Genomic DNA, 72,089 nt, shown 5'->3' with positions numbered 1-72,089 from the left:
CCACAATCCCATGAGAGCGCTGTAAAATGTAAAACTGAAAAATGGATTCCAAAGCTTCCTATAATAGTTGGACCAATTTTTTCTCACATTCTATTGAAGTATTGGATATGAAACAAAGGATTCTTCGGGGAATATACAGTTGCATAATTTGCATTAAAGTATCTAGAGCTCCAGCTCCACTATATGTGCATGCTACAGATTTTGAATCATTAATTCTGAAACTGAAAAACAGCCCAGTTAGACCCCTTTCAGATATATGACCTGGCAATTACATAGCAATTACAGTGCCTGGTCATTTAGCTGGGAGCAGCCTGACCCCCTTTCACACTGAACAGCAAATGATGCCGTGTTCACACTGTGAGTGTGATCTACACAGTATTTACGGACCCCCGTTCTTACTGCTAGGCAAATTCCCGGGAGAAGCAGTTCTACCCGGTAATTTGCCTTTTTACACAGATTTTTTTGCAGTGTGAACGGGTCAACCCGTGTCTGCATACCCAGATCTCAAACACAGGTAAAAAGAAGGGTTTTACCCATGTATGAGATCCGGGTATGCAGACAGTTTACACTGCAGAACAAACCTGTGTTAAAAGGCAAATTACTGGGTCGACATGCTAGAACTGCTTCAGCCGGTAATTTTGAACTGGTACAACTGCTTCAGCCGGTAGAACTGCTTTAGCCGGTAATTTTGTTTTCTGAAAGGGGTATTCAAGACATTTATTTCTTTATTACCAGTTATTTTTATAACACACACATATTCCGCAGAGAATATTTGGCCATTCACAATAGTTCCTGCCCCAGTAGAAGTTGCAATCTATGTTCCCTACCACATGTACATGTGCACACATTCATTCTACTGTTAATTTAGTACGGAGCCAATTGACCTACCAGTATATTTTTGGTACGGGGAGAATATACAAATAACACAGGGCCATGGTGGGTATCAAACCCTGACCTTAGTGCTGTGAGGCAGTAATGTTACCGATTAAACTGTCAATGCTGTTAATGGAGCCCATTCTACGTCTGGCGATGAAGAACTGGAGTGAGCAGGATCTATCTATAGTAAGTTATCATGTAATTGCAACAAAATGAGACATGGCTTTAGGATCAATAGTTGAAACTAAAATACTGTATTTTCAACTAGAATGTCATGTTGGTAATTTTATTAGCCAACACATTTTCAGCTCTGTTGAGTTTATAATAGAATTTCTGTTTTGCACACTTGATGGCTTTGTCAGCTCTGGATATCAGGCATAGTTCCAATCCTCCTTTTACATGCTTCAGTTACAGCAGATGTTTCTTTGTAGGTGACTGCTTACTTATTTATTTTTATTGCCCCACACTGGTGGCTGAGAAGCATTGCAGGAGAAATCACTGAAATCAAAGTGCCTAATTCAGGTTGGCTCGCAAAAGTAAAATCTCTCTCTTACACTTTCAGGCAGATACAAAAACCTGGGTAGGACTGGGCTGAAAGCTCTGACCCCCTTTCACACAGCACATTTAACCTTGGAATTTCCTGTGCCGGCCCTGCAAGCCTGATTATCCCTGCAATATACTGTGGGTCATAATAAAAGGAGGCGTGATTAGCAGCAGTAGTGGGATGTACATATTACTGGCTCTAATAGGGAGACACTAGGGAGCTTATTCAGGTTCGTTCTCATGACCACGTGCGTTCGCACAGGGCTGATGTTTTCTCTTTGCACATGTGCATTTCTGCTTGGTGCGTACAGCCACGGAGAGAAACCTTGTGGCCGGTGGGCGGGGAATTAGCATATGGGAATGCCCAGTGTTTCTTGGGCGTTCCCATGCTAATGGGCAATGACGCGGGTGCAGGGGGGTGGGCAGCTGACATCACCGGATATCAGCTGCCCGCCCTATTCCCTCAGAATGTGCACTCTAAGCAACCTTAGATCTGTGTGCACGTTCTGCATCATTCATTGGTCAGCGAAAACCGGGTTCCACCCTTTGAGACAGCCGGCGACCCAGGTTTTTGGAATTAAGATCCGGGAAAATTCCAGGGTCGAAGCCTTGACATTTTAGATCCAGGTTGACCCTTTTCAGGCAGAAAATAAAACCTGGGTCTACCCTCCTGGACCAGAGTAATTCCTGATTTTTTTTCCTGTCTGAAAAGGGTATAATGGACAAAACCATGTGCACTGCAGGTGGGGCAGATGTACTGTGCAGAGAGTTACATCTGGGTGGGGTGTGTTCACACTGTAATCTAAATTGCAGTGTAAAAATAAAGCAGCCACTCTCTCTGCACATGTTACATCAGCCCCACCTGCAGTACACATGGTTTTTCCATTAAAGCAGAAGATTGCTTCCTGAATCACCCCCAAAATGTACTGCCTGGTGGGCATTAGAACGTTTTCCCACTTTTGGACAATCTTCATAAAAGTATGACTCCTCAAGCAGCACAGATACCCAGTGGCATCAATAGGCGGGTGCGGGGGTTGCGTCCCGCACCGGATGTCACCGCTCAGTGGGGTGACACCAAAATCAGCCGCACTCACACACCGCACCCACCCACCGCTCCCCCACATTTCTGAGCATGAAGCCTCACCTGCAGCACGCTGGGCTGTGTGAGTGTGTGCACTTACTGTGACTCTGGCCTCGGGGGCTTGGACAAAGGGGAGAAGATGAGGGGGATACTCAGCCGCCCCATTCAGGCAGTAGGGGCCAGATCTCTATGGACAAACACCGCAGGTGAGTGTGTGCTCATTGCTCACAAGGGGGCTTGGAAAGGGGGGAGAAGATGAGGGGGATGCTAGATATATAAGGTAATGCTGCAGCTTGTGGACACAGGCATTGAGGCTTGGCTGCTTGGAGGACATGGGGAGGGAGGCTGAGAGACATTTAGAGGAGGCTAAAAGACAGAGGGTGGGATGTATTAATATACATCGCCGCCCTTCACCTGCCAGCCGCCGCGATGCTGCCGCATATGTACTAACATATGTGGCTAGCATCGGGTTGCGTGACGGAGACCCCCGCGATACCTGTCATGTGGTCTGCGGGGATCTCCGTCACATCCCCATTTTTTGGCGCGCACTAGCCCCCCGTCTCCAGAAAGTTGGTGGAGGTGACACCATGAGTTACAGCAGGTGACATCAACCCTTGTGACTCCAATGCAGATACCTACAATTAAGAGGTGGCTTGTGCTGTGCTTCTCTGTGCTGGTGAACTGACTTTTTATTGCTTATAATAAATCTCAATTTAGAATAGTTTCTTTTTCTGCAGCAGGAAAATTTCTGCTTTAAGAGAGGAGTAGGTGTGCAGTCGACACCGGCCAGGCCCCCTCCTCTCTGCTGCCGGGAGCACCCTCCCACTGCCTAGCAAAGTAGTTTCAGCACTAAAGTGCTTGAAAAAGGGTGTGGCAGACATTTATTCTTTGATTCTGGGAGGGCTGGTAAGTATTAAAGAATGGGTGAAATGTGTGCAGTGAGGCCCCCCTGGACTGGCTCATGTACACTGCGCACATTGCACCATTATAAATATGCTCCTGCTCAGGACCCCAAACAGTTCATATTTTCCAGGTCACTTGTGGATCTTTAAATAGCGAAAGTTGGTTCTACCCCTGTGTCTACCTACTACTGTATTCATTATTCTGGTGTTTCTCAATATTGGTCCTCAGGGCCGCTAACAGTTCACATTTTCCAAAGCTCCTAGATGGACACCAGGGGTATGACCAACTGCCACCTTTTTCATGTTGGAGGGATTTTAGAAAATATGTGTGCATGGAAAGGTACACGGAATCATGCTATGATGTAAATATTAGCATTGGTTGTGGATTGTGTGCGACGCATAATCAGGACGTGATAATAAACACAATTTTAAACATAAGTTGTTGCAAGTATGGACTATCTGTAGACAACGCTTTCTTCTCTGCATCCCTGTAAAGCATAAACACATGGTAGGCTTCATTTTATTAGCCACGTAAACATCACATGCACAACATTACCTCCAAAGGGTATGGGTCAACATGGGTGAGGTCAACACCTGTAATAGGTTAACATGGCTAACGTCGACAGGGTTGGAAAGTCAACACAAGCATTAAGTCAATGATGGCAAGGACGACAGTCAAAAGGTCGAGTTTTTCAAAACAAATTTGTCCCAAATTTCGACATGCATCAGGCACGGTGCCTAGCTGCGTTCGGCGCGCTATTTTATTCTACCACCACACTGTAGTGGATGGTAGGACATGAAATACCACCTGTTGGCAAATGTTGGCTCAAAATAAACGTGAAAACCTTTTGACTGTCGTCATTGCCATTGTTGACCTAATACTTGTGTTGACCTTTCAACCTTTTCGACCTTAGACATGTTGACCTATTGGGTCAAGTAAGCCCTGATGACCTTCAGTGATCGACCCAATGCATGTTGACCAAAATGGGACCGACCTAACACAGATTTTTTTTTTTAAAGGAAACAATAGAGCTCAAATACACCATGGGACAGATGTAGGGCAGTGCGAGTTCAGAGGCCGCGCGTGGTTCTGGGTGAACTCAGAGCTTTTTAAGGGGGAAGCCATTTACAAGGCAAAACCATGCCTTGTATATAAATGTCTCTTTAAAAACCTGAGTGATTGCGCATGACCCTGTTCTCCCACTGCATTACATCCCACTCCACACTTGGTAGTGGCATATATAGAGTGCTAAACAAGATGCCACAACAAAGCAATAGACACATAGCCCAGGAACGGTTTGACCATAGACCTTACAGGGAAGAGTCCCGGGAGGCTGACACACCTATGAGACATCCTGTCCAGAATTTTGTCCCTGTCCCCCTCCTGTCTCTCACACAAGCAACCTTTGCCTATTCACATAGTAGAGTAACCAACACTTCAAATTACCATCTAAGTCTAGCGCCAATATATATTAGAGATGTGCGGACTCGGATTCTGGAGATCCGAGCCCCCACGAATGTCATCAATCCGAGCCCGGTTCCTGCCTGACTTGGATCCGGGCGCGCGGGCAAAACGTCATCGCCCGGCGCTGGATTTTGTGAGGCTTTAAATAGCGGCTCCTGCGCCCGCCATCTTCACTCCAGTCTATGAGCGGGTTGGTAAGGGTGTGTTGGTGCTGCTGCTTGGGCTTGAACTGAATTTGTCGCTGGGGCTGTCTCCTTCAGTGCTGCTGTGTACTCTGTCCTACGCTCTGCTTAGGGTGGGATCACCCCAGCAAGGACAGCCAGCTGTGTAACAGTGATAACTGATTCTGCTGTGTGTGTAACTGTGCATTTGTAATACTACTGTCTCCTATGTGCTGGGGCCTACCTCTGGTGCTGTGCTGTACATAATAATATATATATATATATTTATATAGTCCACTGGTGCTGCCTGCTAGAGCCTGCACTGAATAGAGGCTGCCAGTACCTACTCAGTCCACTGGTGCCACTGTCAGTGCTACTGCCTACCTAGCAGTACCTACTAGACCAGGGGTGTCAAACACAAAGCCCGCGGGCCAAATCCGGCCCGCCAGACCTCTTCATGTGGCCCACGCAGCCGCCGCCAGCCTTCACCTTTTATTCTCGAATTTTTTTTTTAAACAAGAAAGCCGCCTCTTCAGCGCATGCAGCGCATACAGCCTACAAGCCAGAGAACGTCTGCCCTCTAGCGCAGTGCCGCCGGTCGTCAACCCCTCCTCCGCTCCCACCTGCTGTATAGGAGCCAGAGAGAGGAAAGAGCAGGTTCGTCGTGGTGAATGGTGCTGCTGCTGTGCGCTCCAGGTCACTTACTGCTGAGTGTGCACTGCACAGTGACCGGGAGCATGCTGCCCCCCACTCCTGGATAGATAGTGCGAGGAGCGCTACTCACAGAAGGGAGGGGGGGAAATGCGCCTGTGTGAGCGCAGCTGTGTCCTTGGTGGTGGAGCAGCTCAGACTGGAGTGGACGCATCAGAGCGGGTAAGTGTCAAACTCTCTGCCTATGTGTGTGTGTGTGCACTGGGACATTGCAGCCCATCATTAATTGCTGTGTCCCATGATAGTAAGCAGGACATATGCCCTAAGACTGAGTGCTGCCCCCCTGTGCAGGCAGCGTGTGCCCTAATGCACTGCAGTTCACAGCAATAGCAGGAGGGAAATGCTACTGCTGACTCAGTGCTGAGTATACAATAATTGAATGCATTGACAATAATTTATGATAATAAAGAGTGGACACATAGTCCTACAGATACAACCGGCCCTTTGAGGTGACCAAACTGCTGATGCGGCCCCCGATGAATTTGAGTTTGACACCCCTGTACTAGACTATTATATTTAATTAATAAATAATACCTGGTATTATAATATCATTCTGCTGGTGCCCACTACTGGTTTTTATTGCATTTATTTTTATATTTTAAATATACCCATTCAATTGATTAAAATGTGTTAATATCATGTCTATATAAAATTCTTATGTAAAGTCAATCCAATTTGCATTAGTGTTTTTTAACCCAGGAGCTGCATAATCTATTTCTCTGTTTTGGGCCCTACATACGCAGAGATCTGTGCCAGAGATTCATAACGGGAGATTCAGCACGAGAGATTTCAAATCTCATGGGTCATTATAAAATCCTTGCATTAAAATAATAAATAAAAATGGCTTGGGGTCCCCCCCACGAGCATAACCAGCCCCGGGCTCTAGGACCGGTCCTGGTTCCCAAAATACAGGGGACAAAAGGAGTAGGTATCCCCCATATTTTGGAAACCAGCACCGGGCTCAAACACACATGCGGGAGATGTGCAGCAGCATCTGAGCGACTGCACTGTATTTACCGGTGGGTCCGTTCTGAATCTGCCCAAGATTCTGAACGGAGGGGGCGCGCATGCAAATCACTGTGTGGGCGATTTACATGCTTTTTCAGGTATTTTCTGAGTGATTTAGTAAAATCACTCAGAAAATGCCTGCAAGTCGCCCTGTGTGTGGGGCCCTTTACTCTAGTATAGTTCATATACTTACATAGCAGGGTACTTGTCTTCCTATGCGAGTGGAGAAAAAACTAACTCATCTGATAATGACTGAAGCATCAGACCTTCTATCTAGAGTGTTGTTTTTGCTTTTGATGTACAGTAAATAAAAACAACAGAAATCTCCCTGCTTTACAAAATAAAAGCCAATCTACCTTGTGTAATTACAGATGAATATTTGCCTGGATAAAAGCTGTAGTTCTTTTGTACAGATAGCACCACCTGTAGTTCAAAACTATATTTTATTCAGTGTAAAAAGCCGCTGCATGACATACAGTATTTCAAGAGGTGATACATTCAGGTATTTCAGCAACAGGACTTTGCAGCCTTCATCTACAATTTAATTCCCACCTAATTCAGCTTTCAGACATGTAACCAAGGAGTTTACTAGGTCTCACAAACTGATAAATTTCCGGATCTCAGCTTCATGACCGTTAGGGCCTGATTCAGACCTGTTAGCAAGGCTGCAATTTTTGCAGATAGACAAAACCATGCTGCACTGTAGGTGGGGCAGATATAACATGTGCATAGAGAGTTAGATTTGGGTGAGTGATTTTGTGGCTTGCTTTTGTGAGCGAGGATATAGTAGGATGCCAGTAATCGTGCAGGAGATTGTGGGAGGGAGTAATTGTTAAGGGTCCCATCTCCTAGGTGCGGTGTATGGTGCAAGGGGACCGCCGGTGCACGTTTTGAGGCTGCTCCTTGTTTCCCGATGATCAGGGGTTAGCGTAGTATTGCTGCCTCGATTGGCGTGGTCCTGTGTGCAGGGTGCAAGTGGAAAACCCGTTTTGCCTAATGTGGGCTTGATCACTTCCTACAGAGTAAGGTACAGAGGGACAAACACAGGCTTTTCATGTGGTATTTTATATATATATGACAGTGTAATATTCTCCTGTGCAGTTTGCGGCCAGTAATGACAAGTAGGAGGGGGCCCCCCTTTCTAAAGTGCCCCGGGCCCCCTGTAGACTTAATCCCCTCCCTGCCTCTTTTTTCATACTAATCATGTCCCCCGGCATCCATGGCGGGCTTCAGGATCCTCTTCAGCAGCATCTCCAGTACCAGGGGTGCATTACGTCACCGCACACCTGCAAACTTTCGCAATGCACCCCTGGGACAGCTGAAGAGGATCCTGAAGGCCACCATGGAGGCTAGAGACACTGTGAACGCCAGGGGACCATCGTAGAACCATCCGGGGACCAGGTAAGTATGTCAAAAAAAAATATTCCCAAAACCAGAAAAATCCCTGATCCAAAATGCTTTGGGTTCTGAGCATTTCCGATAAGGGATTCTCAACCTGTATTGGGAAAGGCTATTGTAGCTTTTATAAACTAGAATCCTTACATTTTAGAGACAATCATAGGTTTTAAAGATTTAACTTTGTAAAGTGTGTAAAGTTTGGCAAAATGAGGTAAAATACAAGTTTTACTCTCCTCCTGTCCAGAGGTCTCATTATCCAGCAGATCTTCTGAATTGAGCCTTTTTCAACTGACTGTAGTTGTTGATGTTACTGGTTTTCCATTCTCATGAACTGAAAGTTGGGCATGGCAACTCTGCTGTCTTATTAAATAAAGGCAAACTCTAGAAGAAAAGATCTAGAAGAAAAGATCTCAAGTACTCACCCTACCTCTTTACCTCACCAGCGCTCCTGCCCTGTTCTTCCCTTCATCTACTTCATCTTCAGTCTCCTCGACAATTTTGACACCTACTTCAGAACTGCTGCTGATTTTAGTTATACCAGCTATACCCCTATTTATGCTGTATTTTATCAACACACCCTGTACGTCACCTTGTAATTTGTTTGCTATGTACGGTGCTGCGAACACTTTGTGGCGCCTTATAAATAAACAAACTACTACTACTAGGGCTGGAATGTTGGATCCTTGTGAGGAAAACAAGTTCAGGACTACTGAACTCTTTTTGCCCTACCATCTTACTGGACTGCCTACGCGTCAGTATTTAGCTCACTTGCAGACCCCCTGAAGCTAATTTCAACAAGAACTACACACACCCTCCAACATAATACATTCCATTAGGCATAAAATTCTGTTCCTGGACTTTACTTTTAATTTATGATGCCATAAGATGTGTTGAACAAGTTGATAAACACCAAAGGTGACGACATAAACTAAGAGTGAAGTCCAAGAGCAGAGCATTTTGTACCTAATGGAATGGGTCATGTTGGAGGGTCTGGAACTGCTTCACCATGACCAGATTCTTTATCTCAGCTGCAGTAACCAGCATTCTTTTCCTGAACCCACTGGTTGCATAAAATGTCACAGCTGGCGACTAGTGTGGACTCGTGACTTATCCCCACCCTTGGATCACATACAAAACTTTGCTTTCTAGGTCTTTGGAGTTACTTCAAATCAGGCCAATAGTGAATTGCTAAGGAACAGTCTCATAAATGCAACATACTGAAGGGCCAGACATGGTAAGCCTTGACCACTGGTTCTCAATCCAAGATATTGGGGACACTGTGCACAGAGGTGCTTTCATTTGAAATAAATATCTGTACCGGGGCCTACGTCAATGTTTTTTGGGTTTTTGTAAAGTTCCATATTAAATTGAGGCATAACAGATATTTCAGGATTTTAAAGAGTCTAAAAGAAAAAGAAAATACTTTGTCATTATAGGTATGTCAATGTGGTACATGGATGCTAATAAACCTCCTGGACCTCACAAATAAAAAACTTTGAAAAGGTCTATCTTCTGCCCATAGCTCTGTAATACAGAACATTATCTTAAAAAAAAACAACAACTAGCAATTCATATGAAGCTGGTCAGGGGCATAGCGAGGGCGGAGCCTGGGCTCCGGAAGGTCACAGTCCGCCGGAGCCGTCCCTGCACTGCCAGCTGTGTCCGGGTGACGCTGCTATTTTCAATTCACGTCTCCCGCTGGACCACTAGCCAATAGGAGCAGGAGACTTGAATTAAAAATAGCGTCAGGGAGCCGGGAGCTGCAGAACTCAGTCCCCGTTGGCAACGAGCAAATTCAGTCCCCCTTGGCAACGAGCAATTTTAGTCCCCCATGGCAACGAACAATTTCAGTCCCCCTTGGCAACGAGCAAGTTCAGTCCCCTTTAGCAATGAGCTATTTTAGTCTCCCTTGGCAACGAGCAATTTCAGGCCCCCTTGGCAACGAGCAATTTCAGGCCCCCGTGGCACCGAGCATGAAGCCCCTTGGCATCGAGCATGAAGCCCCTGGCATCGAGCATGAAGTTCCTAGCAATGAGCATGTAGGTAACAGTGACTCAATAGGTAAGTGGCACCTACAGTAGGAGCACATCTCATCTATCTTGCTTAGGCCATGGCTCAGGATGGCTAGCCATGGCTATCCTATTGTTCTCAGCTGCAATACAATACATAGAACAATAGAGTAGGGGATTAGCAGAGTAATCCAATTACTCACTTAATCCTATTATAGAGAAAGATGGCAGTGGCTCCCATTGTATGTATCAAATGTGTAATGGGCATTACGGTTTGTTATATAGTATGTAATGGGCATCATGTGTTGCCTTATGTGTAACTGGCATTACGTCATGTGGCTTTATGTGTAATTGGTATTACAAAGTTCGCTATAATGGGCAATGGGCTTTACGGTGTATGGTATAATGTAAGGCCATGCCCCATTTTCACCACGCAAGAGCCCCGCCTACTACAAATCAGGGGAGGGGCGATACATGCCTTTGCTCCGGGCACCATTGCACCTAGGTACACCACTGAAGCTGGTGCTTCCTCAACAAGTGCATAGCAGCTGGGCACAGTGTATCTCGGAGCAGGTGTCTTCCACCTGAACTTGCTTCTTCTTTCTGACTTGCACTGCACACAGACAAAACGGATACGGTACCATATACCCTCCAACTAGGGTTACCACCTTTGTGTTGAGAGATTCCCGGGCAGTAGACGGCCCCCTTGACCCACCCATTGACCCACCTTATCATGTTGCTGTTTTTATACTTTGTTTCATTTCTATTCTTAATTTTGCATACCGCGATACCCATTACTTTACACCACAATACAGGTTACGCCACACACCAAGATACCCATTACAGGTTATACCACACACTGCAATGCCCATTACACATTATGCCACACACCGCAATGCCCATTACACGTTATGCCACACACCATGATGCCCATGACACGTTATGCCACACATCATGATGCCCATTACAGGTTACGCCACACACCGCAATGCCAATGATAGGTTAAACCACACACTGCGATGTAAATTACACCACACACAGCAATGCCCATTACAAGTTATGCCACACACCACAATTCCCATTACAGGTTAAGCCACACACCATGATGCCCATTACAGGTTATGCCACGCATAGTGATGCCCATTAAACATTATACCAGGGCTTTTTTTTAATCTAGGAGCCAGAAAAACTAAATAGGGACAGTGTACACCGTTATGCCACACACCGTAATGCCCATTACGCGACACGCCGTACTTCTTATTACATATTGCACCACACGCTGTAATGCCCATTACACACTATACCACACATCGTAATGCCCATTACATATAACAACACATGCCGTAATTACATATAATACCACATGTCATAATGCCTATTACATATTATGCCACATAAGTGCCGCTTACCATGCTTCTTGCTACAGTTTTCTTGCTCTATGCCAGGGGTTTCTTACTCAATGCCAGGGGTTGCATGCTCAATGCCAGGTGTTGCATGCTTTTTGCCAGGGGTCGCCAGGGCAGCAGAAGCAGCAGAGAGGGTTCCTGTTTAGGGCAGGATTGGAGCCTAGGGACTGCTAGAGCAGGGGGCAGCCTCAGCCACAGGCGGCCCACACAGGGATGGAAGCAGCAATGGACTGCGGTGCACAGCGATGGGACTGGGGTGGGCAGCGGAGGGCACCTCAGTAGACAGTCAAGCAGCCACTGACTGGGGTCCCTCCCCTACTGACCGGGGCCTGCTGTGGATGGAGTTACATTACGCGGAGCGCACAGGCACCCAGGTCAGCTATAAGCGGTTGTGCGTGCACATAGCGCCTCGCTGTGCCTCTGCGTCGCCATCCTCGGCTCTCACACAGACCGCCCACCCTAGCCGAGGCAGCCTGCAGCACTTCTTACCCTCTGTCTGTGCCGCCGCGCTGCAGCTGGCGGACAGTGACACTGCGGCCTGATGGGTTCTGTGTGCCCATCCGGACTCTGGACACCTGGCTTAATTACCGGACTGTCCGGAGTAATCCCAGATGGGTGGTAACCCTACCTCCAACATGACTTATTCCTTTAGGCACAAAATTATCTGCTTCTGGACTTCTTCCTTAATTTAGGATTGCCTTCACTTCACCTTTGCTGGAACACCGCAAGGCTGGTTTCACACACTCCGGCTCCTGCCGGACGGTGAAATCCCGCACGGCCAGGGAGCTGTGCCGCACACACTAGTTTATCATGGAAGGGATGGCCACAGCCCGGCAGCCGTCCCTTCCAGTGGCTGGATACAGCTGCAACCGTGGGGCCGGGTCGTGGCCATCCCGTGTGAATGGACACAATAGTGTCCATTCACAACTAATGTGTGCGGCACGGCTCCCTGGTCGTGCGGGATTTCACCGTCCGGCAGGAGCCGGAGTGTGTGAAACCAGCCTTATCATCACTGAACTAGTTCAACACAGGTGACTGCAATTAGCAATTAAGAAAGAAGTCCAGAAACAGTGCATTTTCTACCTAATGGAATGGGTCATGTTGGAGGGTAATGGGTAACAACACTTAAACGATAGTTGCTAAATCCAAGTGGGGTAAAGGCCCAAAGAGACCCGCCCTTCTCCGTGTACTGGCTAGAAAAAAGAAAGCGGTTGGCAAATTTATTATGTAGTCCCTCTCCGGCTGCCGTAGTTTGATAGCCATCAACCCCGGAAGAAGGACTCCGTATGTTCCTGGCATGCTGGGTATTGTAGTTTCTATTTCCTGCGCTGCCCTGTCTGTGTATCCCCGTCAGAACTACAGGCTACACCATGTCTTCCCGTGAGCCTCCACGCTGCCCGACCAGGCTGCTCTGGGAAGATGGCGGCGCCTCTGGTGCTGGTGGTGCTGGTAGCAGTGACAGTCCGGGCCATTCTCTTCCGCTCTAGTCTCGCTGCCTTCATCTCCGAGCGCGTAGAGCTCGTGTCTCCGCTCAACTCATGGAAGAGAGGTGAGGGGCGGACATGCCCGGCTAGCCGGTTTGCAGGGAGCAGACCCGGGGTGGTGGGGTCCGGGTGTAACCGAAAATCTGATCAATGCAGGCTGGTATACATCTGATGCGATGACTATGTATGTACTTAAGCCTTGGCGATAGATAAAGTGGACCCATATTGCACCAACCTGCTTCTGTCATTTTTAAAACCCATCATGTAAAATGACAGGAGCCCATTGGCTGGTGCTTTATCTTTATCTTTCTCACCAAGGCTTAGTACATATAGACCCTTTAAAGGGGGTATGGGTAAAATCCGGAATCGGATAAGACACCGGAATGCCGGACTGGACATCAAACTCTGCTTTCCGGAGCTTGTAGTATCCGGTCTGGGGGTGTCCTGTCCGGGGGTGCTCCATCTGATGAGGCTGCTCTCGCACCTGTCACCTGGGAGAGGAGAGGGGGGAGAATACAGCCTCACCGCATGGTCCGGGGGTGTAATAAAAACTGGAACGGTCCAGACCACACGGGGAGGCTGTAATCTCCCCTTCCCCATGTCCCTGGTGTGAGCAATCACAGGCATCCCCCCGGACAAGACACCCCCCGCATGGGACACCCCTCGGACCAGACACTATAAGCTCCGGAATGCAGAGTTTGATGTCTGGTCCGGCGTTCCGGTGTCTTATCCGGGTCCGGTTTTTACTTAGTCCCCTTTAAAGGGAATACATGTGTGATTTTTCACCGTATTTCTAAGTGATCTGACAAGATAGCTTAGAAATGTAGCACTGATCGCTCTGTGTGCTGTATTCAATGCAGCTGGCGGGGATCACTGAAAACAAGCGACCCTCGCCATTTAACCCCCGTGCCAGACGCTCTCCCTATTCAATGTTCTGGGGGAACCCTCGCTGTCAGATGATGGCAAGGATTCTCCCAAACAGTAAAGGTGCCCATACACTGCCTGCGACGTCTCGCAGCAGTGTACGGACACCCGACAGAGTGCTAGCCGCCGGAACCTTCCCGGCGGCAGGGACACATGCGATCCGTTGTGATGGATCGCATGCGTCCCTGCTTCCCGCCCCAGACCGCGCATCGGACCAGACTGCATGTCAGGGAGAGGCGATTTGGTCCGATTTAACAGGCTGATTGGTCGCAATCGGCCGAAATCGGACCAAATCGCCTCGATGTATGGGGGCCTTAAGGCTTACGGCTAATGCAGGGAACCTGCTGCATTTAGCTGCGAGCCTAGCCGTTTCATTTTTTGTTACGTTCTATCTATATATTTACTGTGTATCTTTAAACACCAACCAAATGTTGTTGAGGTTTATATTAAGTTTCTGCCATATTTCTTTTGCAGTTGTGGAAGGAATGTCCCTTTTGGACCTTGATGTCTCACCCTACTCAGGAGATGTTTTTCATGAAGTGAGTAACCATAAATTGTGACTTTGGGCCTTATTCCAGTTCACTCTTTCTGACAAAATCCTTCTTAGAGGGACAAAACCATGTGCACTGCAGGTGGGGCAGATGTTACTTGTGCAGAGAGAATTAGATTTGGGTGGGGTTTTACTTCAAAGTGAGATCTATATTTACAGTGTAAAAATAAAGCAGACAGTATTTACCCTGCACATAAACAAAATAACTCCCCTAAATCTAATTATCTCTGCACATTTTACATCTGCCCCCCCTGCAGTGCACATGGTTTTGTCCATCTAAGAAGGATTTTCTCAGAAAGATGATTTTCCTTGCCATTGTGCAGATGAGCGTATGTAAGAGTATTATGCCCCTTTCCCACTGCAGCCAAAAAACGGTAAATTGCCGATTTTCAGCGCAATTTACCGTTTTAAGGCTGCAGTGGGAAAGTGCCAGAGTTGAAATACCGTTTAATGCTAAATGGTATTTCAACCCGTTTTTAAAGCAGAGTCCTACACGTTAAAATAAAGTTTGAGGCAGTGGGAATGCCTCTTAAACGTTATTTAGCCTCCAGGCAGTCCCAGTGCCTGATGAGACCTAGTAGTTCTCACTTTGTTCATGTGTAATGAGTGCACGTGTATAATAAAGAGCTGCTCATTACATATGCACATATGTAATGAGCGGCTCATTATTATGCACGTGCACTCATTACATATGTGCATAGTGAGAACTACTAGTTCTCATCAGGCACTGGGACTGCCTGTACCCCGCATGGACCCCCGCTGCCTCCCCACTGCCCTGCATCCCCGTGCAGGTAAGTACAAGGGGAGGGGAGGTGGGGGCACAGGGCAGATATGGGGGGTTAGGCACTCTTCACACTTGGGGGGGGGAGGGATTAGGCACTCTTTACACTGGGGGGGGGGGGGGGGGGGGTTAGGCACTCTACATTTTACACGGTTCACTGCAATGGGAATGGTACTTAAATGGTATTTAAAACGGTAATCTGCTGCAGTGGGAATGCTAATACCGTTTTAAATACCATTTAAGATTACCAGTACTTTAAACTGGTCTGCAGTGGGAAAGCAGCATTATTGACCCTGGTTCTATTGTAGTAGTGGCTCATGCCACAAAGTACCAGTGTTTGGTATTTTGTGCAAGTGGTGGACCTGTATTATTCACTTGACGCTCGTGCCCCTTCGCGACGGAGCCTCCCGCCGCCATCGCCGGTCCCCACCGCCTCCCCGACCCCTGCCCATCTCCCTCAAGCAGAGACGGGCTTCTCCCTGAAGCATGAGACGCACACATGTCCCATTCTGATGAAGTCCCTCTCCGCCTGCTCTCGCCAGCGGGGAGGTTCTGTCTAGCACCGGGCAAGAAAGAGAGGGGCTCCATCTGTAGGAGCTGATTGGCTGGCTGTTTATCACTCTCCATTTTATCACTTTTGAAGCTTAGTACATCTGGCCCTAAGCTCCAAGGATCCTTGGTAGATGTACCCATTTGACCTTGACTCTGAGTATCTTCCATAGTGTAGTGCTTCTCTGTTACTGTCACTCACCTTGGGGTAAATTTACTAAAGTTTATAAAAATGAAAAGACGTTGCTCATAGCACCCAATTTGATTTGGTCTATTAGTTCTCTATTGCATCCTAGAAAATAGACAGAATCTGATTGGATGCTATAAGCTAAATCACCTATTTTCATTGTTAGACTCTTTAGTAAATGTATTCCCTGGTTCCAATATACAAAGTAGTTGATGTCTTCTATGTAAACATCCCATTCATATGCACTCGGAAATTAAAACTGTCTGCAAGTGATACCGACAATGACAAGATTTTTACTAGTGACACATCTGTGTGGAACTGAAGGTTTTGTGAACCCCTGTGGATTCATTGAGTGGTGACTTCCACTGAGTAGTGCATGATTAATGTAAGTGGTGTTTAAATGTAAAGCTTTTATCATGAAGTAAATAATTGGAACTATGCTGAAATATCTATTTATTTCCTTTCCTGCAGACTCCACTTATTATTTATCTGTTCCACTTCCTCGTAGACTATGCAGAGATAGTCTTTATGGTAAGTGAACTGTAGAATTCTAGGTAAATGAAATGAATATATTTTCTCTCCATAGAGTTGCGCATTCTGCATACTATAGATGGTATTGCGGTTTTACTTATCTAGGTTTTTCACCAGTGTATTTGCTAAACCTTTCAATTGAATTTCTCTTCACAGATTACAGATGCACTTACAGCTGTTGCACTTTATTTGGCAGTTCAAGAATACAACAAAATGTCGGTAAGAGATTTTATTTTGCACATCTGTTTTTACTACATTGGCTATATTGACTGAAGCTATATTTGATGATTGACTTCACATGTTTGTTATAGCTATGGTCATATTGGTTGCAGTCTTCCCCATAGGTGATTCAGTGGAACACTTGTCCTGTCCCAAAAACAAAACAAGAACAAAAATTGCAGAACCAAGATTCAATGTTTTGTGAACAGTCTTGTCCATACCCTCCAGACAATTGCATACCTTCTTAAGTGAAGACATTTCACAAAGCAGCCAGAAATTGATTGGTTGGATTTGTCAACCTATCCTTTATCACTTTCCAAGGCTTCATTATGTCCTCCCTTTATATTGTTACATCTCTCCCTTTATCTCTCTCTCTCTCCGAGGCTTGATAAATCTCCTCCTCTAACTAAATGCATTGACATATTGAAATGCCTGTAATGCAAATCTGGTACTGCAGAGAGCATACAACAGCCAATCAGATACAGCTGAAGCAGGCCCCTAGCATATAGGTGACTATTGTTAGTAGTTCATTCCTCTATAGCATTTTTGTTACTTACAGTATGATTTTTCTATTTTATTCACAAAATCTGTTTTGTTTTTTTCCTTTTTTAACAGTTTAAAAAACAGAAACTATATTTGGAACTTAATAAGTATGCACCAGAATCTCAGGAACTGTTAAGAGTACCCACTGAAATGTACTATGTCCCATTAAAGGTGGCTCTCTTGTAAGTATCTTCATTTTCTGTTTATTGTTGCAAGTGCCTCCCAGGCAAAGGGCTCAATTAATTTAGATTCAAACTACAAATGTGTGTGTGCGTTTCATGAAACTCGTACACTTACCCAAAAGGTGCATACCACAAGCATTTGATATCCAGTTAAAAATTCAAAGTTTTGGTGAAGGTGTGCAAATATTCTACAAAATGTGTTCTATGAGAGATGTGTATGAAAATGTAGGGAGACCTTCCTTGACCCCAAAATGTAAAGGCCCCCGTACACTACGCCGACTGACAAGTCGGCCTAATGTCGGCCCCGACTTCCCCTGAGCTCCCCCGGCAGCTCCTGATATGATTTGGCACTTGATGTGCCATTTTTTACATGTGATAAATCGGATCGATTTATCACATGTAAATCCTTGGGACCTGTGGGAGAGCAGGGTCTGGGGGAGCTTGCAGGGGGGGGGGGGGGGGGTGGGGCGCATACCCGGCGCATACCCGGCGCATAAGAGAGTCCGGGTAGCGGCGAGCGGGAGAATAGGAAACATCCTATTCAAAAGACTGGGCGGGCAGGGCGGACGCTGATTGGCTGAGCTCTCGGACAATCAGCGTCCGCCCAGTCTTTTGAATAGGATGTTTCCTATTCTCCCGCTCGCCGCTACCCAGACTCTGTTATTATGCGCCGTGCGCTCCGTGCTCCCCCGCCTGCAGCTGCCGCTACCTAGTTTCCAGTCCACACACTAGCTCACTACCCCTCCTGCAGCTGGACCGGACCCCGCTCCCCACCACCTCTCCTGCCGCTAGGTGACTACCCTCTCTCCATCACACATGGACCGGACCCTGCTCTCCGGTCCCCACGCCCACAGACCAGCTCAATGCCGGCTGCACATAAGATTTATCTTATGTGCAGACCTTCCGACATCCAGATCTGATCCGATGCGCACGGGACCGCGCATCGGATCAGATTGGATGTCATACCCTACACGATTTGGGCAATTTCAGAATCGGGTGAAATCGGGCCCAAATCGTGTATTGTATGGGGGCCTTAACTTTGTTAGCAGAATCATATAGAAGGTTGTTAGTGGGCATAATGAAAGTACTGGACACTTTGATTTGACTGATTAAAAGAGAGAAAAAAAAGTAAAATATGGATTTCATGTAATTACAAATTGATTATATGAAAATTTTAAACAAAGTATAAAAAGGTGCTTCTGGGGTAATTTAACTTGAGGCAACATAATATTTTCAAGAAAATTTAAAATGATCAAGCACTTTTTTTTTTTTTTTTTTTTTAAATAAATGCTTTCAATAAATTTGAACTGCATAATCAAATGGAAAAAAAAATGATTTGGGGATAATTTCAGCACAATTAAACCACCCAAACAAAAACTTCCAAGTGCCTTTTTAGTAATGTGGGAGGAAGGAGGACATCCTGAAATTTTTCCCTTAAACATAAAACCTTTTCCTGCAAAAAAAATCATAAAAAAAACATAATCCTTGTTTGGAATTGGATTGCAGATACAATCCACTGTGTGAATTTGGCGTGCAAACCGCTCGCTTAAACCAATTTGCACTTTATTGGATTAACCGCAAAGGTTTCTATTAAAAAATATGGTAAAAACACTTAACCACTCATTTCAGAAAAATAGGTTGGAAGCTCTTGTTTCTTGAATATTAAACAGGTTTTCCTCAGCACACCAAAGGTTATGAACAGTAAGATTAATACATGGTGGTATTTTTCTTGCTTAGAATATAACCCCTCCCTTTCAAACACCTGAGGCCTTACTAAACTAACTGAGCAACTTCCATTTTATATTGTAATGGAAAAAAAAGCTTTGCATTGCCAGAATAGAAGAAGCTACTTCTAATAAAACCTGTATAGTGCACTAGTGTTCATTCTAGCACTCGCCATCTTTGAAACCCATGCAGTTCCTCTTCCCTGCCTGGGTTGTCGCTGTCTGCTGTAGTGCTTCTAGTACACTGTGGTCTGTATATCAGCACTGATCTGCAAACCAGACCTGTACTTAGAAATACCACAGCAGACAGCGACACCCTAGACAAGGAACAGGAACTGCATGGGTTTTCAAAGATGGCGGGTGCTAGAATGAACATTAGTGCACAAAATGATGGATTCTTGAAGTGCAAATGTGGCACTTCTCACTAGGAGAAACTTTTATGGGCTAGTTAGATCAGCTAGGTTAGTCTGGGCGGGGTGAGTTAAATTTCTAGAAAAATCTAACTGTAAAGTAACTTGTCCTACCATGCATAAAAGACATTCATTATGTCAACCACTACTAAGGACAATGTTTGTAGTTGTGTTTAGTGGTGTACTTCTGCTCTCAAATACATGAGTGTGTTGGGGTTTTTTGGGCTCCTTTTTTTTTTTTTTTAAATAAGAAACTTCTCATTAATATTAAAATGTTCTTTACAGCTACCTGTTGAACCCTTACACCGTTCTATCATGTGTGGCCAAGTCTACATGCGCCATCAATAATGCAATCATTGCTTTATTCATCTTGGCTACAGTGAAAGGTGAGTCACATTTGTATGGAAAAGGATATCTGTGCCGCTTGCCCACTCACATGTATATCAGCACTTGACCATTGTAATAATTAAATGTATTATTCTTTTTCCTTAGGTAGTCTGCTTCTAAGTGCCGTGTTTCTATCTTTAGCCACCTACCAGTCTCTCTACCCAATCACGTTGTTCACGCCTGCCCTCCTATATCTGCTACAGGTACATAAGTTACACAATGAACTTACAGCATCCTAAGCAGACAGTAGCAGGTACTAATGTATATATCTCCCTCTTCAGAGAGAGTTTATCCCAGTGAAGATGTCAAGTTCCAGTTTCTGGCTGTTCACCTGCCAGTATTCCTCCCTTTACCTGGGCAGCCTCACTATCTTGATCTGCCATTCCTTCTTCTTGCTGACCTCCTGGGACTTCATCTACTCCATTTATGGCTTCATGTGAGACTCTTCATTATTTATCTTAACACCAGTGAGAGCAGTGAAAAGTACTTGGTTCTCCCCATAACTAGTGTGGTGATGAAATTATAAATGACTCAGCTGGAGCTTGTAACACAAAAGTGAATGTCTGTAGAAGAGAATGTTTTACATAGTTCTATTTATTGAAGCCAGAAACTAATAGCTAAAAATGTTAATTTTATATGTCCGTTCCAGGTGAACTCATTTGTTTTATTAATTGCTTCAGTTGCACCTTTGTGATCCATCATTATCACTGCACCCAAGGAAAGTATAACGTCCCAAACTAGCTCAGCTTGTAGGAAATGGTAGGAGCGACATTGGGAGTTTCAGACCTACAGCTGGAATAACATGGGGCACTGCCATTTGGGGATGCATGCAATGATTAGGCCTGGATTAGTGGTTTATGTTGGACATCGTGTTGGCAGCATCATTAGCTTTAATATTTGTTAATGCAAAACCTCTTTAAATGCTCCAAAACAATTTTAGTTTTCATGGGGCTTTACATTCTGCACAACGCACATGGGCCTAAGGTATATACCACCCAGTAACAATGCCTTCTATGAATTTCTAAACGTTCCCACAATTGAAATATAATGTGTATATCTAGGCTGTATTTAGCAGGGGCTATGGTATGTTGATCTTTCCATTATATGGACCTGTATGTAACGGTTCTCTTTTTTGTTTTACACACTCTAGATTGTCCGTCCCGGACTTGACTCCAAACATTGGTTTGTTTTGGTACTTCTTTGCAGAGATGTTTGAACACTTCAGCCTGTTCTTCGTCTGCGTCTTTCAGGTCAACGTGTTCTTCTACACTGTGCCACTGACCATCAAGTTAAAGTAAGCAATAGTAACTGCATGATTTGACAACAAAATAATACAATTTGATATAGCTTATTTCACACACACTTATTTGTGTTGCAGAGAGCATCCAATGTTCCTGATGTTCATACAGCTTGCAATTATCTGCATCTTCAAGTCGTACCCCACATTGGGGGATGTTGCTCTCTACATGGCTCTGCTCCCTATGTGGGCCCACCTGTCCAGGTGTAAGTCACTGTTCTCAATGGTTTTACTTTTTAACAGTGGAGTTGTCTTTTATTTATTTTTTCTTCTCATTTCTAAAGACGTTCAGAACAAAATGGGCAAGATTTTATTGAAAGTTCATTAGCCCACATTAAAATAACCCCCAGTTAAGTTCTTAGTGTTTTTTTCTCATACTGCCTATGTATAATACACCAATTTGTACTTTCCTTCCTACAATCCATGCAAAATAGCGACAGTTATTTTCACTCCTGCCTTTTGTCACCTTGCAGGAGCTGTGCACGATCCTGCACATGCAACCACAGGATAACCTACTTGACTTCCTATTCCACAGCTTACAGCAGTGTTCCCCAGTTTTATACTACAAGGCACACTAACATTCCAGGTTTTCATTACAATCACCAGCACTTGTGAATATATTGTGATTTTAACCATCTGTGCACAAGCTTGGAAATCCTTAAAATTTGGACTGCTCGTGTTCCTTGTGGACTGATGTTTGTAAATGCAGGTATAGTGACCATTCGGTACTTGTTTCCTAGCACGGCGCCCATCGTATGCCATCGCATACCACTAATTAAGGAATGCGATGGGACCCGATTTTCTGGTCCTAAGAGCCGCACTGTACAGTTTTAATATTTCGTTGCATCACATGCCATTACAATGGCATGCAATGCGATTTTTTTTATTTATTTATTTTTTAAACATCTTTTATTGTGCATTGCATTGTATAATCATGACCATAACATAAAATATTATTTTCAAAACATTGTAAATCTTACAATAGTACAACAATCGATTGCATTTGAAATACGATTTATCTTGCTATTTAAAATAACTTGAATATTGCCTGTACACTATTCATCAAAATAAGGTTATATATGAAATTACCTAAAATCTTCTTTGAGTGATTATTTATGATAGACCTTTAAAGACTATGTTCCGATTAAGACGCCATCATCGGCAGTAAATTTTATTATGACGCCCGGGATACCATAGTTTTATAGCCCCCAAACTATCTGAGACAGTTAAACCACCACTATCGGGGGATCGCCCAGCAGCCTCGATCGCCCAGCAGCCTCCTTGTCTCATACCACTCTGTATGTTGTTGCAATGCAATTTTTAATTGTGCAGGTGCCCTGATGGGTCATTACTATGTTAAATGCACCCCCATTGCGCTCGCCACACTATGTAAAATCAACTCCACGCTGACGTGGATAGTGGGGGTATGAAAAGGTCGGAGGACGCGTACCGCCGCCCCTTGTGGGCTCGCTGCGCTCACCACACTTAGGGTTGGCGTTCATAGTGGATGTGGCGTTAACAATGGGGGTGCATTTAACATAGTAATCACCCATCAGGGTGCCTGTACAATTAAAAAATCATTTTGATCGGGTCGCATGCGATGCGATCAACATGATGGCATAAGATGAAAATTGTGTGCGCCGTGCTAGGAAACAAGTACCGACCATTCCATCAAGCTACTATGAGGTCGCCTGTGAAATACTTTTACTTGCAGTTGTCTGACTTCTGCACAATTCTTGTATGCCCCTATGTGTGTTTTGTGGACTGAATTTGCATCTGCTAGGCTATGAAGGAGTTACATTTTGATTAATGAAATGCTTGTGTTCTAGATGGCTTACTAAGTAACCATACACGTAGCACAAATGTACTGTGAGCTGTAACCTGACTAGATGAGTAGAACATGTAGATTGGCTAGCTTCCATTTTATTTGCAATGTAGACTAGTATGTGATTAGAATTTGTCTTAAGGAGCCCATACACGCTCCGTTGTGTCCGGCTCCGTTCTGTACTGTGTGATGCGCGCTCCCGCGCATCACATAGAACGGTACAAAAAGTATGTGCTGCACATAATTTTTGTACTAGCTACACATCGTATCGGATCGCAGTGCATGCAATCCGATACGATGTATACTTTAAAAGTTCAAAACGGAGCGTGTATGGGCTCCTTTAGTGAGAAAATTATCAAACCTTCTAAAGTGGAGAGGTGAAGCTGTAGCCACAGTCAGATACTGTCATTGATCTAGTCCATTCTATAAAATGATCTAGTATCTGATTGGTTTATATGGGCAATGCCTCCGTCTGTCCTGTTTTATAATCTTTGTATGCTTGTGTCATTACTGCAGTCCTGCGTAATATCTTCATAGTCTCCTGCATGCTGGTGGTGTGCTCCCTTCTGTTCCCAGTTCTCTGGCACTTGTGGATATATGCTGGAAGCGCCAACTCCAACTTCTACTATGCCATCACACTCTCATTTAATGTGGGACAGGTAAGTCTAGTCTCTGATCGTTAAGGAACCTTAAAGTACTGTTTAAAAGGTTGTCAGCATTTAAGGCAGTTCACTCTGCATAAGCTTATTTAACCGTAATTCCAAACAAACACAACTGGGCTAGAATAAGACCTGGTATGACTGGACCACACTTCCTAGATATGCCACAATCCATTAGGTTAAGGGGGAAGCTAAGAAGGTTAATGTGTGTATGTTGGGAAGTTGTCAGCAGGTTATTTAAAATAAAAAAAATCACCTTTCAAATATTTCAGAAGTGCCGACTTAGGTGGGTATTCAATCCCTGACGATATTTCCAACAGGTGGAAATATCGGCAGTTCAGTATTCAATCCCGACCGGGACTCGCCATCTTGCCGGGACTTGCCTGCTATAGACTCTCCACCCTATGTAGGTGAATCTGTGTTGTCGGAAATGGCCATGGATTGTGGAGTCAGTGGCCGTTTTCTGGCAATCCGCTGGCATTTTCGACAATCCACATCCGTTTCCGGCACTCGGAACATTGAATGCCAACTGACAAGTTGACTTTGGAAGCCGGCAAAACGGCCGTGATTCAGACTGTTGGTACTCAGAGTGATTAACCCCCTTGTCTTGTAGATTTTGTAATGACTCCTATAAAGCAAGCCTTATTGCCTCTGTTTTTTAACTCTAAACATTGGAAGTTAATAGGCCATTATTTAGACATCTCTTGCCTTTTTCAGATTCTGCTGGTGTCTGATTATTTTTACGCATTCCTACGGAGGGAGTACCACCTCCACCATGGTCTCTACCTAACGAAGAAAGATGGAACTGAAGCCACTTTAATCTTGAAGTAAATCCTTTATGGGCATTCAATAGCTTGTTATGGAGAGGGACATGCAATAATGGGGGCAGGGCCCTCCTGTGGGGCTGAGAGACAATAAGTTCCACCACAAGCCTGTCCCTCCAAACGTTCTAAAGAACAGGCAAGAAGATGGTGTATTACTATTTTTTTAACAGTTCAATGATTTTGACAAGTTTTAAGTGGCATGGAAGATATAATGTATCCTTCTAAGAAACATGCTGCAATTTACATCTCTGCTAAGCATGAAGCATTGGTGAAAAACGAAATGGCATTAATGGAGCAGATCAGGTAGTTAGCTGAAGGTGACCACCTTGTCCACTGTGTTTAGGCCTAAACTTTTCCACTTACATTCAGCAGCCACGACAGACTTATATGTAGGGGAAGAGATGAAGCATGCTTGGATAGAATGCCGGTGGACATTTGGTGCTCTTGTCTGAGGGTACGCATTCTGCAGTTATTTTTCTTCTACAACACATGCCAATCTTTACATCATAATTACAAGGAATGATTTGTTATGTTAGCATTACCGTAAAGATCATTAACAGTTGTGGTATTCTGTTTATCATTAATACAGTTATGCTCAGTGTGTAATCTAGAGTAGGGAAATTAATTCATCTCCTCTGTGGTTGACATGCTTGCACCTAGGTATGTTATCAGGTGGATAAATATGGGTTGCCTATGATGCTTCTAGAACACTGTGCCTCTGAGCATATCTCATTGAAAGTATTGATGAGCGTGTGAACAAAATACTTTATTTGGTTACCTAACCATATAGTAAACCGTTACGTGCTCTTCTATCTGCACTGAAACTCTACATTCGTTAATGGTACACTTCACCCCATAGTTTCCAGAATGGTCAACTTTTTTCAAGCCTTTCATAATTCCTTCCACTCCTGTCACTGTCAGCTGGTTATTAACAGATGACTCTTTCTCTGATTGAGACATACTGTATGTGCATTTCTGAAAATGTTCTAAAAAAAACCACCTACATGCCCTTAACCTAGCAAACAATCAGTTGTTTTCTTTCACTGTCTTCATTGCACTAGACTAGGACTTCTGAACTTCAGTCCTCGAGTACCACCAGCAGGTCATGTTTTTAGGTTTTTTGTCACACACAGATGAGTTCATTTGGTAGATTAACTGTTTCACCTGCTTACATGCAAAGAATCCTGAAAATATGACCATTTGGGAAAACTTGAGGCTTGAAGATAAGGACCACAGAGACCGATTTTGTTTACTGGGGATTTTTGTTTTATGATTTAGTGCAGTTTTGCACCTTTCAGCAATGTTAAAATACGTTAACTCTTAATCTGGAAAACATGCACTGTTTGGGTTATATGAGAAGGGTATTTGCTTGCCATGGATTTGTAAACCACAGAAACTGCATTGTTTTCTTTTACTGGCCCAGAAATGCTTGTGCTTATGGAACTACTTTTGTAGCATTATGCCAGCTGCTCTGGCCACTAAAAGAAACGATTCATGCTGTGTTTCTTTTGTTTGAAATCTGTTCATGGATGAGGCTTGCAACCAGTTTGACTTTTTCCTTTGCGATGTGATTAAATGGTAGAATTTGCATTGGAATCGGTTTTTTAACTGAATTATTCAAATATGCACTGTGTGTTATTTTCATATGTGTTCAGTTTATACATTTTATTTATTTGTGGGAAGTGGGACCTACATAAATCAGCTGTAAAGCGAAATCTACAGTTCTGTTGTCTCTTGCCTTTTTCATACTGTGTGTGTGTGTGTGTGTGTGTTGCAAAAATATTTTCCATCTTCTATTCAGTGTTTTTTTAAATGATTCCTTATTCCAAATATTGTGATTGCACACCTCACACAACAGGAGGAGGATTTATTTTTGAACCATCTGTTGTATAAAGAATGTCCCTTTTGGGATGCCGATATGTAGGATACAAAATTTGACCAAACAACTTCAAATATTTAATAAGCATTCTCATAGTAATCCCACAAAGCAAGGTCAAAATGTAATATCTCCTTATCCGCCTGATAACTGTGAGAACAGTGATAAAAATGGAACAGTTACTTGGCCGAAAAATGGCATGTAATGTTCCACTGGACTGGCCAGCTCTGTGTGTGGAAATTTTCATTTGCTTCCTAATTTAGATTGTTCCAGGTTTGAAGTTCTAGGTAAATGTTTTAAAACAGGAAATTGATCTGTTCATAAAGTCACATAAATCAAGAAAACAGAAGATACTCATGGTGTTTAGGCCTTAATACAATTTTTTACCATATTTTCATTCCTCACTCACACAAGCTTTTAATGATCTTAAAGAGTGTGTGCGCACAATTTATTTTTTTTTTACTAAAATTGGAGTTCGACAGCCACCCGCTATTTTCCCTCGTGGGGGTCCACGACCCCCATAGAGGGAGAATAGAATAGGTGGCTTTTTTGCGCTCGCCATGCTGTCTGACTCTGGGCTGTCGGGATCCCGACTGTCGGAGTCACATACCACACCCGTAATGTCCATAACAAGGATCATACTTACAACTTGACCACACTGAGCATGTTGCACAATCAAGAAAATAAACTTTTTTTGTCAAAGACACCCATTGTTATAATTTACCACGGCTGGGACCCTGCAAGCAGCAATACACACATAGTTGATAAATATATATATAGGTATCACAAGTGTTGTGGAAGGTTAATGGTCTCTAGTGACAGAAACACAGCCATATTTTATTACAGGGATGGCTCCTTTCTAACCTATGACTGTAAGGTTGTGAAAATGATGCCTGCACTTGAGAGGATGACAAGAGGGTTCTTATGTACTTGAAAACATTACATACATAGGCAGGATATAAAGAATGTATTGTAATGGATCAATTGCCGTAGTTTAACTTAACAGATTCTCAAATCCATGGGATACTAGAGCTGAAAACAAGCAATCTTTGTGAATTCTAAATCGCAGCTAAAAGTGTAAACAAACCTATAAAATAAAGCACATATTTAAAGATCTATTTAAAATGTACTTCTGCTATTTATAGATGTGACTGTGGTATTTGCTGCTAATGTGGTGTCTGTTTCAGAATGTCCAGCCCCTAAGACTGTGATGATAAACTAACTCCTGCAATCCACCCTAATGCTATTTTGATTCTCCTATCACATACTGTATAACAAAAGGAATTTCATATGTCTAATAGGGTTAAACCCAGTGACTAGGACAGCTTCTGTTACCAGGGTAGTGAAGCTTAGAACAGATGGGCAGTTCCCATGGAAATGGGCTAATTGTGTGGAGGGGGGGTGAGGAGTATAGGTTATTTAGGTTCGATAGGCACAGGTTACTTAATCTGAAGTCTCATTTTACTCAAGAAACTTGAATGCACAACCTCCCTTGTGTGTGTTGCCAGCTTTAAGGTAAAGTTGGGAAAATGGTCCGCGGTCAACTTGTTGCAATGGATCTTGCAGTGTTCTCTCCAATACATGAATTAGGCAGATTCTGCATTACTGGGGTCAACGGTGCCAGATAGACTTTTTTTGGTCATTGGAATGCTGAGTTGGATGTAAGTTTGGTTGTGACTGTTGTAACAGTTTGTTGTGGCAAGTGGCTTCACTGTTAGGTGACCATTATTTTCTTGCCACATACAGACTTCTTAGACTGTTAGTGAGCTTAGTGAAGTTGTCCCTCCTGCTCAGATGATGGCGGCTCTACTTGACTGCATAAAGATAATCGTGCCTAAGGGCCTTATAAAAATAATACAAAGCAAGGATGAAAAAAAACATTCAAGTACAACCTGTTCTAAACGGATAATGCTTCATAATAGAAAAAAGGCAAAGAAGACAAACAACAATGCAACTGACAGGTTAGCTGTAGGGTGGAGTCCCCATACATATGTATTAGTCACCTTCACCATGTGATATTCTAGAAAAAGCTACAGATAACAGCCAATTCATGTAGCGATTGTTGTTAGTAATGCAGCATTCCTGAGCAGGGGAATCCCAAGATCTGACCATACGTACAGTACAATTCTCTAAGTCAGTGAATATCTAGGAAGTAAATGTAGCCCAAATGCCTTAAACGTGCGTGTAAATTGCAGTTGTGCCAAAGTGATCCACATGACAAACATTCCTGCCCACTCACATTTATAGTCCAGAAAAAAGGGTCAGTGGCTTCATACTGAGAGGAATACCCACAGTATTTGCTTCGTGATCAAATGACATAGTATTGTGAATGGCACTAGGTTGTAGTGACCTTTTCTCAGAGTTAAATAAACTATCCATCTCCAGGAGCCAATTTAGTACAGCAGCTAGCCATGAAAAGAGCCTCGACAGTGGTTTTGTTTATATGGCTTCATGGATTATGCTCTATTGGGAAAAATAGTCTTACCACTACATCTTTCTCCATCTGGAAGACACCCTGACCATGAGTGTAGTGAGGGTCGAGGAGCTAGCACTCTATTAACTTTCACTTTTACACACTCTTCTTCTCCAACCCATTCCTCAGTTTAAAATTAGGGGGTTATTCAGGTTCATTTGCAAAGCACATATGGTTTGCTAATGGACAAAACCATGTGCACTGCAGGTGGGGCAGATGTAACGTGCAGAGTGTTAGATTTGGATGGGGTGTGTACTTTAAACTGATATCTATATTGCAGTGTAAAAAGCAGCCAGTAGTTACCCTGCACAGAAACAAAATAACTCACCCAAATCTAACTCTCTGCACATGTTACATCTGCCCCACCTGCAGTGCACATGGTTTTGTCCATTAGCAAACCAAGGGCCTGATACAGGTTTGCTACCAAGCACCTGATACACCACCCTGCCAAATCCCCCCTTCCCACCTGCCCATTCCCTTTGGAATCATGCAAGGGGATGTGTAACGAAAACACAACCCCTCACATGCCTCTGCTGCTGGAGAAATCATTTGGTCCCCGACCATGGAATGATTTCTCCTGCCTTTGCAAATAGAAGTAATTGAAATTTGACTTTTATCTGCTTGCGCCTGGACGAAGACACGGTAGGCGGCTGCTGACATCCTGTGATGTCAGCTGCCCTCCCCTGGCAGGCATCAGCCTGTCCATATACCCATGGGAACACTAAGCTTTTTCATGGGGACACCCATAAAACTCTGGGCAATCCCCATCCCTGTCTGCTCCCATCCCTCCTTCCCCACAAAGAATGGCCCGGCAAGTGTGGAACTTGCTGCAGCCCTTCGCTGTCCGGGTTTGCACATGAGCAGAAATGCACATGCACAAACCCTGACCATCTGGGCAGGGGCCAAATTTGGATCACTGCGAGTGGTCATGAATTGGCCCCTAAATGTGCTTTGCTCATAAACCTGAATCAGGCCCTCAAACCTTAAGGATAGGATGAAGAAATAAGTACAGGTTTGCATCATTTGTGCATGCTGCACAATCCAATAAGGGAAGGATTATAGAAAGAAATATAATGCATTGTTAACGCCACCTCACGATCTACGCCAACCCGAAGCGTGGTTCATACCCCACTATACACGTCGGCATGGAGTTGATCTTATATAGTGTGGCGAGCGCAGCAAGCCACTGAGCCCGAAGTGTGGCGAGCGGACGCGCATTACTTCACAGGTATTCCGCGTCCCCTCGCGGGGCTCGCCACACTATATAAAATCAACTCCACGCTGACGTGGATAGTGGGGGTATGAAAAGGTCAGAGGACGCGTACCGCCGCCGCTCGCCACGCTTCGGGTTGACGTTTATCGTGGGGTGGCGTTAACAATGGGGGGGGGGGGGGGGGGGGCATTTCTCATGTAAAATACCCATAAGGGTGGGTATACAATGAAAAATCGGGTCCATTGGCCCATTTAACATTGTTCCCTATGTAAAATCGCGTCCATCGCATCGGTCGCATCGCATGCCTTAACTTAAGGCATGCGATGGACGTGATTTTTTAATTGTCGGGGAAAAGGCTAAATATAGCCCTGAAATCGCGTCGTCGCGTCCATCGCATACCTTAACTTAAGGTATGCGATCACCTACGACGGGCGCCGTGCTAGGAAACAAGTACCGTAGTTTCTTAGTGTAGTAAAGAAAATGATTAGTTTTTGTATAGTGTTGTCCTCTCCAGATAAATACTTTGCACTGTTACAAGGTCTTTAATCCTGAAAGGAGTATGATTTGGTCAGTTATGAGGGTGGCATAGGTGAGTAGAGTAAGCTCTTATAAAATATTATGAAAATATGAAGATAACATATAAAGATGTAAAGGATTAGGTATTGTGAGGAATATAGCTATATTGATATGAACATAGAATTTGATGGCAGATAATAACCACTTGCCAGTGGAGTATCTATAATGGTTACAGTGTGCGCAGTGCACACTGAATCCCAGGGGAGCCCACACTGCACCCATTTTGGATATACGTACCCTCAGGGAATGCTGTAGAAATTGACAAAAAAATGGCACAGCGGACATTTTTTCCTGTGATCTGCGCATACACAGTGGAGTTTGAGCGCTCTAGTGCTCAGACTCCACAGCTCAGCAGAGGTTCGCACATGCGTAGTAGAATCTGAGCACTAGAGCACTCAGACCCTACTGCTCCCGGCAGAGAGGAGGGGGTGCACGGTGGGCCGCCCACCCGAGGAGACTGCACACGGACCTCCTCACTAAAAAAAAAAAAAAAAAAAAAAAAAAGCCCCTTTAATTTGACCCATCTAGCCTCAAACACTATTTGATCCTTAAAGGGACCATGTATTTTAGCCATTTAAAACTCAGGTGTGTATAATAAATTGTAGTCCAGCCAATCAGCTTCCCAACTATCATTGGTGGTTATTCAGTAAGGATCTCAAAAGCAAAATCTTTCTTTAATAGGCAAAACTATGTGCACTGCAGGTGGGGCAGACCTAACGTATATAGAGAGTGTTAGATTGTAGAGAGAGTAAGATTTGGGTGCGGTATGTTCAAACTGAAATCTAAATTGCAGTGTAAAAATAAAGCAGGTTTGGGTATGGATCGCTAGGTCAACAATGCAGAAGGTCGACACGTATTTTTTTAGGCATCTAGCTCTGGACATTTGTCTAAGTGTAGGGCGGCCCCTCGCATCGTTCGCTGTGCCCGTGCTGCTTTGGGCACACTATTCTATTCTCCATGCCCTAGTGCTGGGGAAGCCAACCCTAGTCCTCGAGAGCTTCCAACAGTGCATGTTTTGCAAGTCTCCTCACAGAATCACAAGTTAGCTAATTAGCTCCATCTGTGGATCTTTTAAAATGTGTCAGTGGGCTTCCGGTTCCGGCTTCAAGCAGGACGGCCGCGTGAGGAGAGAGCTCCGTGGTCGGCGAGGAGGGCGGCACCCCTAACCCGCCGGATCGCGCTCCCCGCAGCCTCACACTAGCGGCAGACCGTGCAGGAAGCCAGCGGGAAGGGAAGGGAGCGGTTCTTACCTCCCATGCCTCAGCGCCAGACCCGCCGCACATCAGTGAAGCCGCAGACACCGGCATCCAAAATGGCGGCCGCGCCTTCTCCCCCGGCTGCTGTGGTCCCTGCTAAGAAGCAGACAGCGCCCGGACAGAAAGCCCAGCAGCAGCAACAAACTAATGAAACGCAGACAGAAGGGAAACGGGCACCCATTCAGCTGCAACAGTACCAGTATCAGCCACAACTAAAACAGGTACCGGACACCCCACACTCCCCTATCACTGATTACCAAAACACCCCTGATTGTCTGGTGCATGACACAGGCAGTGGGGAAGAGGAGGACATAAATGCTGGGGCATACAGGGGGATGATGAAGGCTATTAAAGCAACAATAGCACCTATGTTTAAGGAGCAAGTGGAGGCATTTAACCTAAGCTTTGCTGACCTGAAAGGCCATATGACACAACTTACACAGAGAGTATCACAGAATGAGGTGCAGATTGGGGCAACATTTCATGATGTACAAGAGTTGAAAACCCACAATGCTGAACTGCAAAAATCTGTATATGCTTTAACCAATAAGGTCGACGACCTTGAAAATAGATCAAGGAGATCGAACCTCAGATTAGTGGGACTCCCAGAGACGGTCAGAGGCCCTGCACTGCATCATTTTGTTCGCAACACCCTGCCATCCCTGCTGGGAGTAGAACAGGACTGCACAGATATGGTGATAGAAAGAGCCCATAGGCTGGGGCCTGAAAAGGAGGGAGTAAACGTGAGACCAAGAGTCATAATATTTAAATGCCTCAACTATTTACACAAGGAGACTTTATGGACAGCCTCGCGAAAGCTAAAATCACTGCAGTGGGAAGGTCACAAGCTGCATTTATTTCAAGACTATTCGGCGGAAGTGACCAGGGCGCGGAAAGAATTTACCAACATTTGTTCAAAGCTCATTGCGGATAAAAAGAAGTTCGCCCTGTTATATCCCGCCCGTCTTAGGGTGTTTGAAGGGGACTCATTCAAGGATTTTTCTACAGCAGCAGATGCCAGGGCATATCTCCGGATGGAGAATGCAGAATCTGCTCAGTCGTAAGAAATATAAGTGGAACAGCTGACTAATGTATCAGCCACAAGGCTTTGGGGGTTGATATTTAATAGTAATTTGCATATGGTTAATTCTAATAGAACCTTCATAGCTCGAGGCCTTTACATGCACTTAAGTACTTTGAGATGTAAAAGCTAATAAGTGTGATTTATGTATGGTTTACACGGGATACTAAGGGGAACGTGAATTACATGTTATAAATTCTGTTTCAATATTAGGGGTGCCGACCCGACTACGCAACCGGGGAGATTGGTTAGATCTGGTCAACCCGGGTGCATAGCGATAGACGGAGGTAAGGCAATAGCCGTTAGAAGGTTGTTGGGGAGGGAGGAGCCACAATATTTAGGCTCACCCCTCACTGCTAGAGGTGTGAAAGTTAAATTGCACAGTATGAGAGCGATTTTATTCGCAGGGAAAATTTTTGGGGTCAGGGGGGTGGGGGGTGGAGGGATGGGAAAGTTGCGGGTATGTTTTTCTGTTTTTCTGTGGTTTGTTCAGGGGGGGGGATGGGGGGGGGGGGGACTCAGGGCCGAGTGCATTTTTAGTAGGGAATATTCTTACAATAAGTTAGATGTCTAATGTGAAATTGTGTTCTTGGAATGTGGGAGGGATCAATTCCCCGATAAAGAGAAAGAAGCTACTGTTATACCTCAAAAAGCAAAAAGCAGACATCGTCCTGCTACAGGAAACACATCTCACTGATAGTGAGCATGAAAAACTGGGAGCAATGGGATTCAAGGTGGAAGCTTATGCTTCCTTTAATTCAAAGGCAAGGGGGGTGGCGATATTGTCGAGGAGGGTATTGGGGGTGGAGGTTACCAAAACAATTAAAGACCCGGAGGGGCGCTATATTCTTGCAGAAATGACAATTCAGGGGGAAAAGTATGTAATATGTAATATATATGCACCGAATGCTTACTCAAAAAAATTCTTTACTACTTTATTGACAAAATTGTACCCGTATGCAGATTCACGATTAATTCTAGGGGGGGATTTTAATATAGTTGCCAAACCATCAATAGATAAATCCTCTAAACCCAAACGAAAACCCACTATTCCAGCATTAGGCATTGGGGATATTTCATCACAACTACAGGTAGTGGACAGTTGGAGGTTACTACATCCAACTGATAGAGAATACTCCTGTGTCTCCGCAGCTCATGGGTCACTGTCACGAATTGACTACATGCTCGTGTCTGCTGGCCTCTGTGGGCGTCTCCTAGAAGCTGGAATGGAACCGGTAGTTTTATCGGACCATTCCATGATATGGATAATGCTAGAAACGGAGCTGGACGTCGGGAGACACCGCCAATGGCGGTTTCCCTCGTACCTAGCGTCGTCAAAAACGTTCAGGGATGCCCTGGAGGCCAAGTGGATGGAGTACCAACATAATAATGGGGGGCACAGTTCAGACCCACTGTTGAAATGGCAAGCGGCAAAGGCAGTTCTCAGAGGAGAAATCATTTCATACGTAAATAAATATCGCAAGGACAGGACGGCGGATCTGTTTAGGGCTCAAGAGCTATTGACCTCTGCTTATGCTAATTATAGTGCATCCCCTACTATGGCACATAAAAATGACTACATGCAGGCAAAAACTCAGTTTGATGCGTTGCTGGAATCCCAAACTTTGACAAGTATAGATAATACTAATTTTCAATTCTATCGGCACGGCAACAAAAATGGACGTTTGCTGTCCAATTTAATAAGAGGCACAAGAACATCTGCACACATTAAAACCCTACATACATCAGGGGGTGATAGGGTACACAAAGGGCCGGATATACTTGAAGTATTGAGGGGATTCTACTCTAAACTTTACTCCCAGGGAGAATTAAATCAGGAGGAAAAAAATAAATTCTGGAACTCGGTTTCCATGCCCCAGATTTCTACAGCTGCGGCGGAACGAATCATGGCCCCCATAACAGTAGAAGAAGTGACACAGGCTATAACCAAATTAAAACCCCTCAAAGCCCCTGGACCTGATGGTTATTCAGGGGAATTTTATAAAATCCTAAAATCTAGGATAAGTGAAAATCTGACAGCAGTTTTTAATGCCATACTTGCGGGACAGCAACTACCGCTGTATTTCAACTCGGCAGTAATTAAGGTGCTCCCGAAGCCGGGAAGGGACCTAGAGGATCCGGGGTCTTATAGACCCATCTCGTTATTAAACACTGACTATAAGTTGTTAACCAAAATTATTTCTGAAAGGATTAAGTACATTTTGCCTTCAGTTGTCTCCGAGGATCAGACCGGGTTTATACACGGCCGACACTCGGTGGTAAATGTACGCAAGTTACTGTCGGTGGTCCAGAGGCTAGGGGAAGAGGGGGGCTCGGGTGACCGGGTCATAATATCTATGGACGCCGAAAAGGCATTTGATCTGGTCACCTGGGACCATTTATACGAAACGTTGGCTAGATTTGGATTCCCTCAGACCTTTATTCAACTGATAAATTCCCTATACACCTTACCCTACACACAAGTTGCATGTAATGGATATATCTCACTCCCTTTCCTTATTCAAAAGGGGACGAGGCAGGGGTGCCCGCTGTCCCCACTCCTATTCGCATTGGCTCTGGAGCCACTTGCAGTGGCACTTAGGGCCAATCAGGGTTTCAGGGGGATCACGGTAGGAAATACAGAATTAAAAGTTAGTCTCTTCGCAGATGATATGCTGCTATTTGTATCCCAGTTATCGGAATCCCTACCGGTCATTAAGACATGTATTAATGGATTTGGATCTTTTGCGGGTTATAAGATTAATTATCACAAATCAGAAATATTGCAGGTATTAGGACCTCAGGTAGCAGAAATACCGAGACACGTCATAGCCCCCTTCAAGTTAAATTCCAAAGCCATTAAATACTTAGGCATAAATGTCCCAGGCAATATTGGCGATTTATATAAACTAAATTATTCACCTATTATTGGAGAGTTGGAGAGAATGTTGGGAATTTGGAAATCATTACCGATATCAATGCTGGGAAGGGCGGTAGTCATACAGGTTATTGCATTCCCAAAGCTCTCATATAGCATCCAGATGCTTCCAATTAGGCTATCCAGGACTGATATACAGAAAATTAATAAAATATTTTTCTCTTTTTTGTGGCAGGGGAAAAAACCACGGATCTCCAGACAAAAAACATATCTTAAAAAAGCTGATGGGGGGTTAGGAATACCAAATGTTCTGGCCTTCAGCCAAGCAGTCCACATGAGGTATATATTAGACTGGCTTCAGGGGTCTGATGCGTACACACACAGGGCACTAGAGGGAGACATAGTCTCACCATATTCATTAACAGGTCTGCTTCATGTTCCTAGAACTAAAATTCCACAGCAAATATTAGCAAATATATTGTTTAAGGACACATACTCCGCATGGCTATTTATTAACAAAAAACTGGGCCGCAGTCACCAGAATACAAAATACGATACATTATGGGGAAACCCAGGATTTACTCCAGGAATGTCAGAATTAGGATATGATAGATGGAAAAAGCAAGGGATACTGGCGGTCAAGGACGTGTTTGACCCTGGAGGAAAGCTCCTATCATTTCAGGACATAGCAACTAAATACTCACTGCCCAATAGAGATTTTTTCATGTTTCTGCAGGTCAGGCACTTTATTCAATCTAAAAAGGGCCCTATGCTGGAGGCTGGTACTCCAGATGTGATCCAACAAGTGTTTACTTTGAGCTCCACGGGTCCTTATAGGATAAAATATATATATGGGGAAATTTTGCCGATCTCACCTGAAAAAGTTTGGAACGCCATGATACCAAAGTGGCGGACAGACATTCCAGGGGTTACTTCAAGTGAAATACTCCATGAACATATGGGAAAAACACTTAAAGTTCTACATTCCACTATGTTGCAGGAAGTCCACATAAAAACTTTGCATAGAGCGTACATCTCGCAAGCCCAGAGAAAATACTATGTACCTGGGGAACTAGGAATATGTCTTAAATGCAAGGGCTCTAATGCTACATTCTTCCATCATATGTGGGACTGCGGGAAAATTAGGAAATTTTGGGACAAAGTAATGATGTATATTAATACCACATGTGGAATAAAACTTACAAAAGACCCTTTGGCAATGCTTTGTGCGAACTTCTCCAACTGGAGTATACCTGGCCGAAAAACTGAATTGTTCCCTCTTTTGACCATAATTGTGACGGTTGCAAAGAAAGTAATTCTGCGCAGCTGGACTAGCTCATCTCCTCCATTTCTGCAGGATGTGAAAGTAGCACTAACACAATTGCTATATTTTGATAGGAGAGCTACACTGCCGATGGTGGAGGAAGGTGTTAAGAAATTTTATGCAAAATGGGGAACATTTATAAGATCACTGGGTGAGGACACACAGAAATATGTCATGAAAATATTTGAGGGCACATCTTGGTACTTACTCAGATCATTGTCAAATAACTGAGATGCACGGAGTCCTAGAGGGGGGAGGGAACGGGAGGGAGGTTGGGAGTTTATGGGGTTAAGGTTAGTTTGGATAGAGATAAGATATTTGTTTTGTTTAAATACTTATAGCTATTGTATAAGGAAAAGGTATATTTAGCGCGGCAATTGAAAAAGTTGGGGTTAATATAGAGACCCAGGTAATCTAAAATATTATGCCCGCATAGTTCTGAATAGGGGATAGAAAACTCAGGTAACATGTTACAGTAAGCAAATTAATTGTGATTCAAGACCCCTCTTTGTACACAATTGTTGTGTTTTATTTTGTAATTTTTTGAGTTGTTCTGCGAAACAAATATTACAATGTACAGGAAATGTTTAACTATTGAAATGTTTGACATTGAAAAATTTAATAAAAACGTTTTAAAAAAAAAAAAAAAATGTGTCAGTGATTAATGAGTGCAGCAGCTAGGTTGTCTGGAAAATGTGAAATGTTGGTAGCTCTCGAGGGCTAGGGTTGGCTACTAATGCCCTAGTGCATTGGTCTGCAACCCTCCAGATGTTCCAACATGCATTGACACATTTTTTCCTACCGTATAAGAGCATGCCAAAAAACCTCAGGGCATGCTGGGACATGTAGTTCCACAACATCTGGAGGTCAACAGGTTGAAGACCTGTGCCCTAGTGGATGGTAGGGCATAAACTACCGTCTGCACTGGAACCACAGTGGAGAAGTAAAAAATCAAAAAACCTGTGTCTACCTTCAGTCCCTGTCGACCTTCGGTGTCAACCTAAGGAGTGTTGACCTTTCTTGGGCCGAACTAACGATCGCATCCCGTCCTCAGCATTAAAGAATGGTAAATTGGTACCCAGATTCTATCCACAATGTGGATGTTGACTTTGCTTGTCACAGCAAGTACTGCATATTCTTATGCATATAAGGCACAATGAATTTAAGTACTTCAGTGGTGTAGAGTATATACCAAGAGCAAATAATTTAAAGTATTCTCCCTATTTGTGTATTCATTTTATTATCTTTCATAAAGCATCATATGTATTATGGAAAGGAGGCGAAAAGAACAAAGAATAAGGGCCAGATGCATTATGCTTCAAAAGTGATAAAATGGAGAGTGCTAAACAACCAACCAATCAGCTCATGCCTGACATTTTTCAAACAAAGTCTGTGACATGGCAAGTAGGAGCTGATTGGCTGGCTGTTTATCACTTTCCATTTTATCACTTTTGAAGCTTAGTGCATCTGGCCCTCAGTGTGTTAGCATAGATTACTGCAAGCAGAATAACATGGCAAGGCAACCATTAGAGCTTTCATATAAAAACATTGTTAACAATTTAGGAATGGACGCTCGCATTGGGGGATTTTACCTAGCTGGCAGATATGCACTCAAGGCACTTATTGTGTGGGGATGCAGTTAAAATCCCTGCGGTCGGGATCCCGGCATTCAGAATCCTGACGCCGGAATCCCGACACATTCTCCCTCCGTGGGTGTCCACTACACCCCTGGAGGGAGAATAAATTAGTGTGCCGAGCGTAGCGAGGCACCGAGCCCGCTGCGTGGCGAGCGCACCGGGCCCGCTGCGTGGCGAGCGCAGCGAGCCCGCAAGGGGGGGCGATCCACGTCCCCCCCCCCTTGTCGGGATTTTGGCTTTCGGGATTCCGGCGTCGGAATTCTGAACGCCGGGATCCCGACCGCCGGGATTCAGTACTGAATCCATTGTGTGGGCTGAACAAATCAACGTGTCCATTCTCTGTGCATAGGAAACCACAAAATGGCTGCCTTCACTGTAAGTAGGTTAACAACAAACCTAGGTATTGCCTTTAAACGTATGCAAAGTTTTATAACTAGATCAGCATGATGGTTTTCAAAACTTAAGGTGGCCATACATCTACAGATTGATTGTACGTTCTGGCTGGTTGAAACAAAAACCTGGTAACGGCTGAAGAACAGATTTTGGCAGTTTTCCAGTATTTCAAAGCAAATGGTGAACGGTCATTTGCTCTCATCCATTACCAGGTGTTTGTTCCAACCAGCCAGATCTGACAATAAATCTGTAGATGTGTGGCCAGCTTTACTTAGAAAGTATTGTTGTTTTATGATTTGTTTACTTTTTTTCCCCCTTAAAAGAGAATACTTATATACAATAACTATCATTTGCCTGCTATAATTCTTGGGACAATTGCATGTGTTTATATTGGACATATTTCATATGAGAATGTCAAATGCACAGGAAAAAAACTGGTTTATAAAGATAAATACATTTCATATAGATTTACAATTTTCCACAAATATGTTAGTATGTTACTTACTATTCTGACCATGTACTGCATGCTTGGCACCAGGAAGCCATATTATGGACTAAGCAAAATTTTAATAAGAATGCTACATCAAAGCAACAAAGCTTAGTATGAAATACACCAGTAAATGATAATTGACAGGTATTTCGTAAGCTGAAAAAGTGATAAAGTGGCATATGTACTAAGCCGACTGATCTACTGTCATTTTTTTAAACAAACAGTCTGTAACATGGCATTTAGCAGCTGATTGGCTGGTTCTTTATCTCTCCAAAGCTTAATACACAGACCCGAAAGCCTGATAGTGAAACCAACCATTGAGTGGGCATAGCCAAAATGACAGACCATGAAGAATATTAATTCACTAGCAACCAGTGACATCACTAGTTGTGGTATTACAGGCTTGCAGTGATTTGATAAGTTGCATTTTCAGCAGGCATATTCATTATTTGTTTGAGAGATGCCCTTTACTCTGAAACTAACGTAGTGAACACATAGTGCGATTTGGCATACATTTTTATCTACAGTATATAGTCAAAATTGTCTAGCTAGCTAGTCAGAATCAACTGTGTTTTAGCTGGCCAAATAGACTGTCGGCTATAATGTACTTGGCCATAGACCAAATCGGACGTAGTCAGAATCGCTTGTGCACATAAATCAAAAGTGCATTCAGCCAAAATCAGATCCATGCACTTTAAGGGGAAATCGCATAGTCAATATAGCCTATAGCCCCTTTAGCACCGTACACAACTTTTTTAGTCCTGAGGTGCATACAGTGAGATTTTGGCTATGTACGATTTTGACTACGTGATTTCCCTTGAACACCCCAGATCCCAGAAGCCACTGATATTGACTATTCACAATGGGGGTCAATGTTTTTATCTGCACATGATGATTTATGTGCATGTGTAGGCTCTCTTGGCGAATGGACTTGCATAGTCGCCGGCCTGTTCACAGGGAGCGGAGCAGAGCAGGCGGGGGCATGGGGTGGCGGGCCTAGGTCGCGCCCATGGGAACACCCAGTGTTTAATGGGCGTCCCCATGAAAATGCTGGCCATTCCGATAGGATTGCGGGACAGACATGGAGTGCCGGGGGTGGATGGCTGATGTCACTCTGCCCACAAATATGTCAGTCTACACTGACTTATATTTGCGTGGCCTGAAGAAATCATTCGATGGTCGGCGACCAACAAATGATTTCCCCACCACCATGGTTGTGAGGCGATACGGCAAAGCAGGCCCTATGGGACTCGGTAAGCTGCAAGCTGCAAGCTTTGCAGCCTACCGAGTCAACCACAATCGGGGCCATTTGTGATTTTGGCTATTTATGATTTTCACTATAATAGAAGACTAGATTGTATTATTTAGTGCTAGTTTCCTATGTAGCGATGTATGATATTAGCGCAGATGTTTCATATAAATAAGTAAGCACTAGACTGCCACATTTATTTATTTTTTTATTTAACTTTATACATGTGGAATATCCATCTTTATATACACAACGGGTTTTATACACTTTTTTTTTTTTTTTACACTTTGAAGGCTTTTTCAGAAGGGTGGCTGGTTACATTTTCATGACATTTTTGGAAATATGGGGTGGGGGTTTTGAGGGAAAAAAAAGGTTAAAAGCACTAATAAAATTAAGCATGAAATTAATACATTTTAGCAAAACAGACATTGGGTTTGAACTTGTTCAAAACTATTAGCAATTTGCACCTAAAAGGTTTGTCTTTATCTTTTTTTTTTTTTTTTACCACATAAATTGAATGTACATTTGGCCAGCAAGTGGCTACTTGTAATAAAAAAAAAAAAAAACAGGGAAAACAAATAGGTGTCCACCTGACTTCCTACTGACGTTAACTCTCAATACACAGTATACTGCCATATTTTCTAAAAACATTTCCACAGCTATACTGCACTCCAAAGTGAGTTCTGGTTTATAAAGCCAATTGATTGATGGCTTCTAAAATGCATGATAAAATGGCGGGAAAGTCAGCAAGGTTGTCACGTCAAATCCACAAAAGACACATGGGGGGAAATTTACTAAAGGAAATTTGTAAAAAAATAGGTGTATTTGTATCCAGAAATACACTTATTTTTGACATTTACTATCCCGAAAATACGGCAATTCGTATTCGTATTGATAGCACATCAATACGACTACGAATTGCCGTATTTTCGGGATAGTAAATGTCAAAAATAAGTGTATTTCTGGATACAAATACACCTATTTTTTACAAATTTCCTTTAGTAAATTTCCCCCTTAGTGTGTGTATATATAGTAACACAAGCAGAAATTTCTGGTTGCACAAAACAGGTTGATAATTAGCAAATATTCAGAGTCCCTGCAGTCTTTTTGTAATGGACAAAAAGGCTAGTGTGTGTAACAGCAAAAAAATGATTGTGTGAAAGCATAGGTTCACCCACATGTACACAGAAGGTAATTATGAGTGATTGTGTTTCAGGAGGTGTATGTGGATGCAAGACCAAATGTATAAGGAACAGACCGCACACGAGGATGTGCAACGTCAAGTGGAATGCATGTGCAACAATTTGTGTCTGTGTCAACCTAGAGAAGAGAAAATGTGTGCAAACATTAATGTCAGTATGAACAGGTGTTTTCATATACATATTTGTTAACATATGCAAGTACATACTGAGCAATGGAGAAACTTCATTAGCCAAAGGTTTCCTGTGAGGCATAAACCATATACAGAAAACCATCTTCATCTTTCTCTTGCTCGTATATGTCCAGGATGGCAGAGGACACGCTAACCATGCTCCTTTGGTTCACCAAAAGGAAAAAGGCTTGCGTTGGGTTTAGTTGCAGTCGACGTCTAGGGAAACATAAATATTATACATTTAAATTAAAAAAATACAACTAAATAGAATAATAATTTAAAAAACACACACAATACAGGCCAAGATGGGGGTCCGGTACTACCAATGTAGTCCCCTCCATTGCTTTTTCATTTGCTGCTTGTTTGTGTAAGAGTCATCATTGTCAAGCTCTTGGTTGCTAATTGTTGAAATGCTGCTTATAGAGTGGCCCCTATTAGTCACTTAACTTCAACTACACAAGGCGTTTTTGGTTTGACACTTAATGGGCAGGGGATAGGCTGAAGACCTGTTTACATTCAAACCAGACTGAAAGTGTGCCAATTTTGTCTAAGATCTTAATGGACATTGGGTTTCATAAGTTTGCTAACAGGTGATTTTTATTTTAATGTAGATCATTTTTAAATACCAATAAATGTGTTTTGGACCCAGAAGTACAATATTGATTTTGATCAAATAAATGTTCCTCTCCAAGGGACCGATTCAGACCTGTTCGTAAAGGTCCGAATTTGGACCGGTCCCTGATGGTGGGGGTATGCGCATAGTCGAGCAAATGGATTCAGCAAGATTTTTCACTCCCCAGGGCATTTGCAAAATGAGTGACAGGCAGGGGGCAATTGCTGGGTCCGCCCAGCAGCTAATGGGCGTGGCCACAAACGGTGGGTGCACCCATGGAAATGCTGGAAGGACCCCAGCAAATGGCAGAAACCATCCATATGAAAAGTAAGTCTAGGCTTACTTTTCATAACGGTAAATAACTGTCAAAGGATTTTTCCTCTGTGCTGGCGCATGTGAGCAGATGTGTAAGCGTACACATCCGTTGCATCGTAGCGCGGGGATTCAGGTGCTACGAAGCAACAGGATTGAAATCTGTACTTCATTGGCTTCCAAACTCTGATCCGGAGAGTGCCCTGCCAGAGACTGACAGAACCCAAAGGTGGAGAGTCTTGAGGTGGAAGCTCTGCAAGAAGAGGAGCCATCTATCACCCAGTATTCCATGCTAGCTAGAGGAACCGCCGGTGACACTGCGGTGGGTGAAATCCCTGGTTCAGTGTGTGTCTGTTGTGTGTGTGTGTGTATGTAAGTTTGTAAATATTTTGGAGTAGGGGCACCCACAATCTTTAATCCGGCTCTGTGCATACAAATTCATCCTGGATTTGTATGCACAAAGTTGTAGTTCAGAATTTGATGCACGGTACTGGAAATGTGAGGGATGTTCCTGGCTGGTGGGGGAGGGGGAATAAAAAAAAGATGCAATGAGATTTTACATGTTATGAGAGTGTGGGAGGTGTGTTGCAGAAAGAGGTTCCATACAAAGATACAGAATTGCTCAGACAGAGAAACAGCACCTACAATAGGGATGGTGTAAGTTTTGATGGTGCAATCAATGTTGGTACATACGAGTGCACCAGTCTGTGTTACAGTGTGGTTTCTGCAGCAGCAGCAACATGGGTTCTTGGTGTATGGTGTGGGCCCCCCTGGATCGAGGGGTCTATGTGCATCATACACCTATAATAGATGTATAGTAATAGGTATAAAGAAACGGATGCATGTGCATTAGACTCAGAAGCAGCCCTTTAATGTTTTTAACATTTCCAATTCAAGTGCAGTCCTGTATGATGGCAAGATGTATATAATGGGTCTGTACATAGTTTAAAAAATCCCTCTGCACTTCTCACTCATTAATTCATTACAACAGTAATTGGATGAGCAGTCATTTCCATATTAACACTCTACAAATGCTACATACACTTATTCAGGAGGCTGGTGTTCAATATAATGACGCTGGCATCATGACTGCCAGACACCGAAAGGATCATAATACCAATGTCAGAATACAGACAGCCGGCATCCCAATTGGCGAGCATGCAGGCGGGTTAGGATCAGGCTGGTGATGGGGTAGGGGTGGGTTTAGGCACTAGTGGTGTGATTTAGGGTTAGGCTGCGGAGAAGAGAAAGTTAGGGCTAGGCTGCGGGGTGAGTGTTAGGGTTAGGCACCAGGAAGGGTGGTTAGAGTCAAGCTGCGGGGTGTGGGGGTTAGGATGCTAGAAGGGTGAATTAGGGTTAGGGGAGGAGGAGGATGGTGAGTATACTTACTGTACCTGACCCCGTCAGGATTCCATCCATCAGGATGACAGCATCAGTATTCTGACCACTGTTAGCCTGACTGATGTTCATTCATATGTATTCCTTTATTACTACAATTATATAACACTGTGAGCAACGGACCTTGACACTTATGCTTTATTGCAGATTCTGCCCTCATTTAAACTATCCTTCAAACATTTACATGACTGTAAACATCTTGTGATAACATATTACAACTTGTATCCTGCAGAAGCCTTTATAATAGTAGATAAGAATACTAGTACGCATGATGATCATTTACCTTATTTATTTTTTGTAAAAAAAAAAACCCACCATTTATTTGCTTATTATAATATGGAAGGTTTAAGTAACTATAAAATTACACTGTGAATGGTCCTTTTGGACAGTTAAATTGAAGATGAATGTCAGCCTACATGATCATCCCTGCTAGGTCTGGTGACCCTGTTGCCTCTTCTCCAACTCGGAAGCATGAATGTTTAGACCCCAGCTGTCGCCAACAGAAAAACAGGAAAATATGGCTTGCAATGAAAATTTCTCCCTCCAACCAATTGGTCCTTACAGTGCTTATCGCTGCTGCAGTTAGTATATATAGTTTCTCCCTCCAGGAGAAAGTCACATGACGTTCAAGTTGAAGGAAATTCAATTCTTATAATAAAAATATGGGTAATAAAAGTTAAATTTTTGGACTTCAGTTATTACTTAACAAGCAAAAATTTCTCTCAATAACATGGTTCTTAAAAACTATTTCATAAAAATGCAAAAGATATTTTACAGATAGTCACATGGAAGTTGAATTTGATGTCATTACCTGATTATCTTCACTAACTCGCTCATGTTCACATGATCAGGCACCAAAAACTTAGTTTTGTCCAGAACAGGAAGCTGTTTTTCTCCCTTGTACCTCTCAATAATAACCTAAATACAGAAAATGAACAGGTCAGTATATAGCACAGTGAAATACAACTTTCTGGCCACTAATAGCCGGTTATATTAACTGGTCATTATGCTGCTCATCCCGGTTAGGGGAACGTCACACTGGGTTACCTAAGCAATAAGTTCATATGCATATCAATCATTGATTGACTCTGCTGTTAGCTATTTTGGTAAGCACCACTTGTTTTGTTTTATTCAGCACTTTTATTTTTTTGTCAAAATAGGTTCAGGAACTCGGTGGTGATATTAGAAAATAACAGATAGACACTGCCACTGTGGAGGGAGCGGGTACTAATAACCTGGGCCTAATGGAGGAGGGGCTCTTTGTGGGCCTGGGTCCACTGATAGCCCCACCCCCCTTACCTGTCAGGAGCAGTCTCTTCTGCCTGTGCCTGTCTGGGGTATCTTGCCTGTCTCTGGATATATATATATTTACTTAAACTTATATCAGGAATATCAGGAGAGCACAGGTGCTGCTGATTACACAACCCTGCTGCTGCTACTGCTTCCAAAACCTGGTCTGGATTCTCCACATTACTCTCATGTTAAGAGATGGTCTATGCATCTTTGGAAATAGGCATTTCCGTATATAAACGCTGCAGGAACCTGTTGCAAACCTATACATACATTTGATTGGTGTCTATTTGCAGCAGCGTATAGGGTTCATACCCAAAAACTGTACAACCTTTTAAAACATTAGTGCGGTAGTTGGAGTTAGCGCCGATATTTTTCTCTTGTTCTCATGTTAAGAGATGCTGTCTCTGCCGCAAGAGGGTATATAATAGAATGTTTATGTATATTTGTTTGTTCTTCATAAGCTGCAACATGCATTGATGGATGTGGACCATCACTTGTTACAGATACAGTATTTAACATAAAATAACTCCATGCAGGTCAGGGCCCCAATGACAAAAATGTATATAGAAAATGTATTGTGTCTGTCTGTTCTAGTGGGGTTTGCGAAGTCATGCTGTGATGTCATAATGGTTAAACCACTGCCTAAAAAAGGCGTTTACTAATGCTGCTGCCCTTGCACATACTCCTACAGAGCCCTGGCAACCACAGCTCGAAAGCTGGAAAAGCTAAGGTTAGTGATTGGATAAAGATAAGAGCAGCGTAGGCAATGCAGCACCGGCACACTTGAAGCTTAATTAATTAAGGAGAGTTAAAGGAAAATAGAAATTATTGACATTTACACATACACTTTATTATTTATCTAAAGTAGCATACTGCCAGGGTTTGAACTAAAAAACAAACAAACATCTTTTGGAGCCAGGGCAAGCTATCTATTTATTACACACATATATCTGGCCCAAACTTGGTGCACATGCCCTTCATTATACAACTTTTAATACGGGTTTCAAGGGAAAATAAATCCGCCCCTTACAAGGTCAGGGATATCAGTGAGGCCAATTTGCAGCATATCAGGCTGTTCTCCAAATCATTAACTTTTTTTTTTTTTTTCTTCCAGAAAACAGCAGAGACTGTTGCTTAAGGACAGATATTTCTGTCATCAGACCTTATCATGTGTGTGTATAGGTGTCTTCCTGCCAGCTATAGGCCTGTATGTAATGAGATGCACAGCAGACTGCTAGAAACACTACTCCAAGCAGGGTCAGCCCAGATAGACAGGGCCGCTGCTCCTGCCCCCACCCCCAAAAAAGTTAAAGCGAACAAAAATAAAAAAAATCCTTGTCTGCGCTTTAGCTCTCTCTCTCATATCTATATTATATAGTGGGGAACTGCTGGGGGAAGTTGCAGTGCAGCAGCAGGAGCATCTCCCTGATGCAGTGCTGAGTCCCTTGTGTGGCGCCAGCGGGTATCCAGGTTCTCTGATGTGAGGGTGGGTGTCCTCTGGCTGGCATGTCCTCCAGCTGGCACACGGCGTAATGTCATCACGTCACATCGCAATTGTGGGGGCTTCTGGTTGTCCTGCTGCCCACCGCACTACATGCTTATACGTCCCAGGTGGCCAGCAGCCGCTGCTGGGATTCGGAGCAGGGCTCCGGCCACTAGGCCGAAGGCCTGAAGTGCAGCAGGCTGCAGACCAACTGTGGCCCATCGCTGTGAGGGTGAATGACGGCAACTGTCCAGAGGGTAGGGCTTGGTGGTGGCAAGGGGCTGTGTGGTGAAGAGGCAGGGGGTTGCTGCGGGAATAGATTGGCCCAGGCCCTACCCCTCTGTTGTCCCTAGAGCACCCCCTGATGGTGGCCCTGACTCCAAGTAAGAAAGAGTAACACAGAGGAACTATGAGGTTTGAAAGGTGCAGGGCGCTAGATTGAACATGGCTCAATAGAAACATGGGAAATGAAGTTAGAGCTATACACATTTCAAAGTGAAGCCATGTCTACTTTGTCCTGGTAAATTACTATTCATGACAATAAATGGGCACTTGCACCTACCCCATGCCTCCAAACAGCCATATTTTCATTTACATCCAGCTCTACACAGGAAATTACAACCCTTCTTTGGTTGCAAGTGTATATGTAAATGAGCTGGAGTCATCAACTGTCCTCTTGAGCATGACCAGTCATATACACTGCATACGCGTATGGTACTCACCGGGATTTTACTGGGATGTTGCTCACGGATTTGACGAACCTCAGCACATCTTTCAGCTGAAAAAAAAAGGGACAGAAAGATTGGATGAGGCACCAGTGGATTACCAAGAAATGGGCAGAGATTGAAGAGAAAAAGCAATAGTGTAACTCTTAGCACACAGGTGATTTAATTAGTACTGAAGCATGGATATCACTACAAAATCTGATGCATCACTTCTGACCATATACAGGAATTAATTATTGAACAACTAGTTCAAGGGCTTGTGAAAAAAAAAAAAAAAGAAAATTAGTTTGGATAATGTTTAAGGGGGTTAATCAAAGTTTGCAGAGAGATGAAAAAAAAAAATACAAAATAATCAGGTCATCATTTTCCAAATACAGGCTGTAAGTTGTAAGTTCAATGCTGATTGGCTGGTATTTATATCTCACAATTTATTCACTTGCCCTGCTTTGGTAAATACCCTCTTAAAAAAGGTAATTATTATATTTAAAGGAGACAGTAAGCACTTTTAAAAGGAAAATGTGGATAATATTCCACGAACACATTTTCCCATACCATTTGCAAGTGTAGCAAAACAAATTAGCTTAAAATATAATTTTAATACATCCACTTTTTTTTTTGCAGTGTTTATTCAAAACTACCTGTTGTAATGTGCAGAAACATGCTCTAATTGTGAGGATGAACAAAGTTGGTTTAAATGGATTTAAAGAAAATCACTTAATTCTGAGCATAAAATTATACACAGTCGACATCTGAATATGATCATTTAAATGTTGGAAGATCCTGTATAGATATTGACTGTATACTATATGTGTGTGTGGTAACCAAACAATCATATTAATTGTGCACTGTACCACCTAAATGTTGTATATAGGATCATACATACTGGCCTGATCTGCTTACATAGGACACCAGTACTTCAGGCAAGCTAGAACACAGGACACCATGCAAATCCAGAACAACCACAACTAAAACTATGTGATTGACAGCATATTGGGAAATATTGCATATTGGACAGGCATAGCACAAAACACAAAAGGGAAATAAAAAATCAGAGTGCTATCATTTCTAGTAGAACTGTGATCTTCTCTCATGAGGGACTAGTATGACCCAGGCAATCATGGCTTCAGCTCTGTGCACACATATTGGGCCTTATTGTTCTACAGAGGGGGGTTCAGTGGCATATCTATAACGGGTGCAGTGTGCACTGTAAAGACGGGCGCCCGAGTCCCAGACTGCACCCAATTTGGAAAAAAACATACCCTCCAGGTGCCCCTGTTTGCAATTGCGATTATATACCAATTTGGACATAAGCTAACCTGGAGTACAGAGATGCTCACTTCTGTGCCATCATTTTCAATGGAATGCTTATACATCAGTAACAAGGCGCAGATGTGGTCCCGTCGCAGATTCAGACTGCCTCTGTAGAAGCACAGGCTCCTCCGGCACACAGAGCGCTCTCCAGTATTAAGTAAGATTCCAACTGCTAATTTATGCACACCCAGAACATGCCGTCTGAACGGTTATGACATGCCATCGTTTACCCGACTGCTCATCACTACCACCCCCAAAAGCGGTCTTCCTGACACTCCATCATTGCGACCACCACCAAAATTTACTTGTAGCAAGATTACATTGACTGATGTGCAAATTTGCAATCAGTTTGAATATTGAATGACTGCACATCGCGGATCGTAGCGTCTATAACAGAAACATAGCGCATGCGCAAGCTCAAATAGGGACAGAAAGTGCAAAAATAACTAATCACAATCCTCCCGCAATTTGACGGACAGGAAGTCTGCACTTGGGGTGGATTCCCAACATTTTCTGGGAGTATCAAGGAAGGGTGTGTGATGTCAGCGCCATACGGGATCAGCCTGTATCTGTCGCAGAGTGGTCAGACTTACTCACATCTGCCCAGATGGGGAGTGATGTGCAACAGGATAGCAGATAGCAATATTTTTGTAAGTCACTGGCAGATTTACACAAGGCCGGTGTTCACTCTGTCTGGGTGGCGTCTAAATACTCAGTCATCTGCATCTGTGATCAGGTGTGAATCAGGCCCAATAGCCGCTTTACTACTGCAACTGAATTAGGCCCATTATTGGTACTATAAAAACCTTTGTGATCTTCTACTGCATTTCTAAGAAAGAGTAATATTTCACCAATATGGTTCACCCGGTAAGCCAAGGGCTAAAACATAACTAGTGAGACATCTGATAGTCATCACTGTTAACAATAAAACAAATATTTCTACTGCCACATCAATAAATATTTCTCTGTTATTCACATTATAACATATGTACTACATACAGTATAATGAACCAGCTTAGAATGAGCTTTTGTATAAAGACTCCCATTATCCAGAACCATGTATAGATTTACAGCGCCCTAGGCATTGTCAGTGAACGTGCACACCATATGGTCACGTCCAACTATCCAATACAGTATAGGAATAGAAGTGACAGAACGAAAAAGAAAACAAAGAAAAGATAGAATAACACAAGTGCTACTGTACTGCCCCCTTGTGTTCACTTTGCATACGTAAACAGGTCTGTACCATGGCTACCAATTGGAGGACTGTAACTGGGACATACAAGAATGTCAACCTGTCCTGACAAGGCTGGCAATATGCAGCAGCCAAAAGTGATAATCTGAGTGGGATATCATTATGCTGACTTAATAAAAATTATTTTGAAAAAAAAAGAAAAAAAAAGTGATAATCTGAGAAAACTCTCATAATATAATGGGTTAAGATGTAGTACAGTTTATGTTTAAAAACAAGATAGAGAAGCCATAGATTAAAATAGGGGTGTGTGGAGGAAGGGAGCAGGGCGTCGTGTTTGCTCCAGGAAGGATATGGATAGGAGCCGTGTACTTCTGTGTATAATTCAGGTGTAAACACTGGAATAAGGCACAATACTATATACAGGGAAGATGATACTGTTCTACATCAAAGCAAAATAAGTTGTTATTGTTACACTACAGCCTACAAGTACCATGTACAGATAGACATGAACAGAAGTACACAGACTGAAAATAGAATTATGATATGGCAGTAAATGCCATTTATCTTTATACAAGTGCTATGCAAACTGTGGTTCTCCCGCTGTTGTGAAACTACAAGTCCCAGCATGCATGTTGTGGCCTGTCTGGGTCCCAGGCTGCAGAATATGGATCAGTCCTAAGTGCTGATAACCATACATGTGATACCCTAATCTACTAGATATGTACAAATTCTGTTTACCAAGAATAACTAGGACTCCATATCATTGTTTTAACATTTTTTTGACCCTGGAGATCTTTAGTAATCTATTAGCAGTTACTCGTATAGTGCATTTATGTTCCATAGTGCTTTACAGCCAGGAACAAAACAGGACTGGGTAATTAAAGGCAGACAAAAAAGAAAACGGTTTAAAAGATTACTATCTCTAAAAATACATTTTTCCTCTGTAAAGCAGACTGATGGTCTGGTTGCAGGTTAACCAAATTATGGAGATATATAAAAGAAATGTTGCCACTGCATGAAGGTGTTCGGTAGAGTTCTGAAATGGAACACATAAAACTAGGTTCAATTTAAAGGGATTGCTCCAGATTCCATAACGGATGAATCACAGGAAACACAACATATGAGAGAATTGTGAATGACAAGAGGATAAACATCATGTGACCCAAGCAGCACCTGTTATTAGCCATCTCTTACTGAGTGAAAGAAAACATTCTGACCTTATGTAGGTTTATTGGATCAATGATAATAAATATTAACTTCTTCATGGCAAATATGCCACTTAGTTCTAAAAAGAACACAAATGCCACATCCCAACATCTAGGTTTCCATGCTACTGTTCCCTGATTAACAGGACAGGAAATAAGTGCTGGGCTATGTATGACCAGTGATATTTCTTTATATATTTACATCCTATTCATAGCTATGTTTATTTATATTTATCTTGTTGTACATTGATATTTCCTTATGTTTATGGTGATGTCCAGTGATGTTTATTTATACTATATTTATGGTGATGTCCGGCTATGTTTATATTATATTTATGGTGATGTCCAGTGATGTTTATTTATATTATTTTATACATGGAGATGTCCAGTGATGTTTATTTACTATATTTATGGTGATGTCCATCTATGTTTATATTATATACATGGTGATGTCCAGTGATGTTTACTTATATGATATACATAGTGAGGTCCAGTGATGTTTATTTATACTATATTTATAGTGATGTCCAGCTATGTTTATTTGTATATTATATTATATGTATATTTATGGTGATGTCCAGTGATGTTTATTTATACTATATTTTTGGTGATGTCAGCAATGTTTATTTACATTCTATACATAGTGATGTTTATTTATATTCTACACATGATGTCCAGTGAGGTCTATTTATATTCTACACATGGTGATGTCCAGTGATGTTTATTTATATTATATTATATGGTGATGTCCATCGATGTTTTGACTCTCATGCAGACTGTCAGGACAGGATCTTCCTGTGTTCTGTGTAGTTTATATCAATCTACTTACTGCCTGCAGGCTATAAGACCGTTTAATATGATGACAAGTGATCTCCTGACTGCAGATTCCCAGAACATAATATGACACCAGTGTGTTTGTATGTAAGGTCCAGTGATGTGACCAAAGATTATTAGAAGGTCTGAGTGTTCTGCTTACTCCATAGCCAGCTGTTGTTCCTAACACAACACTACAGGAAGAAAGAAATAATATAAAAATAGATTTCACCCACTAGGGATCAGTCACTTACCAAAGCTCCTCCTGTGTTTAAAGGGCCGCTCTGACGGCATCTTGGGGTCTGTCCCGATATTACTCACGACCGGGTTTGTCAGACTTGATTCCCCAGCTTCTCTCCGATCCTTCCCTCCTTGGTACACGCCGGAGCCTTTTCGCTTTACCCCGTTGTCTCGTCGTCTCCGAGTCCTCTGTCTCTGTGTGACACCGCTCCGCTCTCACGCTCTGTACGGACACAATGTAACCAATTGTATGACGTCTTTAAAGGGGAGGCTGCAAAACATTCCCGCAACGGCTGCCACCTAGCGGTCATTTCTACACAGTGCTGATGTTTTTGCATCTTGCTGCTGGGCACGGGTTTTGATTTATATGTATAGACTGTACTGTATATGTGTAGGTACTGTCGGGATTTATTATCATTAACCACAAATATAATCCACTATTTCTATATTGAAGCAAATGTTCCATTATAAATAGGCAGGAAGGTATATGAGCACATAGCGAATATGTGCTGTTTATGTGTGGACAGATATCACAGCGCCTCGTTAGCGCAGTAGGTAGCGCGTCAGTCTCATAATCTGAAGGTCGTGAGTTCGATCCTCACACGGGGCACACAGTTTTACCTTCTATGTAGCCTTATATTTGCGTATTGTCCCCTTACCATGTTTCCCCGGATTGTTGTTACATTTACATTCTCAGAATTGAAAGTGTCAATAGAAGTAGTAGATTGGGCAGACAGGGTTCCAGCCAGACCTTGTTGCAGTAGCCCTGGTACAAGACAATTTCTTTGGCATATACTTTCATAAGGACATGTATTCACAACAATATATGTGTATATATGCACGTTCAAAGCAAATGCTTCACAATCTAGTCTGCTACATGTGCATGAGTAAAAAGTTGTAGTAGATGATTGATATAGATATATACACATTTAGCTAGCTCTTGTTTTATATAGATAAAACTGTACATATATGAAGATTCAACTTTAAAAATGTACTTACATTATAAAACTGTGTTATTTCAAAGTTATTTTGTGGTCTATTACCCAGCGTGCACGTTTTTTAATTTCATAAAGAGTAATTTGTTTTTTCTAGTAGCAGAGGTAGGTCATAGCTGCCTACCATCCTGCATTTTGCAGGAGACTCCCTGAAGTAGCAGCAATCTCCCTCACTTCACCTAGCCCACATTACGCTGGCATTTTGGGGGAAAAGGGAATGAGAGACAGATACATTTACATTGAATCATCAGCACCATTTCCCAGCACTTGACCATGTATAGTATCTCTTACTAACTGCTATGGGGCTCATCTACATTTGGATAGAAGTCATTTTCAAGATTCCTCTCAGATGTAGCAGTACATACCTACACTTCTAGGTGCCACGTTCCCAATCTCTCCATATATGGAACTAGACACGCCCATTGGGGGCACATGACACGCCCCCTTAATGGGGTGCTGTGTAAAATTCTATTACCAACTATAATCTCCCTGAAATGTAGGCAAGTATGAGGTAGGTAACTTATTGCAATGACATTCCAGCTTCTGTGGCTGTCTGTAACTGGGATAGCACGACCCTGCCATCGTGGCGAAGCGTATTGTCAGGTCCGCCCACTTGTACTCTCCCAGCAAGGAAAAGCAAGTATAAATATATTTTATAGTATTTCATCAACAATTTCCTTTAAACGTCTCTTTGTTTGGGTGCAATATTTAACTAAACTTTAATTACACACCGTTCTCACTGCTAAGCAATTTCTCGGGCCAAGCATGCCGACCTGATGATTTGCCTTTCAACACGGGTTTTTTTTCAGTGTGAACGGGTTAACCCAGGTCTTCAACTCTGCTTTTTACCTTGGTTGACCCGTTCACACTGGAAAAAACCTGTGTTTGAAAGGCAAATTACTGGGTAGAACTGCTTCGCCTATGGAACTTGCCTAGCAGTGCACTAAAAATATGGTACTGGAAAGGGAGCAAATGTAATATGTTACTTATGAAATTTTCTCTCAAAATCTGGAAAAGGACAAAAACGGTCGCTCAGACATTGTACTGTAGTTGAACCTGTTTGATTTAAACAATTTTACTGAATGTTTTAGTCCATTTTCCTGGGTTTGCAAGCACATTTCTGATTGTCCTTTGCTCCCATCCAGTACCAGATTTTTATTCCATCCAAGCAACTAGTTGGGTGGTTGGAGGAAAGTTGGTCTGATGTGTGGCCAGCATAAGTGTGCCTTGAGGACTGTGGTTGGGAATGCCTGGTCTAGAGGGAGGGGGAGACAGACAGGCGACACGAGGTGCAGGCAAGGAGGCCTGAAGGCAAGAAGTGAGCATGGCAGGTATGGCCAGGACATAAAGCTGTAGGTAGGGAGAGGTAAGGTACTAGGTGAGGCAGCCGTATTGGGTGTAGGGTTACCCTGGGTAGAATAGGTAATTCCTAGAATGGATTACAGTAAATGAGATGGTTAAGGCATCACAAAGCTTACAGTAGGTTCCCAACACAGCCAGGCCCATGTATTTCCATCCCTTCTATAAGCATATCAGATGAGGCACTGGGAGATAAGCCATACAAGGAATATACTGTATGGAAAAAATGTCACCCTTGAGCAAAATGATATATAGTCTCTGTCAGCCATTTCCCCAAAGCACATCAGCAGCCCATGCCCCAGTAACATCCATGTCCGAGTACAGGTGTCCCAATCAGTACATCAATTATTCTGATTTAACCATCTTGTGTCGAAGGCCGGATACCACAAAAACCTGCACATCCAGTGTGCCCCGAGGACCAAAGCCAGGAATGCCTGTCACACATGAATAGATCAACCTGCCGATGGAGAAACCATCCATGCAGCATCTGAATGAGGCACACAGCGTAGGTTGCAGCTGGCAGGGTATGCACAGTAGAAGTATAGCATATGGTGTGGGGGTAACAGGAAGAAATATAAGAGCGTAAAATACAATGGCATAGAGGTCATTAATCATTCCTTATCTTTTTAAAATATATGGAATATAAATAGAATATGTAAGATCAGAGAATACACCTTCTGCGGTCGTCTCACTCTGTAAAACTAGTATAACATCACTTTTTTTATAGAGGTTTAAAACCAATTACTGATTATAGGTTCTAATAATATGCAGCATTGAAAGCTGTTTGAATGATTTCTGAGCAAATTCTACTAGTAATGCCTGGAAATGTTCTCCGACAGCCATTTCATGCTCCCTCCTCATTAAGAACTACCTTATGACTACAATGATAAATAGCCCCCCCCCCATTCCATCCCTCATTTTCCTACTGCCAAGTTAGGCGAGTGTTTGACACACTGGCAGAGACCTCAGCAGATTAGGCTGGTAGCTAATAGTGATCAAAACAGGCAAAGTCCGCCTTACCTGGTGATTGCCAGACTAAACTAGGTCTGGTTATATCTGGCATAATGCACAGTGCCACCACTTACAAGATCAGCAGTAGAATATACAAAAAGAGGAAAGGGACTGTTTTCGGGAACGCACAAGAAGAGGTTTCTTTAAAATTTAACTTTTAATGTTCAATATTCTAAGACTCCCTTATACATTTTTTATGGGAGGTAACAGTGAAATTTATAAGAATTAAAAAATAAACATATAGACGTACATACACAGATTGTGTATCAAGGTGATAATAAAGAAAGAAAATTGTGTATTAAAATATTAATGTCACTCTGAAAAATGTCTAATTTATTCAGCATAGATTGGTGTCGGTAAAGGAGGGTTTACCAGCCCTGGATTATATCTTTATTATTATATAATGAATCCGGGCTAGTAGTTTCCACATGAGATACTATGGAGTTTGTTACACAGCCCTGATATTCTGTTATTATCCCCACCTATCAGGGGCAGAATATCCAGTACTTAGTGGGACATGTGTCAGTGTTCAATTGGTCCAATTAAAATTGTGTTTCAGACCACACCATATACTGTGCATGAGGCAAGCATATGGCTTAACTGCCACCTATCAAATATTCTTGTTCCTGTGTGTATCACACCATCTATAGTATATTCCTGTGTGTCTCACACTTCATAAATATACATAGGGGCTTTGCTGTCTATTGGGTATTCCTGTTGTTATTGTAGCAGGAAGACCCAAAACACTTAAATATCACCTGCCAAATATTTTATGCTAGGTGGCAAAAAATTTGCTAGGTGTTTCAACTCCTATAGATCTCCTAACATGAACAGCATCTCATATCCAACATAACATAACTCCTATTTGTGAGTATTGGCTGCCTTCTGCTGGAAAAAAAATCAATATTTCACTTTGGAAATTTTATGCTATTTTTCTCCTATGCCGACACATAATCAACATTTAGCTGACAGACATTTCAGTTGACATTTAACCGACACGTGTTTTACTGGTTACCCAGCTTTCTCAAGGCTCGAGAAAGCTGGGTAACCAGTGAAACACCCAAAAGGAGCTAATATCTCTCTTAGAAGATCAGCAGTAGCCCAGTTTTTTCTCTCCGAGATAACTGACAACACTCTAGGACACCAGAAATAACTGTTCTGTACACTACATTTAATATATGTTGGCTTGGCTGGCCGTGCACTGCAATTTGGTAGGCTTTAAGCAGTGGTACACACACCAAACTGCTGAAATAGGGGCCATCAATTATGGTCAAAAAAAATAAAATAGTTTCTCTGTACCTATAATTAGGAAATAGTTGCAATCACATATAAACGTTAATCAATGATACTACCATTAGAACAGGCCAAATTACTGGATTACAATCCATATATTTTCTTGAACTCTTCCAACCACTGTATGATTTGCAAATAATGTACTGTTGGGTTTATTAATGAAAGTGTCCTTTAATAAGTGGTGTTTAGAGAAAACCAACATATTACTTAGTGCTGTAAAAACACTTAAACTGGTCACACATGAAAGTACATGAATGTACAATTAAATATATAATTAATGCTTTGAAACAGAGTTCTGCTATTCTGTCTTTAATCTGTACTTGATTTTATCCTTGGAAAGCATGGCACTGTGCATGGAGAGGAGTGTCGGTCACTTATGAGGCAGAAAGCAGCTCCAGCAACCGATATTGCTAGGGATATTTGAAGACACAAAGCAAAGGACACTGAAGGGGTGTTACCTTTTGTACCTCCCAAATAAGTGTAAAGTAGCTGCTTCTGCTCTAATATATAGATCTAATCAGGAGACCTTTTTTCTACTTCAGTCATCAAGAACCCACAAGAGGTCATGTCTCAGGGTTTTTATTTGTAGAAACAGGTAGCATAATTACCAACTTAGCAAGAAAGATCACATGGGCAAGGGTAAAAATCCCCAAAACATGAACTGTTGGGGATACACGAGGACTGTGGCAAAGACGGCATACATATTATATTAGATGGCGTAAGGCTGTGTACACACAGCTTTTAGCCTCTTGCTTACATGGCCACACATATGGCCATACTGCATGATCGGATCACTGTCCAGCATGGCATTCAAGGTAGACAGGCTGAACAAGGACTGACCATTTGGTCATGTGGCAGATGACTGCACACAAAGGGCAATATTCCACATAATGTTTGCTGTCATTTAGGGACCATATATGGGATGAATAAAGAATGCAGATGACAATGTGTGATTGTCTAGACATGAAACTATATTGGATGAAGAAATGACCTACGTAAGCCTCAATCTATTGTATAAGATTGGAACACAAAAGGAAACACATGGATACAACGACTCAAGTTTTAATTCAGACTTAATTATTATATTTAACTCTTTAGCTCCAACTGGTGAAAGCATAGCCGTGCAATGGAGAAAATGTAAACAAATAAATAAAATTAAATAGTATTACAATGCATTGAGGGCTACTACGAAGCACTTTATTAGAAGATTGTATATTAATAAGGTTATCGTCTGTATGAAACAAACAAGCTCTAAGGTGCAGCTATTTCATATGGGACTGGGTAGAACAGGATACCATAGAACATTGCTCTGTGTATAGGGTTACTCTTGCAGCAGTCATCCAGGAGGAAAAGTCACAGATCTGCATATAATGCTTAAAACCAGTCAGGGTCTGTGGGGTCTGAAGGTTGGCTCTGCAGCTCCAGGGCAAAAACAAAATTGCATGGAAGAATATAGAACATAAAAATAAGGAATGCCAATGCCCAAGAGATCATTCTGATGGTTGCTGGATGACAACTAACATGTAGTCTTTATCTGAAAAAGTAAAATGTAAATTAATTAATTAAATGTAATACTTATTAAGGAGCAGAAAAAAACAATGGGCAACATTAATATTTAGAGCAAGTTACATTTCACCAATCTGAATACTTGACTGAACACCATGAAGCATAATGTAGGTTCATAGGTAGGTACACTGTCAGTCACAGCAGCAGCTCACATAACTGCAGTCTCAGCTTATTGGACAGAAACAGATCATATTAGGAAACTAAAAGAAGTACGAGGAGCATCAGAAGCCTGAATTAGAGTGGTAAGCTTAAACTTTCCAGCTTACGCAAACAGCAATGCTAGCAATCTGTTCCACAATCATATTTGTAATGCTAGCAATCTGTTCCACAATCATACAGTATTTGTAACAAAGGTAGGTTACAAAAAAAAAATAAAAAAATGCAAATCTGCACATACTGTTGTGTAACACCAGAATTGATTTTTTGGAACATCTGTGAAACTTGAACACCAATTTTCTGGCTGTGTTACTTTTGAAAAACTTTTTTCAGGAATGTTTGATGTAAACATTCCTGGATAGCTATTGGCTAATGTGGTCAATAATAAGCCTCAGTCATGCTGGAATGGATCCATTGTGCTGCTAATTGGTGGAAAGTGTTAAAAAATTAAATAAAGCCTGGAAATCCGTGCGGAAATTCCCCTCTATTTCATCTAGGTCCTCTTCGTATATGTCCTTCCTGGCACACAGCTGCTTCCCCCCTGGTCTAGATCTCAAGGCCTATAGATGTTGGTTAAATAGTGGCCTCTTCCGGGTCGGTCAGCTGGTAAGCGGAGGACAGATATTGCCCTTTGCTAAAGTTCAGGCGGACTGGAACCTACCTGATGCTGAATATTGGCGCTACCTGCAGGTCCGCCACTACCTCCAATCCATGGGCCCCGCCAGTAATCTATCTAAGCCCCTTACACCCTTTGAGCATCTATGTACTAGCACATCCCCCCTCCCCCATACAATCTCCATACTTTACAACCTCCTCTTAGATGACACTAGCAGAAAACTACCCTGCTTCACTGCCACCTGGGACCGCGAATTAGGTGGGGAGGTCGGTGAAACTAATTGGGAGAAGATATTCTCCCTGGCACACGCGTGCTCCCCTAGTGTGGGGGCACGCGAGACCCAATACAAATTATTGTCCCGTTGGTACAGATGCCCAGATGTTCTCTCTAAGATGGGCACCGGGGTTCCCAATGTTTGTTGGAGATGCTCAGAGGCTCCTGGCACCCCACTCCACATCTGGTGGCAATGCCCCCTCATAGTACCCTTCTGGTCAGAGGTTTTCAAGCTTTCTAGGACTATACTAGGAGACCTGGTCCCTACGGACCCACTGTTCTGGTTGTTCCACCTTTCCCCTGCCCCCCTCTCAAGATATAAAAAATCCCTGCTATGCCACTTGAATAATGCCGCTAAGTCGGTGATACCGGTAAAGTGGCGATCCACCTCTCCTCCAACGATCAAAGAATGGTTTAGAAAGGTGGACTTCTATATGGATGTGGAAGACATCCTGTCTTCAGCAGGCGATGGACAGGCCCAGTTTAGGGATACTTGGACCCGCTGGTTAGTCTTTCGAGACTCCAAGATTTATAAAGATATCATGGCGTCTCCATCCGTGTAAAGCCCCCTCACCTTGTGCCTATGTAGCTCTCAGTCCCTCTGGTAATTGCTGGTTCATTTTCGCCATATGGCCTATGCGTATGTGGTAGACTTGATACCCCCAATTAGAGTGACCCGGAGTGTTCCCCCTCCCCAACCCCCCTACCCCCTTCTCTCTCTGTCCCCCTCTATTCTTCCACTTCACAATTTATCCCCGAAATATACTGGTACGATTTTACTCGCAGATTGTTTGTCTGTTTGACAGTGAAATTAAAGAATGTTTTTTGTACCTGTATTTAAAACCAATAAAAATTTAATTTGCAAAAAAAAAAATTAAATAAAAAAGGAAGGGTAGGGGGATTTGTACTGGACATTGGAAACTAAGTCGAATATAGTTTGTTTATGGTCCCAGAATCGTAACTGACCTAATTGAGATAAACTCGTATTAATCACTATCAGTGGGGCACCCCCAAGTTATAACAATGTTAACAGGAATTAAATAAAGAAGAAAAAGAAACTGAAGGGGGGTGCACGCTTGATTTTGGACACTCAATGTTAAGAGTTAAAACCTATTTTATTTGGAATAATTTAATAACACAAATAATAGTCACCCCAGAGAAAGGTTGCTTGAAGTGCCTAGCTAATTGTAAGGCCTGCAAAAAATATGAATAAATATTTTCCCAAGAATGAACAGAGATGCCCACTGGCGCTATCGCAAACTTAATTGCATATACATTTATTATTTATAAACAGTTTCTTATATAGCGCATACATATCCCGCAGCGCTTTACAGAGAATATTTAAACATTCACATCAGTCCCTGCCCCAGTGGAGTGTACATTCTATATTCCCTACCTCATGTACACGCACACACATTCATTCTAGGGTTCATTTTGTTAGGAGCCAAATAACCTACCAGTATATTTTTGGATTGTGGGAGGAAACCGGAGTACCCGGAGGAAACCCACGCAAGCACGGGGAGAATATACAAACCCCACACAGTTAGAACCATGGTGGGAATCAAACTCATGACCTCAGTGCTGTGAGGCAGTAATGCTAACCATTACACCATTTGCAGCATATATGCTTAATGCATGCGCCCTGCAAATGCAAAACATACGCAGGGCTCCCATTGTGTGATTATTCCCCATTGCATACAAACATGAGTACTCCCAATATTTCCGTGAACATCGTTCATGCATATTATATTGGATGTGGAGCACAGCCAATGGCTGATATATTGGCACATCTGTACAGGTGTTCCACCAACCGCCTTGCTGTGTGTGTGTGTGTGTGTGTGTGTGTGTGTGTGTGTGTGTGTGTGTGTGTGTGTGTGTGTGTGTGTGTAGGGGAGGAGGGGAAATGCGAAGTCTCATCAGTTAATGCAATTTTAAATGCCCGGACAGGTGGGTGTCCTGACTGAAATGTTGAGCGGCTAATTGGCAAGTGTGTAAATGTATACCTACCTCGGCATGACCTAGAATCCGCTAACATGTCGGTTAGGTGAGTACACAACTTTAAAAGGAAGCACTGTCTCCTCCACTACCCATTGTAAAGTCACTGTTTAACATCAGTCTGGCCCACCACCTCGCAATCTACATTAACAGGGACTGTCTTGGTAAACGTATAAAAGTCTGACTACTGCTTCACTTATAGGCTTCCGTGGTTACTGCTTTTCTTTTCCATCATTGGGACATGCTGTTTGTTACTGATAAGATAGGCATTGTAATGGGTACCCTACAAGGCAGTTGTATCTTATAATATGTTCTGGGAGTTATGTTAGAGAATACAACGGGAGAAGTGGGCTTGGCGACTGCATGCCCAATTGTTGAGATTGTGTGTACTGTATGCTGGGTACACACTAGACCGACCTATCTTATGATTGGTAATCAAATAGATACTTAATGATCATCAAACCAATGTGTTGTGGCTGAAGTAACAACTGGTATTTCCATGTGCACGTCAGTTATAATGTCAGTCACCGGAGGCCTCTGCAGATATATCAGCCATTAGCTGTGCTGCAGGGCCAACGTGATAGGTCTGATATATAAACCAATGTGCAACCCAGTTAGTTATTGGGATTGCTATATTTGTAAGTATTTCAACACTTTTTATACATAAGTATATAGCATGACAAACAAGAACAGAGGTAAGGCCCAACTTGACAGAAGGAACTGTAATCGGGCAAATATGCAATGTTTCGGACACAGTCATACTACAGATACATGTTTTTTAGGTCTAAGAATTAACAAATCTAGTAGATCCCATTTACGGTCAGGGTACATCCTACGATTCTCCAGCAATAATGGCTACAAGTGGTATTCGTCCTTTCCTAACTGCTCATATTCTTTGCGTTCACGTTTAACACATTAGACCATTCTATACCTGAAATGCTATATATTACCTGGAGCAACCATTATCTCGTTTTTCTTGGACCGAACCCTGAGGAATGTCAGATCATTCTGGGGGTCTATATCCCGTATGGAGCTTCTGGCTTTTATCGCCAATTGATGCATGAGGCCGGCATACTGTGCAGTAGTTGTGTTATCCATTGTGCTCTTGATGGGAATTCCTGAAAAATGACCAGACATTCTATTTACGACATATAATGCATTTTTACAGAAAATTGCAATTTGTGTTATTTTCATCAGCTATATTTTGCTTCAGCCATCAGGCATTTAAAAGAAAACTGGGTCTACAATATAAATTATTGCATATGGAAGATCTAAAATGAAATTCAAGACAAGGTATAGGGATAGGGGATAAATGTATATATTTGGTTATTAAGGATGTAGAATAAACACATTACATGAGACATGCACATATTGGAAATGATACTTGTTATCACATGACACCAACTTGCATGGGGTGTGCCAGTGAGCTTATAATAATGATTATGGTTGTCACAAACCATCTAAGAGCTGCAAGCAAGAACACTTTGCATATTGATTTTTGGATTAGTTTAGCACTGCACATAGTCCACAGCCTAGCGGACGCATCTATGGGCAAATTTGGGATGCATTTGAGTCACTAGTCTACTTGCAGCTGATTGGGTGTAACTGAGCATTTGCCCGAGACAAGGTGCCCACACACGGTAAGATTTTTTTTGAAACAATATGGCAGTTTAAGATCAATTGGAACAACTAATCATTTAAAAATGTACTGTGTGTGGGCTTGATGTCGACCTGATGTGGGTGCCCGGGGATCGTACATTGAGCCTGCTGATCCCTTCAGCAGACGGAAACATGAAGAAACCACTGTGCAGGATCAAAGCCACATTGTTCTATGTGTAGGCATGAACAACAATGTGGCCATGTTGGCACCAGCATCTGCCCCGCACTGCATGCAACTCCGCGCGCCACAGTGACCACAGACACTGACATACATGGAGAGGCTGGCGACAGGAAGGGGATTTCAAATAAATGGCAGTTGCTGGCTCTCTCAGCCAATCAGCGGTCACCCTATTCAACTGGAACAATCAAGTGGGACACCACTACCTGCTAACTATTGGGGTCTCACTTCCTGCAAACAGAATTTACTAACACCAAGAACGGCTTAAATCCAGGTACAACAAGGCACCCAAACAGGTTTATGGACACCCACCAAACCCGTTTCTAAATGGATACCACCTTTGGGGACCAGTAATTTTCAGCAGGGAGCAAAATAGGAACAAGCGGGACTTGCAATAAGTATACTTTCCAATTGTCCTTCCAAATCTCCAATATTGAGTATTTTTATTTATTATTATTCATTTTAAATGTGTTTATATACCATTGTCTAACTGCATGTTAGAATAAATATTTTTATGTAATACCCAATTGAACAATTAATAATAATTTTATTCAGCGCTCAACCAATCATACTACTTGTTTTCTATTTCAGTAGTTGACCTTCCCAGTGTGTGAGCAGCTAGCCCAACACCCCATCTCACAAGAACCTGTAATATTTACCTTTGGGTAATATTTCTTCTTCAAGGTATATCTTGTTGAATTAATGTAATCAAGCTTACAATAAAGTTTTTTTATTGTGTAGTTTTCTTTAATTTCCACGAAACAGGTGTCCACTTACCTTCCGAGTTCACAATAATAATTCCTTGTACACCTTTCTGACACTGGATCCTTTTTAATGTTTCTTCAACGTCCGCCTAAAAAGTAAAAAAAGGAGTCTTAATGGGTATCATTCCCGCTAGAAATATTTAGTCATAGAAACTGAGCCACGATCTGTAACAGGATGACCTTGCTCCACCAGGGGGATACAGATGTTTGTACCTAGATAGAGCCAACTAATCATACTTTTGTAACCTGTGAGCTTACTTTGCTCCTCCAAGGCTTCTGCCACCAGTATCCTGCAGCCAGTAGCAATGCAGCAGAGCCACTTGGAGAATCCAGGATACGTTCCAAACAGTGTTCTACTTCCTAGAGAAGTGCTGGCTAAACCAGCCCTTGAGATCTACCAACAGTCCATGTTTTCCAAATCACCTAGCTGGTGCACAGCTGTAGTCATTACTAACGGTCTCAGTTTCAAACATGCTGCATTTATTCCTACTATAGATCCACAGGTTGCCTGAAAATCATAACCTGTTAGTAGATCTTGAGGACAGGTTTAGCCACCCCAGACCGGACTGAAGCAACATCTAATCTGAGCTGGTACCTATGTTTGAGCTGTGCCTGACACTGGACTTCACTCATTTGAACTTCTTAAAACTGCCAGTTATAGCTACTTATCTGTTTTCTGTGTTGTAGCCTAAGCACAGTGTGGATTTCATGGGATTTTGTGTTAAATTGTTTTATACGACAATTTTTTTTAAAAAAAGCCTATTTTTAATATTAAACCGTACTTCACTATATGTATTCATACCTCCCAACATTGGGCTTCAGCAAAGAGGGCTCAGAATTTTGGGGGCATGGCCTAGCGGTAAGGAGGCATGGCCTAATCCAGCACGGCCACACCCCTGTGAGCCGCTAGCCGTGCACCCAGCCCGGGGCTGCAGGAATAGGTGCTGTGTGCATGCGCACAGCATCTATTCATGGGTGGGGGGGGGGGGGGCGGTGACTCCCAACTGCCCTACCACGGGACACTGCCAGCCCCGGGTGGGATGCGGGAGTGTTGCCTGCATGGGCGACGTCCTTCGCTGGAGTCATGACTGCCACCACTAGGTTTTGGATAGCTGTTGTCACAGCATATGGGAGTGGAGTGGTTTGTGTGTGCAGAGCGCTTGGCGGCCCGTGGGCGAATTTACCAGCGGCAGGAGGCCAGGTGCTGTGTTAAGCTGAGCTGCTGCTTCATGCTGCTGATCTGTTTTCTCCTGCAGTGAATTTGAATCTGTCACAGCAATTTCCTCTCACTGGCTGTGTTCCGGGGACCGGCCTCGGAAGCAGCCGCTGCAGTAGAACACAGATCAGCAGGACAGTAAGTGCTCGCCAATCAATTGTAAGGTAGGTAAAGGTAGTGGTAGAACCCTAAAGCCCTGTGCACATGGATCTGCGACGCCCTGTATGGGAATGGAGTTGGCAGCTGACGTCCGCTTCCCGCCCCTGCGTCACCGGATTACCATGGGAATGCCAATGAAAAGCTGGGCATTCCCACGGCCCTCCACCCCATGTCCCCCACCCGCTGCAGAAAATTCTGCCAGCTCAAATCTCCCTAAAAATGATTTTCAAAAGTAGGCAAGTATGCCATATATAGGTTCCCATACATGTACCAATTACCCTGGACTTTTTGTGCTAAAATAGCATTGCATCGCATGCACAACTATGCTATTTTAGCACAAAAAGTACCGGGTAATTGGTACGTGTATGGGCACCTTAAGGTTCATTGGATGCTTGGTGTGCTGTTCCACTGCTTGCTATTTATAACATGTATATATTATAGTGTTTGGTTATGCATAAATGAAAGCAAATCTGAACATGATCTAGGAAACCTAAAATGTCTATATGATGTGTGATGTTAGAGATGAATGGCTATGGAGTACGCCTCTCCCAGATCTCCTGTCAGTGTCACTTCCCACCATGGCATCACTATTATTACAGCCACATCGCTTTACTCTTTACAGTCCCCGGATGCTGATACTCGGGGTGTACACTACATAATAACAATAGATCAATACGCTGGCTTGAGTGTTAGGGCAGTGCTGTCACCCGCAGAGGCCCGGTCCCCCAGATGGGCCACAAAGAGCCGGCATGTTGCTGGGGACTAGTGCACACCTTAGAACCGCACATCACTTACCATGTCCGCAGCCTGCAATCCTCCGCTCCGTCCTCTCCGGTGTTATTAAACTACACGGAGCATGCGCCCAGACCGGCGTCACCGAGCGGCCGAACCCTCCATTCTCCCACCCACATACTGAGGTTGGACAGGAAACGCCCAATACAGTTGGTATGATCCGTAAACATGTATATCGTCTCCATCGCTCGTCGCCATTTTGTTGAAGCCACAATGTGAAATTTGCCATTAGTCAGGGCCGTAAGCATAGGAGCTAGAGATGGGAAAAACGGGTCACTAGCGAGAGCTGGGATCCAGGAGATCAGTCAGTGAAAAGATCAGTATCTTTTTGGCGGATCAACGGTTCACTTTGAAAGAAGGGGTAATTTGTTAATAACGAAGCATACTTAGTCTTACAATCATTTATTCCCATTATTTTTTACTTAAAAATAACAAACAAAAAAAACATTGAGCTGAACAAATAAGAACACACATAACCGAGTAAAACACTGATCGATGGCTGGGTGCAGAATCGCCATCGATGGCGTCTGCACCGATGACCATCCCTAGCAGCAGCAGCAGCCTTATTAATCTTTCTTTTACTTGCAGTCACAGCACTGAACTCAGTCTCTAGAGTCAGTACATCTCAGCTGCCACAGGTGGCAGTGCTGAGATCAGGAAAATGCATTGTAATTCAAATCGAAACTGAAAGTAAAAGAACGACGGATCACCTTTTTGGGATCGGCAGCTCAGTCGTTCTTGAATGGGATCCGTCAGAAAGATTCACTTCGTTCGCGAACGACCCAGCTCTAATAGGAGCTATGGCTTGGCATTTGTCACAGGGATGGATGACAGGAGTCTATCTGCTGCTGCGATTACAATATTTTCTCTAACATATTGCTGATAAACTAGTTAATGTGCTAAATAAAACTTTTTCCCCATAAAGCAGTTAAAAATGTTCTTTCATAGAAGAGGCTTTATCATACACTCCATAAAGCTGGTCATATATAGGGTAGCCAATCCCAGGATCGACTGGATCCTGGTATTTGGCTCCAAAAATGTCAGGATTTGAACCCCATGATTGGATTCTCCAATCCAGGGATTTCAGGTTTAGACTGCAAATACACAGTCAAATTCCGGGCAGCATCAGAGCACTTTCTCAGATGATGCACGACTGCTTCCATCCCTGCTGTGCAGCTCTGCGTGATGCGCTCAGAGGTCACACTGCACCACTGCTCAAGATCTGGCCACACTGCCAGGGATTCCACGCTTGGCCACCCTACCAAAGATTCTACCCCACGGGTCTTCAAACTGTGGTCCTCCAGATGTTGTGGAACTACATGTCCCAGCATGCCCTGACAGTTTTGGCATGCTCTTATAGGAAAAAAAATGTGGCAATGCATGTTGGAACATGTAGTTTCACAACATCTGGAGGGCCGCAGTTTGAAGACCCATGTCCGCTCTGCCGCACCGGTATGCAAATGGGCAGGGTGGTTGTTTTTAATTACGTAGGCCAATCCTAGCATTGAGCATTTTTTTATCCCAAATCCCAGGATTGAAAATAATGCCCCATGATTGGCTTCCCTAGCCACTTATGCCATTCGGCCAAATCAGATGGTTTTGACATCTGATCCAGTGCACATCGTAGTCAGACCTGCTTGCACATCCAGCCTCCAACTCAGCCAGGCCTATCGGCATCGGGGAACAGGATGAAAGGCAATCAGTTGCATCTTTTCAACATCTGAGCACCTTAAGACAGAAGCTAAATGGCGGAAATTAGGAATTTAAATAGTTTTTAAAGTCATTTTAAATTAATGGGTTCCCAATATTGCAATTCAATTGTTTTGGGCACTCTTTAATTATGCCAGCCAATTCGGGGTTTGCTGTGTAAAACAGCTAAACTAATGTGCATGACAGGAAAAGTGCTGTTCAGGTGCCCAACAAAATTTTTTTCAGCTCCTGCTACCTCCAAGGGCTACCATATGTGCAGACTAGGGATGGACAACACATCACAATGGTTCAGGGGCGGATCCAGGAGAAAATGACGGGGGGAACCATGATAGGAGAGGGTTTGGGAGGGGGGTGTTAGTGGTGCCAGTGTACTGTACATGCTAAGAGAGCGACAAGAGAGGGGAGAGCAGAGAGAGGGCAGAAATGGGATTAAAAATAGGTCCTGACAGTTAAAGTATACAAGCCCTCCTTGGCGACAAAAGTGAAGCATGTAGTTGTGCCCGCACCAAAGGCGCGCTCCGGAAAAGGGGTGTGGCCACTCAAAAGGGGCGTGTCCTTGAGTGTAGTGTACCACACCATATACAACTTGTACACATTATGCAACTAAATACTAGACCCCATTATACTTGCCCCTTACACATCATGCCAAATGGAATGAACCAAAATTCACATAATGCCACATGGATTAAGCCAAAATTCATAAAATGCCAAAAGGATTGAGCCAAAATTCACATAATGCCACGCAGATTAAGCCAAAATTCACAATATGCTTCATAAACCAAAGGCGCACATAAAAAATTTACACCATAATGTCCATTACATGTTAAGCCACATGCCATTATGTCCATTACGTATTATGCCAAACACCATAATGCCTATTAAAAATTATGCAACATAAGTGCTGCTTACCTACGTGCTCATTGCCAGGGGTTCCATGCTCATTGCCAAGGGGGAATACATGCTTGCGGTAACTGGGGGACACCCGCCGCCAGGCAGAAGTGACAGCCATTGATAGCTGGGCAGAGAGCAGGAGGCTGCCCTGCAGGTCCTGGCTATTTTAAATAATACCCCTTTCACACCAGAAAATGCATTCCTGGGTTGGCCCCTTTAACACCAGCCTAGTCCCTGCATTTTCTGCTGTGAGGGGGGAGAGAAAACCATCCCATTCCCCCTTTAACCGGCTATATCTTCGGAACCAACTGACTCATTTATTAGTATCATATTGAAGAACTTTTCAGTGGGCTTCGAATAATTTTGGTCCCGTTTGGTTCCAGAGTAATCTGCCCTCAAAGGACATGAACAGCTATGAAATTACATTTAAAAAGTAAAAAAAATTGGTTTACCCGCAATATCTCCGGAACCAATTGACCCATATGGACCAGCCTTGTATCAGCGATTTGGGTTGGAATGAGATCAACCACGAGTTCTGTGATGCCAGTGGGGGAACTGGCAGCCGTCGGAACTGGGTGGGAGTTGGAATTAACGGGTCCTATGTTATCCTATGGGGGAATACGTTCCAGGTTTGCCAGGCGATATCTCCAGTTCCCGGGGGGCTAGCGACACTGCGTTGGACTCATTGGAAAGCCCTGGTCCTCAGATACAAGTTAGTCTGAAATGACAGGGGGGGCACGTGCCCGGGTGCCCCCCTGAATCCGCCCATGCAATGGTTTACAAACATGAATGTTTTTGTTGCGACAGCAGTGGTTTTACCATTCAATGGCAGCATTCCAATGGTTGCCAACATAAGGCCATATTCAAATGATTTAGCACAGCCAGCCACTAGAAGGGTCCCAATGGAGCTAACCTCTGGGATAGCGAGCTACAATGCAACACATGTAATTTCTGGTATTGCCCAGCAATCTTGTCAGGTTAGGCCCTTTTGCACAGCTAAGCTGGTCACTGTAGCCTCAATTAGTGCAATATAAAAGAAAAAAACAACAACATTTGAATGTGGCCACTGGAAATCAAGTGCAAAAAACATTGTTCACCCCTGCGTATTCCTCATGCCCCTTCTGGTCACATACCTGAGCACATTTGACTCTGCCATCTGTTTTGCTATTTTTTTTTCTTACAGTATACCATCACTGTAAACCATATATTACTGGGATTATTATTAATTAGTATTTCAATTTTTTTAGGCATATACCCATATTTTAAAGGTGTGTGTGTGATGCAGAAGCTGTGTGGGCAGAGTAAGTTGACAATAGCAAAACAAGAAAACAAACAAATTGTTAATAAATGGTATGCAACAAACCCCTTGACAGTAAAGAAATATTAAGCCCTTCTATTAAAACAAATTTTAAAAAAAGCAGCAGAACAGGGGCAGGTACTAATTTTGGGGGATTATAACTATCCAGACATAGACTGGACTAATGAGACAAGCACTTCAACTAAAAGTGGAATATTCTAAATACACTGAGGGACAAATTACACAATCTGTAGAAGAACCTACCCTTAAAGGAGCCATATTAGACTTGGTGTTAACAAATAATGTGCACTTGATATCAAATACTTATGTAATAGAACATCTGGGAAATAGTGACCACAACATGGTATCACTTGAAATAAGCTTTTGTAAACAAGCTAGTAATACCCTTTTCAGACCGCACTTATTACCCGGTATTTTGCCGTTTCAAAACGGTAATATGTGCAGTCTGAAAGGTCCAGAGTGAATTTACCTTTTTAAAATAACTGGTATTTTAAAACGGTAAAAAAGCAGGATTCTACCTCTTTCAGATCAGTTTTTTTGCTGTCTGAACGGGTCTGAAACAGTACCCAGGCAGCAGTGAGCACTATTGGTCCGGCTCCGTGCATATTTAATGAGCGGGACCCAGCGCAGTGCAAATTTAATGAGCAGGGCCACTCATTACATATGCACATATGTAATGAGTGGGACCCACTCATTAATTATGCACTGTACTGGGTCCCACTCAGAGCATGAGCAGCTGATGCTCAGACCCCCTATCCTTAGCACAGTCCCAGCATCCCGCAGCTTGTGACTGATCTCCATTCATAGCCTGCAGTCCTGGGATGATCTCCTCCCTGCCTCTCATCATGCTGCTTTCACACCGCAAACCTGCTTTAGACCCGGTATTTACATGCGGTGTGAAAAGGGGTTAAACTTGCTCTGACCAGTTTTAACAAACGTTTTAAATACCGGGTCTAAGCAGGTTTTGCAGTATGAATGCAGCATAATTGAAGCAATGAACAAGAAAAAGAGCGTTTAAACTATACAAGACTACCAGGGATGAGGTGACATGCACAAAGTACAAAGAGTTCAATACAATTAGTATAAACAAAATAAA

General features: G+C 43.0%; 3 protein-coding genes and 1 non-coding gene across 4 annotated transcripts; 2 read left to right on the top strand and 2 right to left on the bottom strand.

Annotated features, from left to right (window-relative positions):
* The first annotated feature begins 12,943 nt into the window (after nucleotides 1-12,943).
* Nucleotides 12,944-24,912, top strand: PIGU (phosphatidylinositol glycan anchor biosynthesis class U). The gene is made up of 12 exons (XM_083147698.1): nucleotides 12,944-13,109; nucleotides 14,443-14,507; nucleotides 16,507-16,566; nucleotides 16,723-16,785; nucleotides 17,401-17,510; nucleotides 19,930-20,030; nucleotides 20,137-20,234; nucleotides 20,313-20,467; nucleotides 21,182-21,325; nucleotides 21,410-21,534; nucleotides 23,670-23,812; nucleotides 24,530-24,912. Exons 1-12 carry the CDS (start codon nucleotides 12,980-12,982, stop codon nucleotides 24,641-24,643), a joined length of 1,308 nt encoding a protein of 435 aa, XP_083003824.1. The 5' UTR covers nucleotides 12,944-12,979; the 3' UTR covers nucleotides 24,644-24,912.
* Nucleotides 24,913-42,043: 17,131 nt separating this feature from the next.
* On the bottom strand, nucleotides 42,044-53,302 carry MAP1LC3A (microtubule associated protein 1 light chain 3 alpha). The gene is made up of 4 exons (XM_083147697.1): nucleotides 53,057-53,302; nucleotides 48,276-48,331; nucleotides 45,589-45,695; nucleotides 42,044-42,670 (listed from the first exon to the last, which is right to left on the bottom strand). Exons 1-4 carry the CDS (start codon nucleotides 53,094-53,096, stop codon nucleotides 42,511-42,513), a joined length of 363 nt encoding a protein of 120 aa, XP_083003823.1. The 5' UTR covers nucleotides 53,097-53,302; the 3' UTR covers nucleotides 42,044-42,510.
* A 277-nt stretch (nucleotides 53,303-53,579) lies between these two features.
* TRNAM-CAU (transfer RNA methionine (anticodon CAU)) lies at nucleotides 53,580-53,652 on the top strand. The gene has a single exon. It is a non-coding gene; the product is annotated as a tRNA-Met (tRNA).
* A 5,094-nt stretch (nucleotides 53,653-58,746) lies between these two features.
* On the bottom strand, nucleotides 58,747-67,230 carry DYNLRB1 (dynein light chain roadblock-type 1). Its single transcript, XM_083147696.1, has 4 exons — nucleotides 67,078-67,230; nucleotides 64,921-64,996; nucleotides 63,257-63,424; nucleotides 58,747-59,234 (listed from the first exon to the last, which is right to left on the bottom strand). The coding sequence occupies exons 1-4, from the start codon at nucleotides 67,078-67,080 to the stop codon at nucleotides 59,191-59,193; spliced, it is 291 nt and encodes a 96-aa protein (XP_083003822.1). The 5' UTR covers nucleotides 67,081-67,230; the 3' UTR covers nucleotides 58,747-59,190.
* Between the last annotated feature and the right edge of the window lie 4,859 nt (nucleotides 67,231-72,089).

The sequence above is a fragment of the Crinia signifera genome, chromosome 6 (genome assembly GCF_055691185.1).
Source record: "Crinia signifera chromosome 6, ASM5569118v1, whole genome shotgun sequence".
Classification (NCBI taxonomy): Eukaryota; Metazoa; Chordata; class Amphibia; order Anura; family Myobatrachidae; genus Crinia; species Crinia signifera.
This window is presented reverse-complemented; position numbering and strand designations above follow the sequence as displayed.

Excerpts from the sequence above, each read along its gene's own strand:
- DYNLRB1 (XM_083147696.1), bottom strand. Across the intron at positions 63,425-64,920 it reads TATTATTGTGAACTCGGAAG|GAATTCCCATCAAGAGCACA; the intron begins GTAAGTGGACAC and ends GTCATTTTTCAG. Across the intron at positions 59,235-63,256 it reads CGAGATAATGGTTGCTCCAG|ATAAAGACTACATGTTAGTT; the intron begins GTAATATATAGC and ends TTACTTTTTCAG.
- MAP1LC3A (XM_083147697.1), bottom strand. The coding sequence starts at position 53,096 with ATGCCGTCAGAGCGGCCCTTTAAACACAGGAGGAGCTTTG. Across the intron at positions 48,332-53,056 it reads TAAACACAGGAGGAGCTTTG|CTGAAAGATGTGCTGAGGTT; the intron begins GTAAGTGACTGA and ends TTTTTTTTTCAG. Across the intron at positions 42,671-45,588 it reads GAGTTAGTGAAGATAATCAG|ACGTCGACTGCAACTAAACC; the intron begins GTAATGACATCA and ends ATGTTTCCCTAG.
- PIGU (XM_083147698.1), top strand. The coding sequence starts at position 12,980 with ATGGCGGCGCCTCTGGTGCTGGTGGTGCTGGTAGCAGTGACAGTCCGG. Across the intron at positions 16,786-17,400 it reads AAGAATACAACAAAATGTCG|TTTAAAAAACAGAAACTATA; the intron begins GTAAGAGATTTT and ends CTTTTTTAACAG. Across the intron at positions 20,468-21,181 it reads TACTCCATTTATGGCTTCAT|ATTGTCCGTCCCGGACTTGA; the intron begins GTGAGACTCTTC and ends TACACACTCTAG.